Source organism: Garra rufa, chromosome 22 (assembly GCF_049309525.1).
Source record: "Garra rufa chromosome 22, GarRuf1.0, whole genome shotgun sequence".
Classification (NCBI taxonomy): domain Eukaryota; kingdom Metazoa; phylum Chordata; class Actinopteri; order Cypriniformes; family Cyprinidae; genus Garra; species Garra rufa.
In genome coordinates this window covers 41490901-41547405 of record NC_133382.1, presented here as the reverse complement: position 1 = coordinate 41547405, position 56505 = coordinate 41490901, and the positions used below count along the sequence as shown (strand labels likewise).

Below are 56505 nucleotides of genomic sequence, written 5' to 3'. Positions count from 1 at the left end.
GAACTGTTTGCAACAATTGAAATCAAGCAGTAAAGTCATAATTTTGACACAAAATTTAAGGGTTTTTAATTTCATACTTTTTTTTTTTTTTTTTTTTTTTAAATTGGCACATTTTTCATACAAGCATTAAAAAAGGCTGTCAGTTTGATGCATGTGTTCTTTTGGCTTGTTTTTAGGGTGACTCTGGCGGGCCGCTGGTGTGTCGTGTCAGTGACCGTTTGTTTCTGTTCGGCGTGGTGAGTTGGGGAGAGGGATGTGCCAGATCCTTCCGTCCTGGAGTTTATGCTAAAGTCACCAACTACCACCGCTGGATCTTAGAGAAGACCGGCCTGTCGTCACTCCGATGAGAACAGGAGCTCACCTGCCTTCAGTTTAATACAAAGAACATGAACTGACAACTGCAAACGAGTCGTGTTCAAACTGATTTCTGTTCAGTTGCTTGTTAATATGTCCATCATTCATGCATTCCATTCTGCTGCCAAGATATACCAGCAGCTCAACGGAAAATCTGTATGAAAAATATTTATATGTACTTTGACACTTTGTTTTGACTTTGTTTTTATATTTTATACTGTTGTATAGCAATTTAATCTTATGTCAATGATAATTGCCAATTGTTTGGCCAATAAACGTACTGTTTCTAATAGTTGTGTGCATTCTGTTGTGTAAAATAAGTGTTTGTATTAATATATGTGTGTGCCCTAGCTCATACGCCTTGCAGAATCTGCACAATGGTAATTATTTTAACAAAATAAGAGGGATCATACAAAATGCATGATAATTTTTTTGACTTGAAGATACTAAACACAATAAAAGATGTTTACATATAGTCCACAAGAGAAAATGATAGTTGAATTTATAAAAATAACCCTGTTCAAAAGTTTACATACACTAGATTATTAATACTGCGTTGTTACCTGAATGATCCACAGCTGTGTTTTTTTGTTTAGTGATAGTTGTTCATGAGTCCCTTGTTTGTCCTGAACAGTTCAACTGCCTGCTGTTCTTCAGAAAAATCCTTCAGGTCACACAAATTTTTTTGGTTTTCCAGCATTTTTGTGTATTTGAACCCTTTCCAACAATGACTGTATGATTTTAAGATGCATCTTTTACACTGAGGACAACTGAGGGACTCATATGCAACTATTACAGAAGGTTCAAACACTCACTGATGCTCCAGAAGGAAAAAACATGCGGTAAGAGCCGGGGGTGAACACTTTTGGAATTTTAAATCAGGGTAAATTTAACTTTAACTTCAACTTCAACTTCATTTATTTATATAGCACATTTAAATGCAACGTCGTTGCCCAAAGTGCTTCACAAAATTAAAAAATATAAAAAAAATAAAAATACACACAGGTAAAACAACATTTTAAAAGGTTCCCCAAATCAAACTGTCTCCACTTCAAAGGCCAAACTAAAGAGGTGTGTCTTTAAGTGAGACTTAAAAATCACTATAGATGACATCTATAAATTTAACACATTTTGTCTTCTGGGAAACATGTAAGTAGCTTCTGAAGAGCAATATTACTAGAAAAAAAAAAAAAAAAAAATATATATATATATATATATATATATATATATATATATATATATATTTAGGCAAAAAAGAAAAATACACACATCTTCATTCTGTTCAAAAGTTTTCACCCCCTGACTCTTAATGCGTTGTTTTTCCTTCTGGAGCATCAGTGAGTGTTTGAACCTTCTGTAATAGTTGCATATGAGTCCCTCAGTTGTCCTCAGTGTGAAAAGATGGATCTCAAAATCATACAGTCATTGTTGGAAAGGGTTCAAATACTCATAATGCTAGTAAACCAAAGAATTTGTTGAACCTGAAGGACTTTTCTGAAGCAGTTTAACTGTTCAGGACAAGCAAGGGACTCATGAACAACTATGACTACAGGAACAACACAGTATTACAAATGAAATAAATAGGGTTGTTTTTTATAAATTCAGCTACTAATTTCTCTTGTGGACTATGTAAATGGCTTTTATGTGGGATATGTCTTATTCAAGTCAGTACTAATTAATGATCTCTCTTATTTTGCTAAAATAATTAACATTTTGCAGATTCTGGTATGTAAACTTTTGACCTCAGCTGTACGTACAGATAGATTTAAATAGATATACATGTATTTCCAAATAATAGTAACTAAATTGTAGCTTTACTTCAAAGTTAACGGAAGCTAAAGTAGGTAATAAAGTTCCGACCCACATGGTTTGGTATGTGAATATGAATGAATCCTAGAAATGTTTAACAGCCTATGCATTTAATCAGTAGTTTTATTAGCCGCAAATACAACGTGCTTCTGCATGTATAATCCCCTTGACTAGTATATTCGCTCATGAACAGTCAAAACAAACACACACCCTGAATTTACACACTCTTCTTTATTTAAACACACACACATAACATGACTATAATTCCTGCACTTTACACAGATTCACATGCTCACCATCAGTGTTCACTATTGCATGCTCTCATAACCTAACAATGGGGAAAAAATCTGTGTAAAATGTCATCATGACTAAGTCCGGATGACTGCAACAGCTGTGAGTGTAATTCTAGTGCAGCTGGTGAGTGGAAAAGCCGCTTTACCCACCAGACGACACGGTCACTATAGACAGAATCTGAGATGGTGAGCTCATCGGGTCAGCAGAGGTCAGACTGCCTCACAGATGGAGTTTAAAGCGCTGTTGTCACTTATAGGAAACCCCTCATTCACACGAATGAAGCCCTCTATAAAAAAAGTACTGAAATGTGCCTTTAAAGTACCAATATATACCATTTAGGGGTAAAAAACGATTAAAGGTGTGCATTGTTTTTCAATGCATTTTTGAGGACCACCCCAGTGACAGATTTGCAGCTGTTTTTCTTATTCAGCCACTAGATGGCAGACTATGTAAAGACACTGAAATAAGTGTGACCCCAGACCACAAAACCACAAAATTTTATTATCAACCAATAGCATGTCTCAACATAAAGGAACAAGCTACATAAGCATCAGTTTACAGAGTCAGACAAATATATATTAGACATATTTGCATATGACATTACAATGCAATGTTAAAAGAGAAAATAAACTTTAGAAGGTAAGCACCATTACATATTTTTATTTCATGTAAAAAAAAAATGTCAAAGGAGGAGCATATAGTATTGTTTTAACTGCTTTACTATTTTTAGATCTTCAAAACAAATGAGACATTGTTTCAATGAAGCGTTCACAAAAAGAACATTTTAAATCAATGTCAATTTAACATTTTTTGTAGAAATTCTTTTGCAGGATAAACTCTATGAATTAATTTAAATTAGATTCAAGGTAATGACCAAACTTGAGACCAATTTCAATTATTAGAGATATTGTTTTAGTAGAAAAGACATTGAGATTTATACATCATCTGAACACTGAATAAATATGCTTTATTGCTACACACACAAAAAAAATCGAAATACTGAGAAAATCGCCTTTAAAGTTGTCCAAATTAATTTCTTAGCCATGCTTATTACTAATCAAAAATTACGTTTTGATATATTTATGGTAGGACATGAACGAAATATGTTCATGGAACATGATCTATACTTAATATCCTAATGATTTTTGGCATAAAAGAAAAATGTATAAATTTGACCCATATCACTGTTTCAACTTAAAAATGTAAGTTTAGCAGCTGCATTAAATTTTTAAGTTAAATCAACTTAAAAGTGCAAGTAATTTTAACTAATTTTATTGTCGTGATTTAAAATGAATAGTAGTTTTAAGTTGATTTAACTTAAAATGTTAAGGCAGCAGCTGAACTTGTTTTTTAAGTTGAAACTGGTAAAAACTTTTTACAGAGTACAATGTATTTTTGGCTATTGCTACAAATATATCCGTGCTTTCAGACACGTTTTTAAGTACTGAATCTGTCAACACTTCATATTGCACACTCTTCATACTTCATCCTACAGATGACATTAGTACAAAGACTGGTTTGTGTGCTGAAGGTAACTGAGTATATGAACAATACTGGAAAAGATGATACATTAATGACACATGACATCACCGACCAGTGCTAAAAGTGCCAAAGCGTAACTAAAATAAGGAAATAACACGATGTGTGATAGAAAGTCTAAAAATAGGGAACTGTTTCATAAAATAATCCATTATATGACACAGCCCAAGTTTTTACTGGCAAAGTACACTTACAAAGAATTTGACTGCTTGGGTTGCTGCAAACAAATTGCCAGCATGCTTTATCGATTATTTAAGAACTAATATGTGACCCTGGACCACCAAACCAGTCATGAGGGACATCTTTTCAAAACTTGAGATTTATACATCATCTGAAAGCTAAATAAATAAGCTTTCCATTGATGTATGTTGTTAGGATAGGATCATATTTGGTCTGAGATCCAACTATTTGAAAATCTAGAATCTGAGGGTGCAAAAAAAAAAAAATATTGAGAAAATCACCTTCAAAGTTGTCCAAATGAACTACTTAGCAATGCATATTACTAATCAAAAATTAGGTTTTGATATATTTATGGTAGGACATTTACAAACTATTTTCATGGAAAAAAAGTTACCTGGAAACATGGTTTTTTTAATGCTTTAATTTTTGGATTGCATTGATTATTTCATGTAATGAAAGACAATTTTTTAATCAGGATCATTAGGATATTAAGTTAACATCATGTTCCATGAAGACATTTTGTAAATTTCCTATATTAAAACTTTTTTTTAATTAGTAATATGCATTGCTAAGAACTTTACTTGGACAACTTTAAAGGTGACTTTCTCACTACCAGTTTGGGATGTTAACACATTACAAGTAACGCAAGTTATGTACTAATATTGCATTACTTTTTAATAGCTGCATGAACACACACACACACACACACACACACACACACACACATACATGCGAGTGTGTTTACTCTGAGCTCTCTGAACTGACTTCCTTAATTCTTGCTTTTCGGACTCTTCCATATTCGGTCATGCAGCCTGTTGAGGGTCTCTGGGCAAATTCTTGAGCTGTTTGAGGCGTCTGATGGTTGAAACAGCTTGAGATCGGCCTACTGTTATTGTTATTTCAAGATGATCAGATGAAGCCTGCTTTTAGGATTATGAATCTTGAATGTTCAACATGAACAAAATTAACAACAATTATATTATAGCTAACGTTTGCATTTATGTATTAGAGTTTTCAAGAGTTTCAATACGTTTGTTCATCATTAAATAATATTTAAATCATGTTAAAACTTTAAAGCAGTGGCTGTCCCAGTTCAAATGTTATGACGATATAAAGAAAAAATAAATATATAAATCTAAAGATATATATAGTAAAAAAATATAGGTAATTTTATAATTATAATTATATTTTACATATTTTTATTAGATTAATCAGTGGATAAATATGTATTTTTCGTCTTATTGTAAATTAATTAATGATATTGTGTTGTTTAATTGTTGTTTACTGATCTTGTCGCACGTAAAAGTGAAAATATGACATTAAAAAGCTTCAAACACACTCTAAACAATGCTAAGCAATATGCAAACCTAGCAGACCGCCTCGGTGCCCCCTGGCACTCAGAATTCCTCATCCAGAACAGTAGAATCAAGTTTCCTTTTTAGGGCATGAGAATGTATTACGTAATTTGGGAAGAACTCGCGTCTCTAGCAAACGCTACAAAGGCAATGGGCGGAGCTAATCAGGACGAATGACGTTTGCGCGAACCAATCGCATTCACGGGCGCGCCAGCCCTTCCTTTTTATTGGTGGATAAAGAATTTGCGTCATTAGGGAGGTTTAGGTTGAGTCTAATGTGGGAGACCGCGAATCGATTCTTTCGAACGATTCATTTCAACGAGTCAGTTCAAAGAAAGGTTCTTTTATGGCATCACGTGCTCCTAGAAGTTGAAACAGCTTTTAAATGAATATCTTAATTCACCTCTTATGATAAATTAGTTTTGTTATGATTTTGACTTTTATATTTCTTCAGTAAGACTGTTAACAAGTAAAATGTGACATTTATTATCTTCAGTCCCTTGATACTTTGTAATATCTTTAGGCCTAAATGTTCAAATTGAATCTGCAATGCTTTTTTTTCTTTTCTTATTTGTTTGTTTAGAATTATAATTAAATACTAAAAAATGTTGACAAATATGATGCAGGGCAAAAAAAAATATTTTGTTTGGAATTTTTACTTTTGAGAAGCAATTCGAAAATGTGTACTTTCACTGCAATTTAATTATTTTTCTTGCAAAATATTTTTATCCACAAATGCAAGGATATGAACGTTACTCTCCATTTTTCTTTCTTTCAAGATGATATTAAAGTCTATATTAAATCTTCATCTACCTCTTATAACAAAAGGGCAACTATTTATTTTCTAAAAAAAACATCAAAACGATTTTTATTTTATAACAAAAATCATTAATAAATATAATGTTCCATGGATATATTTAGTAAGTTTCCCACCATAAATATATCAAAACTTAATTTTTGATTAATAATATGCATTGCTGAGAATTTCATTTGGACAACTTTCAAGGCGTTTTTCTCAATATATTATTTTTTTGCACCCTCAGATTCTAGGTTTTCAAATAGTTGTATCTCATCCAAAAATTGTCCTATTCTAACAAACCAAATAAATGGAAAGCAAATTATTCCGCTTTTAGATAATGTACCTATAAATCTCAATTTCCAAAAACTGACTCATATGACATATTTTTATTTAATAATTTATGTTTTGAGGGAAGTGTATATTCATTGTTGTGTTCTGCTTATTTCTTTCTTTATTTTTTTATTTCTATATTTATTCCATTTATTATTATTTATTTATTTATTTTTGGATTTTAATTGCTATGTATTTTTGGCCATTCTTAAAGCATTGTTTTAAACAGGCAAAGGCAAAATAAGGTTACGATACTTAGTTACTTTTTCTGGAAAGAAATGCGTTACTTTTAAAATCTGGGCAGCTTGCTTGTTTGTTTTTAATATAAAAAGTTATATTTTTGGCAAATGAAAAGCCTCAGACTTAAAAGCAAAAAAAAAAGGTATTTATAATTGTCTGTTTATTTATATAAACAGACAATTAAATAGGCTTCTAGAATGCTTTGATAAGTAGGCATAGGCTACTAATATGGCATAGTATCTGATTCTAAAATCTAACCAATCGTTCCTAGCGATATTAAAAAAATAATATTAATATTTAGCAGATAGTAGTTACGTTTTAGGAATTAAGTGTCAAACAAGTTGTCAAATTCAATGAGTTGTTGACTCGCGAAGCGCGATGCGCGAACGAATCATTTTGCGAGCCCGAAAGAACCGACTCCTATGAACGATTCATTCAGTAGACGAGTCGCTTCCCACGATAGTTAGTGAGTTGCATGAAGGAGAGTCAGTCAGTGCGTTCTAGAGTGGATAGTCTCGGCGTTCGGATACGGATAGGGCAGTCTGGATACACACTTGGAAAGAGAGTTTGTGTTTTCTTAAGTGCTCATCATGCCGGTGTTTCACACAAAGACGATAGAGAGTATCCTGGAGCCGGTGGCTCAGCAGATCTCTCATCTGGTCATCATGCATGAGGAGGGAGAGGTGGACGGGAAAGCCATCCCGGATCTCACCGCTCCCGTAGCCGCCGTGCAGGCAGCTGTCAGCAACCTGGTCCGGGTAAGAGCTTCGCTGTTTTTACTCTCATTCATAAGCGTGAATGCACATCTAAACTCTCAGAGTGGATATAAAGTATCGTCGTTTGAGGTTAATGTATCCACGAAAGTTTCCTGAAGTTCTCTGGCTTTGATCCAAACCGAGTTCCGCCTTTTCCTCTTGGATTTCGCCCTGCCCACTGAAACACCGCTGTGCCACGACATGCCATTCAGTGCATCTGATATCTGAGCACAAAAAGTGAAACTAGTTATTTAGCTGATGATTTATGTGGCATTACATGTTCAGTCTCCTTCAGGAACACGAGGTGAACTGTCTTGCTCAAGGTTACGCAATCAAATCAATGCTTCACTCTTAAAAACAGTTTTTTTGTTGGCATCAGTTAAAACTTTTTATACCACAGGCGTCTTTAGAATGGAAAATCATCATTGAAAAGTTTGATGCATTGAGAAAAAGTGGTTCTTTGAGGAACCTAAAGTGGTTCTTCTGTAGCATTGTTGTGAAAACGTGTGGTCTGAACCCACATTGTTTCATCTAGACTCTTTAATTTTGCATTCAGAGTGTTCACTTAGACTGACAGACTGTATCTGAGTAACCTCAGATAACCACAGAGTCTACAGCGGCTCATAGAGCTATTGATATGAGGCACATTCATCAAACCACATGATTCTTTAACCTCTATAGTCTTTACCAGAGAATGAAAACTTCTGAAAGGGCAATATTTTCAGCAAATCATATGTTTTTCAAATGACATGATTTGTGTATTTATGTCAAATGTGACCCTGGACCACAAAAACAGTCTTAAGTTGAATGGGTATATTTCTAACAATAGCTAATAATACATTGTGTGGGTCAATTGGCAATTTTTCTTTTATGCCAAAAATCCTTATGATATTAAATATAGATCATGTTCCATGAAGCTATTTTGTAGATGTCCTACCGTAAGATTATCAAATATTTTTTTTTGATTAGTAATGTGCATTGCTAAGAAGATCATTTGGACATCTTTAATGGCAGTTTTCTCAATATTCAGATTTTTTTGGACCCTCAGATTTCATATTTTCAAACAGTTGTATCTCAGCCAAATATTGTCTTATCCTAACAACATTCATCAATGGAAAACGTATACTTGTGTATAAATCTTAATTAAAAAAAAACTGTACCCTTATGACTGGTTTTGTGGTCCAGGGTCACAAACACTTCAGATTAATCAATTAAAGTGAGAATACATTCTACAAATTCTCAATTTACATGCAAAAGTATTTATAAATAATGCAAACTCAAATATATTCAACCAGAGTATATATATTTACTCACCCCCATGCCATCCAAGATGTTTATGTCGCAAGGAAATTACGTTTTCTGAGGAAAACATTGTAGAATTTTTCTCCATTTTGTACACTTGAAGGTTAAAAATGCCGGTTCAGTGCAGCTTCAAATGGCTCTGAGTCTGCATGATCCCAGCTGAGAAAGAAGGGTCTTGTCTAAAGATAAGATATATAAATCTGAAAGTGAACTACTCCTTTAAGTTTTTTGAGGAACATATTCCATAATTGTTCTTCATATAGTGGACTTCAATGGTGCTCAACGATTTGAAGATTAAAAATGCAGTTTCAGTGCAGCTTCAAAAAGCTCTAAACAATTACAGACAAGGAAATGGGTCTTATCTAGTGAAACAATCGGTTATTTTCTAAAAAAAGAAACAACTTTTTAACCTCAAATGCTTGTCTTGTCTAGCTCTGCGATGAGCCGACAGTTAGGGTACGTGGAAAAACTCCCATCACATTTTCACCTCCAACTTCAAAATCGTCCTACATTGCTGTTTTAGCTTCTTTTTTTAGTAAAGGGTGTTTGATCTTCTTTGCACATTCACTTTGTAAACACCTGGGTCGGTTTTCCTGCAGCGATGTAGGACGATTTTTGTTGGAATTGGAGAATGGGAGTTTTTCCACATACCCTAGAGTAACTGTATTGACCCGGAATTCACCAAGACAGTACAAGCATTTGTGGTTAAAAAAATGTATAAATATTTATTTTGAAAGAAAATTAAAGATCATTTCACTAGATAGGACCCTTATTTCTCGACTGGGATCATTTAGAGCCCCTTGAAGCTGCGTTGAAACTGCATTTTTAACCTTCAATCCATTGAGCACCATTGAAGTCCACTTGAAGTTGAAAAATGCTGATTTGTTTTCCTCAAAAAAATTAATTTCTTTACAACTGAAGAATGAAAGACATGAAGATCTGGGATGACAAGGGGCTGAGTAAATTATCATACATTTTTGTTCTGGAAGTGAACTTCTCCTTTAAAGTCCCCCTGAAATCAAAATTAATGTTTTTTGGCTTTTAGTATGAATATATTAGCCTTAAGATTATCTATAAGCTAGTGTGCTTCAAAACAAAGACAAAATTCGTGATTACAAGATATGGGCATTCAAAATTTACAGTCTCGTCACTTCCGCCAATATGAATCAATGATTTTGATGATATCACCGTGCACTTCAGCTTCTCATCAAACGTTCTGTCCAATCAACAGTGTTGGGAAAGTTCATTTTCTACATGAACTAGTTCAAAGTTCAGTTCACACATTTTAAAATGAACTAGTTCAGTTCATAGTTCATAATTCAAATTTTTTGAACTAAGTTCGCAGGTTCCAAAATGAACTAGTTCTTTTATTTTTATGCGGAGTTGCTTCTTGAGACCCGACGGGCACAGTTTACACAAAAAAGGTAAGATTTTTCCCACCTGGATCATCACTGACCTTTTCAAAAAATTATTTTAAGTGGACATATGAAGTTTCATTCATCATTGAGACAGAAGTAGTGCCGCTGCCTTCATCGGATTTTGCCTCTATTCATTTTTCGCAATTTGATGACGCATGCGCGGTGCGACTCTGTGGTGACTGGTGTTGCCAGATCTGGTCTTTTCCCCTATATAATAAGGCCCGTTGTAGATTGTGTTGTAGCGGTTGTAGCCTAGATATTGTGCAGTCAGTGGTTATAGCCGGGATTTTGCCTGGCTCCATAGAAATCTGGCACTCTCTAGAACAAAATTGAACTACGAGAGAACGACGTTCATAAACGCCAGAATGAGCGCGTTCACGTTCACGTTCATCAGGCAGATATACAGCAAGTTCAGTTCACGTTCACCCAGAATATGAACGAGTTCATGAACGATCGTTCAATGAACTCGTTCAGGCACAACACTGCCAATCAAATGCTCTCAAGAGTCCGTGTTCGTGTTGTCCCGCCCCCTACACAGAGACGCAATACACGGAGCAGATCATATGCGCTCATATGTGCCATCGGCATGTGTTAAACTACACAGCCTCAGCATGGTTATGATCACTATTTTGTTTTAGCAAGAGTTTCATATTGAATCTGTGCGCTAATTTATTAGTCTGTGGCTGTCATAAGCTTACAAATGCAGCTTTACCAAGCTCAACGGCTCTGGCTCGAGCAGATATTAATGGAACGCTATTGGCTATTCAAGATAAGTGGGCGGGACTGGGCGATATGTTTTTGTTTCAGTTAAAAGTACGTCACCACATAGAATAATCCTGCGTGTTTCAAGGTACTTCAGTGGACGTTTAAGTTTTTTGAAAAATACATCCCAGAATTATTCTCCTTATAGTGGACTTCAATGGTGTTCAACGGATTGACCATTAAAAATGCAGTTTCAGTGCAGCTTCAAAGGGCTCTAAACGATCCCAGACAAGGAAAAAGGGTCTCATCTAGTGAAACGATCAGTTATTTTGTAAAAAATTTGCAATTTATATACTTTTTAACCTCAAATGCTCGTCTTGTCAAGCTCTGCGATGCGCAGACAGTTAGGATATGTCGAAAAACCGTTCAAAATCACCCTACATGGCTGTTTTAGCTTTTTTTATATATATATATATAAAGGGCGTTTAATCGTCTTTGCACATTCACTTTGTAAACACTGGGTCATTTTTTTCTGCAGCGATGTAGGACGATTTTTGTTGGGGTTGGAGGAAAAAATGAGATGGGAGTTTTTCCACATACCCTAACTGTATTGACCCAGAATACACCGTTAAAAAATGTATAACTGTAAATTTTTTAAGAAAATTACAGTTCATTTAGCTAGATAAGACCCTTCTTCCTCAACTGGCATCATTTGAAGCTGCGTTTAAACTGCATTTTGGAAGTTCAAACTCGGGAGCACCATAAAAGTCCACTGTATGGAGAGAAATCCTGGAAAAAAAAACAACTTCTTTACGACTGAAGAAAGAAAGACACGACTATCTTGGATGACAAGGGGGTGAGTTTTATTCTGAAACTGATTCTCCATATATGTTTATTTATTTTTAATAATGTTTTCAGTTGTGGTGACCTCAAGCCCTAGTTAATTTTTGACCTCGGTCTCATCCCATTGCAAAAAACGGATCTGCTGTCAGTCTGTCCAGTACTGTATGTTTAGACAGAGGAAAGGAAATGGTCTGTGATGGACAGATACTTGCAGAAGTGCTTCTATCAGCTGTCTGCCAGCGTGTGTGGTTACCTAAAACGGAAACAAAACCTTCAGAAGCCTGTAAATTCATCAACAAGCCGCTGCTCCTCAGTTATTCTTAGCAGTTGTCCAGGGTTAACTTTAGACTCTTGAAATAACACTGATGGGGGTTTTCATTCATTTGAATCCGACTTGATTCTGCAGTAACTCGAGCTGAGAAATCGCAGGTTGATAAGATTAGGTTTTTTTAGATTTTTCGATTGATTGAGGTTTGAGTTGTTTAGGTGTCTCGTGTATAAATGTGACCCCACCCAGGCAAACACTTCCTGTCTGTGCAGCTTTAGAGGATGTTGTTTTGTCATATATAGCGCTCTGACTTTGCGGTTTCTTGTTCAGCTAAGGTTAATCTGATTTTTCTGAGCATTCGAGGCTCAATTAAGTACAATATTGAAGCTGTATTCCTCTCACCCTCATGTTTGAATGGTTCCTGTCTTGTTTCTATTTTTCTTTTACTCTTGTGTATTTCTCATCTTCCTTCCTCTTTGCTTTTTTTTCTTCCTCTATTTATTAATGTGTGATTTTGGTTTGCTAGTAGTGTTTAGTGTAGTTTCGGGGGCGTGTTTGTGGTTTGTTGTGTTTGCTGTGCTTTTGGACTTCTTTTATTTTTTCAGGAACAGTCCAAAATGATTTTCTGCTTTAGTTGAGATGGCATATTAAAGCTCAGGGCACTTGATATAAATTATGTTTTGATCCTGAATGAACTTTAGTGAATTATTTATGATTTGTCTCTGGGACAGACAGTTTTTTCAGACGGAGAATCAGATTCGCTGAAGCATGAAATTTTATCCTGCTTTTTCTGTGACATGAGAAAATAACACAGAGCACAAATGAAAATGAATACAAATAAACTGCATTATTGGTTTTTAACAATCGACAATAAAAAAAAAATACATATATAAAAATGTAGTTTTAAAAAAATTATTTAAAATAGAAATTGCATTTCAAATAATAAAAAAAATGTTTCCAAAAGTAAATAAAATGCTTATCATTTTAAATGTAAACATAATAATTACATATAATAAAAATATTTTATTTTAAATATATTATAATATATTAAAATGTACTCAATTATATTTACACACATTGTTAATTCTTTTTAACCATAAAAGTACAAATAATAAATCTACATGTATACATATAATAAAATGTAATTGTTTAAAAGAAGTTAATTTAAAAATATGTTATTTGTAATAATTGTAAAATATTTTTTAAAAATAAATATATAATGCTAATAATTTTAAATGTTAAATATTAATTTATATGCAATTAAAATTTGCTAATATATTGTTTAAAATAATTGTCAAATAATTTTAAAATAAAAATATTTTAAAAAGTAAATGTATAATGCTAATCATTTTAGTACAAATAATAAAATACAAATGTATACATATAATAAAATGTAATTGTTTAAAAATGTTTATTTAAAATATGTATTATATTGTTTCAAATAATTAAAAAATACTAAATATTTCAGAAAGTAAATGTATAATATAGAAATTGTAAATGTTAAAATATGAAACTAATAAGCAATTAAATGTAATTATATTTACACATTGTCAATTTTTTAACCATATAGGTACAAATAATAAAATAAAAATGTACAATAAAATGTAATTTAGTTTAAAATATTAACTTTATAATGTAAAATTATTTAAAAATAAAAAAAATATTTTAAAAAGAAAATGTGTAATGCTTATCATTTCAAATGTTAAAATATTAATTAAATTAATGTATATATACAATTAAAATAGGCAATTATATTTACACATTGTGCTAATTATTTTAAACCATGTAAATACAATAATAAAATAAACATTTATACATATAATAAAACGTAATTGTTTAAAAACATTATTTCAAAAATAATTAATTTATTTAAAAATCAAAACAAATTATTTAAAAAGGAATTAAGTGAGGTGAATGTTTTTATATTTATTTAAATAGAAAAGTATATAAATTATATTTATATAATATTATAATAATTATTATATAATTATATGTATATCAAATATTTATATTTATATAAAATGGTTATATATTTTTTGTAATTATGTTTACAAATATTACATCATGAATTAATTTCTTTATTCATTTGAGTACAATAATAAATAAAAATGTACACAAATGCGATAATTTAAAAACATTGATCTCAAATCAGTATATTTATTTATTTAGCAAATATATTTGCAAATATTACATTAATTATAAATTAATGCAATAACAAAAATCTGAACATTTAATAAAATGTAATTTGTTGAAAAACGTTTAATTTAAAATAAAATATTAGTTATATGAAATGATTTCAAACCAAATAGTTTAAAAATATTCAGAATAAAAAAATTTAAAATATTATTTTTGCATTAACATCTTTTTCTTCTATATTTGTAGATCTTTTCGTCTTGAAGTGATAAGCAAGTAAGTTTAGGACACCTCCCGTGTCACTGATCTAAAAATGATGTTTTCACATTGTTGTTTTGTATGTTGTTTTGTAACAGACACACGTTTTGAGGTCAGTATTGGGAATGTGTGGCTCTGTGTCTAATTTAGGATTTCTTGAGATGTTAGAAGATGAAGGGTCAAACGCTGGCTGAACATGCATTTCTCAAGACCACCACAGACGAAAACATCCTCCCAACAATACAAGAGAAGCGTTTGTTATCAGAACTGAGAGAAATCCAATTGCATTAGGCAACATTATACTGCTGCTGAAAGCCCTGAACTCCTTCAGTTCTTATTTTAGGAGATTTCTTTTAAACGAAAGAATTTTATCCGCATTCTACACAGGAACCAAATAAGAAGGGAGTAGTGTTTGTTTCCTTTTATTTGCACTTGTTCCAGCATTAAAAACATGGACTTTCAGATTATTTTAGATTATTTAAAACAATTAAATTAAGGCCATTTTGTTAAATGTTTAATCAGTTGTTGTTCAATTGTAGAAGTTTCATGATTTCAGTTAATTAGACAGGCTTTTGTTGATTAAAAAAAGGGGGGGGGGGGGAAATTAATCCAGAAAAAAACTGAATTTGGGAAAAACAAACCAAGTTTTAATTCATTAGGCATATTTTTTTTATTATAATATTGAGGAGAAAATCTGAAAAAAAAAAAAAAAACCCAGAACATTTTAAGAAATTTAAGAAAAAATAAAACACAATTTGGGGGGCGGGGGTTAAATTAAATTCATTTCGAACCCAAAAATGTAATTTTTGTTCAATTTTTATTCAGTTGTTTTTAAGTTATGTATGTTTCGATTTTCAATTATTTCAATTAATTACACGTTTTTGATTAATAAAATTTAATATAACTGATAAGATATATTTATAATAGTAGAATCCAGAACAATTTAAACAGAAAAATGTATGAAAATTTGAGAATTTGAGAAAAAAAATATACTAGATTTCATTGGGCCTCAAAATGTAATTTATTTTGAAGTTGTATATTTTTCATGATTGCAATTAATTACACATGCTTTTTGATTAATACAATTTAATATAACTGGAAGGAATTTTAATGAAAAAATAAAAATAAATAAACAAAATCCAGAAAAATTAAAATTGGGTGTACAAATCCGTAAAAAAGAGAGAGAGAACTAATTTCAATTATTTAAATTGTTTTATTAATAAATTGAACTGTTAAAACAGAAAAGTTAATATGGAAAAAATCCTGAAAAAAATTAAACGCAATTTGTGGTAAAAATAAAATGATTTTCATAGGGTTGTAGCTTCTAAGTAATCTACTTTCAAGGTGTCCTAAAGTTAGACACGAATGTTAAAATTTGAGTAACTTGAAGTTGTTTTTTTTTTTTTTTTTTTAATTAAATTTTTTTCTGCACATCCTGCAGCTTGTTGAATGTATTTTGGAAGCCTTTACTTTCTCCAGATTGTCTTTGAAGTGCTCTGAGGAAGTTTTGTGCGTCTCATGTCCTCAAACTAATGGCCGGAGGGGGATGGAGCGGCTCTGGACGAGGAAACTCGGCACGTCCGGAAGCTCTGGCTTTGTCTCAGGATTATAATGTTCCAGCAGATGTTCCAGAAGAAGGTTTTTAGTCGCTAATCTGTTCCTCGGTATTCATTCCGGTCCGGTTCATTGTTGTTTATGTGTCTCAGACCGGACAGATATACAGTCTCTCTCCATTCAGACGCACACAGAAGGAAACGTTTATCATCAGCCGGTTGCCGGGGAAAGCGCTTTAATTACACGCTGAGATAATGTGTCCTAAATAACTCTTTAGGTTCAGAAACGTGGGACAAGAGCAGAGCTTCATTCATGCAGAACTGAGTTTTTATATCAATCACCGAGTGTCGTCGAGCCGTTTAGGTGCCAGATTTTTTTTATTGCATTGGTAGGCGGAAAGAATTGGATTATTTTATGGTTGGCTGTGGTTTATGAGGTTAATTAAAAGGGTTTACAAACACTGTCGAGATTGAAATGCTTGGATTGGCGTCAGGATAACTCAAAGTCCAGTTAAAGTTGGACTTGTTTCTGTAAAGTGTCTTTGATTCTTTAAGTGGCAGCTATAGGTCAACAAGTGCAACGAGAGGTAAAATAGCATTTATTTGCACTATAAATTTAATAAACTTTTAAGATTCTTTAGTAGACTTTAATATCATTGTTCAGAAAAACGTGTTTCCTTGAGAAGTTGATATTATCTTGGAAGTGGAAATTGAGGCAAAAGAACAGAACGTCTTCTCCTGTAAAGCATTGAGAATGAAATAATGCAATGAAAACTTAATTTAAAGGAATAGTTCACCCAGAAATGAAAATGTACTCGCCCTCAGGACATCCAAGATGAAGTTGAGATTGTTTCTTCATCAGATTTGGAGAAATGCATCACTTGCTCACCAATGGACGTGAATGGGTGCCGTCAGATTGAGAGTCCAAACAGCTGATTAAAACATTACAATAATCCACAGCAGAAATGTAGCATTGCAGCACTTGCTCACCAATGGATGTGAATGGGTGCCGTCAGAATGAGAGTCCAAACAGCTGATAAAAACATTACAGCAATCTGCAGGAGAAATGAAGCATTGCATCACTTGCTCACCAATGGATGTGAATGGGTGCCGTCAGAATGAGAGTCCAAACAGCTGATTAAAACATTACAATAATCCACAGGAGAAATGTGTCATTGCATCACTTGCTCACCAATGGATGTGAATGGGTGCCGTCAGAATGAGAGTCCAAACAGCTGATAAAAACATTACAGCAATCTGCAGGAGAAATTAAGCATTGCATCACTTGCTCACCAATGGATGTGAATGGGTGCCGTCAGAATGAGAGTCCAAACAGCTGATTAAAACATTACAATAATCCACAGGAGAAATGTGTCATTGCATCACTTGCTCACCAATAGATGTGAATGGGTGCCGTCAGAATGAGAGTCCAAAAAGCTGATAAAAACATTACAGCAATCTGCAGGAGAAATGAAGCATTGCATCACTTGCTCACCAATGGATGTGAATGGGTTCCGTCAGAATGAGAGTCCAAAACAGCTGATTAAAACATTACAATAATCCACAGGAGAAATGTGTCATTGCATCACTTGCTCACCAATAGATGTGAATGGGTGCCGTCAGAATGAGAGTCCAAAAAGCTGATAAAAACATTACAGCAATCTGCAGGAGAAATGAAGCATTGCATCACTTGCTCACCAATGGATGTGAATGGGTGCCGTCAGAATGAGAGTCCAAAACAGCTGATTAAAACATTACAATAATCCACAGGAGAAATGTAGCATTGCATCACTTGCTCACCAATAGATGTGAATGGGTGCCATCAGAATAAGAGTCCAAACAGCCGATTAAAACATTATAATAATCCACAAGTAATCCATCAAGATTTCAAAGATTTAATATTAAAAAAGTTATTTAATCTATTTCAAGTTTATAATTTTCATGATTTTAATTAATTACTTATGCTTTATGATTTATTAAATGTAATATAACCGGTAAGAATTTTAATAAAAAAGAAAAAAAAAAGAAAAATTAAAATAATAATAAAACAGAAACCTGAAAAAGTTTTTTAACAATTTTATTTGTGTATTTTTAAGTTTAAAAGTTTAATGATGCTTTTTGATTAATAAAATGTCATATAACTAGTAAGAATTTTATTTGAATCATTTTTCAATGTAAAATCGATGTAAATTAAAATAAACAAAGAATTTTAAAGAATTACAATTCATTATTAAAATAAATAATTTAAAAGAATTTAAAATAAAATTAAATTTTATATATTTAAATAAAAATAGAAATAAGCAAATTAATTAAAATAACAAACAAACAAATAAAAACATTTAAATAATTCTTACCTTAATATTTCCTAATGTTCAGATTTGATGTCAATTATATTATAAAAAAATCATTTACAAACATGCAGTTTTTATCTTCTCAAGATGTTAACTGTAGACTGGAGTGGTGTGGATTACTGTGATGTTTTTACCATCTGTTTGGACTCTCATTCTGACGGCACCCATTCACATCCATTGGTGCACAAGTGATGAAATGACACATTTCTCAAAATCTGATACAGAAACAAACTCGTCTACAGTTGGGAAGGACCTAACTAATTTTCAGCAAATTTTCAATTGCTAGTCGATTTGCTTTTGAAAATGTTTTATATAGCACTAATCTAATCGTAGTCGCATTTCTGCAGTATCTCTTATACTCCAAATGCGTATTTTTGTGGTATTCAGTGCTATAATAACTCAACTCAGTATTAAAATAAGATAGTTGTGGATGATTGTCTTATTTAATAGAGTTTAGTGTGTGAGCTCTGAGAGCTCTTTTCAGCCTGTATAGAGCATTGAGGAACGCATACAAAGAGCCGTCTGTTAGCCGGACGCCAGCAGACCGTCCTCGCTTGACAATCGTCTCTCCGTGAAGCTGTTTATCGGCTGCTGTGAGTGTGTTCAGCGCTGAAAGTGTCATAATGAGAGTTACAGGAAGTGACTTCATCATTAACTGATGTTTTCCAGCATGAATTGGCACAACTGTTCTTCAGTATTTCAAGTAACGGTTCACCCAGAAGTTCGAAGTCTGTGTTCATTTACTCCCCCCTCATGTCTTTCTTCAGTGGAAAACAAAAAGGGATGTTTTTATTGTCGTAATGAGGCTGTCGAGTTTCAAAAATGATGAAAACGGCAGCGTGAAAGTAGTTCATATGACTCATGTGCTCTATTCAGAGACTTCTGAAGTCATGCGATTGCTATGTTTGAGAAACAGACTTTAAGTGTTATTCACTGATTTAGTTTATCTCCTTTCTAGAAGCTCATCAAGCTTGTTTAATTGAAAAATGATGTTGGAAATAATAGATATCGAATCATATTTGAACTGAACATGAGTGCGAGTTAGATTTTATGAGCTGCACTGCTATTTAAACTATTTAGATGTTGGTTTGTGGATTTTATAAACCTTGGAATATGCAAGTCATGCAGACTGCGTTAATATATTTATTTCTTATTTTAATTAATTTGCTTATTTGTGTTCATTTTCGTTTAATTCTTTTAAATTATTTTTATTAATAATGCATTTTATTAATTGTGTTAATAATGAATTTATCTAAATTATGATTTTTTTATTTGAAATTCAATTATTCTAAATTAAATTATTTAAAATTGTTTGTTTGAATTATTTTCATTGCATTTTAATTCTTTTAATTTGTTTAATTATTTTAATGTAAATTTTTTAAATGATTTTTGTTAACATCAATTTTTTTAAATGGATTTTAATGTATTTTAAACTACTTTTAATGTTAATTCTTTTAATTTATTTGTTTCAATTAAAAATGCATTTTAATTCTTTTAATTTATTTTTAATTTATTGTAATTAAGCTATTTTATATTATTTTATGTTTATTTTAACTAATTATTTAAATTATTTTTGATCAATTTTAATTCATTTTAATGCCATTAAAATGTTTCTTGATTTTATTTTAAGTTCCATTAGTTTATATTAATACATTTTAAAATTTCATTTCAATGAACTACTTTAAATAATTAAATAATTGAAACAAATCATTAAGTCACATTTTTAAATGTTGTTTGTTTATAATAATTAGTTTAACTAATTGAAATGTTTTTTTTTGTTAAATTATTTTAAATGATTTTGTGTATTTTAATTAATTATTTAAAATGTATTTTAATTAGTTTACATTTTTGAGTTCTTTTACATTTTTAAATTTATTTTCAGTTAAGTTCAGATATTTCAAATCATTTAGTTTATTTGAACTGATTATTTACGTTCATTTAGATTAATTTTAATGCCATTAAAATAATTCTTGATTTATTTTGTTACATTTTTAAATGAGTTTTGTTTATAATAATTAATTTTTACATTTTATTCTAAATAACAAATTTTAATGATTTTTTAAACATATTTAATTAATTATATTTATAAATATTTTTGTTCATATAATTATACATTTTTTAAACTTTATTTTACTAATTGTAATGATTTTACACATTTTAAGTTAAATTATTTTAAATGATTTTGTGTATTTTAATTAATACTTTTTATTTTAATTAGTTTAAATACTTTTTTAAATTCTTTTTATTTATTTTACATTCAGTTTACAAATTATTTGTCTCTATTTTAATTTATTTTAATTTATTTTAAATTCTTTTTATTTATTTTACATTCAGTTTACAAATTATTTGTCTCAATTATTTTAATTTATTTTAATTGATTTTTAAATACTTTTTTAATTCTTTTTATTTATTTTACATTCAGTTTACAAATTATTTGTCTCAATTATTTTAACTTATTTTAATTGATTTTTAAATACTTTTTAAAATTCGTTTTATTTATTTTACATTCAGTTTACAAATTGTCTCAATTATTTTAATTTATATTAATTGATTTTAAATCACTTTTAATTATTCAAATTTTTTCATTTATTGTAATATATCTTAATTATTTAATTTAATTATTTTTATTTATTTTTATTAATTAATTAATTAATTTACAACCTATTATTTTTAATTTACTTAAAAAAAAACATTCGAGAAATTATCCAATAACTCTCCTTTTGTGTTTTACAGAAGTAATAAAACCATACAGTTTTGAAATGACTTGAGAGAGCATAAATGACAGCATTTTCATTTTCGGGTGCACTGTTCCTTTAAATCAGTGTAGGCTCTGACTAAACCTGTTCTTACCTGTCTGATAGGAATGGTGTGTGTGTGTGTGTGTGTGTGTGCGTGCGTGCGTGCGTGCGTGCGTGCGTGCGTGCGTGCGTGCGTGCGCGTGTGTGTGTGCGACTCTCTCCTCCTGTTTTAAACACAAACGGCTGGTATGTGAGTGGTGTGAACTGCCAAACCCCCGTCACCGTTTCTATTTTAGCTGAGCACCTCATACTAGAAGAACATACTGCTCTCTTTTGTGAGGAAACACAGACAGAGAGCAAGTGGAAAATCAGAGGAATGTTCTCTGATCCGACGTCATCCGAAGCCCACAATTGAGCAGAATTATGCTTATTAGTGGTATTACTATTACTTATTGGTTTAAATAAACCTCCAACTCCAGGTATCAAACTTCATTTGTGCTCCAGAAGCCAAGGATTCCTCAAATAGTGTAGTTGATTTACACGGAAAGAGTGGCCTGAGCCATATATAGAGACCAGAAATAAGACAGAGATGTGAAACAAGACATATTGCAGAAGTAAACTGGATTTAGACTTAGTACTGCAGGTATATGCTGAGAATGATAGAATCGGTTTAGTTGCATCATGTTGAAATCAGCTAATTTTGGGAGAAACCGGTTAAACGTGGCCTTGAGTTTAAGCGGGACCATATTGTCAACCCGCAGATGCTGGAGACGAACCAAACATGAAGTCATTCGGTTGACAGGAGCATGATGCCGCATGTGTGTGATTATCTAGAATTAAATACTGACTCAGAAGTGGAAATGGTGAATTGAGTCATTATTGAACCTCCTGAAGTCATCTTTATGGTTACATTAAACACACAAGCAATGAATGGAGAACTGTTATATTTTGTACTTTGCTTAAGGCAAGACACTGCAGGTGAATAGGGTAAAAAAAATAACTAATAGTTATTACCTTAATTACAGAGTTTCTTGATTACATTGATAATTGCAAACCTTTTTGTATTACAGGCTTTCTAAAATGTTTGGTTTAAATATGCAAATGATCCATTATTTAATGAAATATGCGCTAATTTGCATACATTTCCAGTACAGAAATCTAAACACTGAATGAAGTCAGTTTCAAAATTCTTGTTTAATTTTTTTGACATTTCGATATTAGAGTCAAATGCTTTTACAGAGGTATCTCTATCTTTGGGTATCTCATTTTGTCACTCCGTAATTTAGAAAAAACTTCAAACAGACAGAAAGCAGTGTATTTTTTTCCATTTTGGGGGGATTAAAATGTTGTATAAAAATTTTTGGTTCAGTGTAAGAGAAACTCATTTTTGTTTGTTCAATTGTAATTGAAATCCATTGACACAAATAGATAAAGTGCTGTAAAAGAAACACTTAAAAGTGTCTTTTGGGTGTTTTCTTTCCACTAGTCTGAAAAAAGACTTTATGAAAATCCAAAAAGAGACTTAACTCAGTGACATTGTTGACTTGTTTATATGATGACATGTAGTTTAAGACAGTGTTGTTGCAATAAATAAATGTTAAAGGAGTTAAAGTTCACTTCTAGAACAAAAATTTACAGATAATTTACTTACTGTAATTACGATAATCATCCAAGATGTTCATGTCTTTCTTTCTTTCATCAGTCTTAAAAAAAATATGTTTTTGAGGAAAACATTTCAAGATTTCTCTCCATATAGTGGACTTCTATGGTGCCCCCATAAAAAAAATGTATAAAAAACTGATAAGGATATGGCAATATTTGGCTGAGATACACTATTTGGAATCTGATATCTGAAATATTGAGAAAATTGCCTCCTTAGCAATGCATATTACTAATAAAAAATTATACTTTGTTATATTTATGATAGGAAATTTACAAAATATCTTTATTGAGCATGATCTTTATTTAATATCCTAATGATTTAAGACTGGTTTCGTGGTCAAGGGTCAGAAATGAGACTTTAGGCAACATGAGTGACATTTAATCATATATCAGATGCTTGCATTAAATCATTGATCATTTGCATAAAAAATTATGCTCAATTTTAAGGGACCGTTCATCCAAAAATGTTGTGTTGTTTCAAATGACTCAAAGACATTTTAAATAATGCACTCTTAAAATTTAGACTTTTCTTCTTGCTAGTTTTTGTCTCATTGATTGTATGTTGTCTGGAACAAAATGAATTTCTTGATTCTTAATCTTCTGAATCCAAGTCATTTCTTATGTCTTCAGTTTAACAAATGAACCATGATTTTGTGCTTTAGACTCATGAGTTTAAGCTTTCAAACTTTAAAAAGGACAAAAACTGTATTTTAAGTCTTCTAGATTCAGAATCGATTTAGAATCGTTAAACAGAGAATCGCGATGCATCTGAGAATCTGTTTTTTTTTTCTCCCCCTAGTGCATTGTGGACAATATAAAGGACAAAATGATCACGATGTGGTTTATGTGTGTATTTATTGTGTGTTTTGTGTGTGTGTTCGATGCAGGTGGGCAAAGAGACTGTTCAGACCACTGAGGATGCCATCATGAGGAGAGACATGCCGCCTGCTTTTATAAAGTAAGACACACACATACATACACTCCTTCTGTTAAAGGTAAAGGTCATGGACAACATGTTAGTGCTATGAATAATGGAGCTCTGTTTTTGTCTGCATCAGCCTTTTGTTTTAAGTGAAAATCTACAGTTGAAGTCAAAAGTTTACGTACACCTTGCAAAATCTGCAAAAAGTAAATTATTTTAGCAAAATAAGAGGGATCATGCCAGATGCATGTTATTTTTTTATTTAGTACTGAGCTGAATAAGATATTTCACATAAAATATGTTTACATATAGTCCACATAAGAAAATAAACCAAATTCTTTGGTTTTGAAGGAATTTTTCTGTATTTGAACCCTTTCCAACAATGACTGTATGATTTTGAGATCCATCTTTTCACACTGAGGACAACTGAGGGACTCATATGCAACTATTACAGAAGGTTCAAACACTCACCGATGCTCCAGAAGGAAAAAACATGCATTAAGAGCCGGGGGTGAAAACTTTTGGAATTTGAAGATCAGGGTAAATGTGACTTATTTTATTGTCTGGGAAACATTTAAGTATCTTATGTAGCTTCTGAAGGGCAGTACTAAATGAAAAAAATATGATATTTAGGCAAAATAAGAAAAATGTATACAACTTAATTTCATTCAAAAGTTTACACCCCCAGCTCTTAATGCGTAGTTTTTTCCTTCTGGAGCATCAGTGAGCGTTTGAACCTTCTGTAATAGTTACGTATGAGTCCCTCAGTTGTCCTCAGTGTGAAAAGATGGATCTCAAAATCATACAGTCATTGTTGGAAAGGGTTCAAATACACAGAAATGCTAAAAAACCAAAGAATTTGTGGGACCTGAATGCTTTTTACCGGTTCAGGACAAACAAGGGACTCATGAAGAACCATCACTAAACAAAAACACAGCTGTGGATCATTCAGGTAACAACACAATGTTAAAAAGCAAGGTGATGTAAACTATTGTAGAAATTCAACTATTATTTTCTCTTGTGGACTGTTTGAAAACGTCTTCCATGTGAAGTATCTTACTGAAAAATTCTCTCTTATTTTGCACATTCTGTAAGGTGCATGTACACGTTTGACTTCAACTGTATATGCAACAGCATCCTTGCAACTCTAAATACTATTTTTATCTTTTTTTGTATTTTTTATAATTTTGCATACAATGCATGAACTTATAAAATGCCTTCCTTGAATACGATGCATGTCATTTTGGATGAATGCATACAATGCATGTAGATTTAAATGCAGTCAACTCTATTGTCTGTGAATGTGTGTGTGTGTTTGTTGAGGAAGGAAGTGCTCTAATGCAGGTGTGTTGACTAATAAATCAGGTGCGGACATGCTAGAGCAGCTGCGCTCATGAGCAAACACAACTTCACCTCCCGAGAGGAGCACTAGAGCTCTTCTACATGTGTTACTGTCCCAGAGCGCATACAAAGCCTCTGCTTTACTCTTGAATTATAGAAATAGTTGTATAGATCATTCAGAATTATTGGTATTGTTCAATACATGGATTGTTCACACTGAAATCGATTTGCATCAACATATGAACCAGAGTTGTTCATTTTAAATGTGACCCTGAACCACAAAACCTAAATATTGAGAAAATCGCCTTTTTAGCAATGCATGTTACTAATCAAACAAGTTTAGATATATTCATGGTAGGAAATTTACAAAATATCTTTATGGACATTATCTTTATTAATATCCTAATGATTTTTAGCATAATAGAAAAATGTATTATTTTGACCCATGCAATGTATTTTTTGCCAATTGCTACAAATATACCTGTGCTACTTAAGACTGATTTTGTGGTCCAGGCTCACAAATGAGACTTGAGGCAACATGAGTGACATTTAACAAATGTTTGCATTAAATCATTGATCATTTGCATAAAAAGTTATGCTCAGTTTAAAGGGACAGTTCATCCAAAAATGTCATGTGGTTTCAAATCCATATGACTCAAAAAATACATTTTAAATAATGCACCCTTAAAATGAAGACTGGCATTGGATTCAAAAAGGTCAAAAAGAACCATAAAAAATATAACAATGGTCCAAGTCTTTTCTTCTTGCTGGTTAGTCTCATTAGTTGTATGTTGTCTGGAACAAAATGAATTTCTTGATTCTGAATCTTCTAAATCTAAGTCATTTCTTATGGCTTCAGTTTAACAAATTAACCATGATTTTGTGCTTCAGACTAATGAGTTTAAGCTTTCAAGCTTCAAAAAGGACAAAAACAGTATTTCAAGTCTTCTAAATCAGTAATACTGAAAATCTTCATCTTAAAGGAGTAGTTCACTTCCAGAACAAACATTTACAGATAATTTACTCACCCCCTTGTCATCCAAGATGTTCATGTCTTTCTTGCTTCAGTCGTAAAGAAATAGTTTTTTGAGGAAATCATTTCAGGATGTCTCTCCATTTAGTGGACTTCAATAGTGCCCGCGAGTTTGAACTTCCAAAATGGAGTTTAAATGCAGCTTCAAAGGGCTCTAAACCATCCCAGCCGAGGAATAAGGGTCTTGTCTAGCGAAACAACTGTTTGTTTGTTTTTAATTGACAATTTAGATACTTTCTAACCTCAAATGCTCGTCTTGTCTAGCTCTGCCTGAACTCTGTGTATTCCAGTTCAGTACAGTTAGGGTCTGTCGAAAAACTCCCATCTCATTTTCTCCTCCAACTTCAAAATCATCCTACTGTACATCACTGTTTTACCTTTTTTTTTTTTTTTGTAAAGGGCATTTGATCTTCTTTACAGGTTCACTTTGTAAACACTGGGTTGTTTCTTCTTCAGCAATGTAGGGCGATTTTGAAGTTGGAGACAAAAATGACATGGGAGTTTTTGGACATACCCTAACTGTCTTGAACTGGAATACACCGAGTTCAGGCAGAGCTAGACAAGCGTTTGAGGTGAAAAAGTATATAAACTGACAACGTTTTACTAAATAAGACCCTTATTTCTTAGTTTATAGCCCTTTGAAGCTGCATTTAAACTGCATTTTGGAAGTTCAAACTCGGGGGCACCATAGAAGTCCACTATATGAAGCGAAATCCTGAAATGTTCTCCTCAAGAAACATAATTTCTTTACAACTGAACTGAAGAAAGAAAGGCATGAATATCTTGTAAGTGGGATGTTAAGTGCTGCAAACAAAGTCAGTGAGTTATTAAATCAGAGATTCTATACAGCGAATAAATGACTCGACTCAAAAAAAATAAATCGCTGCTTCTTACAGTAAAATCCCTTCATATCATTGAAAATGAATGGCTTTTGGTTGAAATATCACAGCAAATGACTGTCAGTGTGAACGTCCTTTAGGAACAAAGTCAGCAGATGGAAAATCTCCAGCGATTTACACAAACATCTGTGTATCACAGTGCTGTTTAGGGAAGAACCAAATGAAATAAAACAGGAAATAGCTGAACATCTCCTAAACAAAATGTCCTGAAGCATATGTCCTGGTTTACAGCGGTTTATCTGTTTGTTCGTATCGAGTTTGTTGTTGCTCATCTCAGAGCCCACAGACATTGTTTACTCAGACGTTGTGTCATTCTTAAATATGATTTATTTACAGTAATGATACATTGCACAAGTCTGCAAGCCTTTTTAGCTTTTTAGACACTCCTGTGCAGCCACATTGATCCTGAAGCTGCTTTGAGTCATACATGAATTCATTCTGCTGCGCTCAGATCCCTGAGTCAGGAGGAACATATGGATTACTGGAAACACTGACACACATAATGGACAACCTGTGTCTCCCGCTAAATATAGTTTGTGCTTGTGTGTGGCCTGGTGCAATAGTGCTGATTAAAATTCATATGCATTACTGTAAACTACACACACACAGACACACACTGTTGTGACCTTGCTGTTCTGTCACACACACACAGCTGCGGTCTGTCCTGCCACAGAGAAATATGATACCAGTCTCCATTCTGCAACGACAACAAAACCCTCTTGACGGCAGTTGGACGCAGATGAAAAGGACATGAGTGTGTGTGTGGGGGAATTGGGACCTATACGTCACTCCTACGTGATTTAGGGCTGCTGACCGTGAAAAAGCATGCATGTGGGATAGACAGTGTTGGGGAGTGACTAAAACGAAAACTGTGAAAAATGCATACAATATAGAACATGCTGACTTTTTAAAAAATACTTCTATAGGCATTTCTAATAATAGAAAAAAATTAATAAATGCAACAAAAAGAAAAAACATCTCAGAATATCCCCCCATTTCCTTCTTTGTGCAGCTTTGTCATGTGACTCTGAAGACTGAAGTAATGATGCTGAAAATTCAACTTTGAACGCAGAAATAAATTATTTATTTATTTAGTATTTTTTTAAAGCAAATGAATGCAGCTTTGGAGAGCATACGGTACCTTTAAATTGCTTATAAGATATTGAGTGATTATAGGTTCAGTATGCAATCAGATGAATGTATAAGGATACACTTTCTTTCTCTGTTTTGTCTCTGTAGGGTTGAGAACGCGTGCACTAAATTGGTTCAGGCTGCTCAGATGTTAAAGGCCGATCCGTATTCTGTCCAAGCCAGAGATTATCTGATCGACGGGTCCCGCGGGATCCTGTCCGGCACCTCCGATCTGCTTCTGACATTCGATGAGGCCGAGGTATGATGCATTTAAAACCGTTTAATGGGTTTATTTCTTCTGAGCTTGTGCATCGATACTGACAAAAACGCTGGCTCTTTTCCCTGATCTCAGGTTCGTAAAATCATCCGCGTGTGTAAAGGGATTCTGGAGTATCTGACCGTGGCTGAGGTGGTGGAGTCCATGGAGGACCTGATCACTTACACTAAGAACCTGGGACCAGGTATTTTAATATTAAAAGTACATTAAAAACAACATGTCATGTTTTATATGTCATGTGTGGAGCAGGATTTGAACCAATGAGATTTCAGTGTGTCTACTGTGATGCAATACATGTTATGCATGTTCACAGGCATGACAAAGATGGCTAAGATGATTGACGAGCGACAGCAGGAGTTAACGCATCAGGAGCACAGAGTCATGCTGGTCAACTCCATGAACACCGTCAAGGAGCTGCTGCCCGTTCTAATCTCAGGTCTGGTCTGACCGCTAAATAAAGTTGAAATGTTTAGACAATACAGCCGAAATTCTACGAGAATAGTAGTAGAGAATATAGTCGCAATACTTTGAGAACAGTAGGGAATACAGTCGCAATACTACGAGAATACAGTTGCAATACAGTCACAATACTACAAGACTACAATCGTAATACTACAAGAATACAGTCGCAATACTACGAGAATAATAGTAGAGAAAACAGTCGTAATACTATGAGAATAGTAGTAGAGAATACAGTCGCAATACTACGAGAATACAGTCACAATACTACAAGAATACAGTCGCAATACTACGAGAATAATAGTAGAGAATACAGTTGTAATACTATCAGAATAGTAGTAGAAAATACAGTCACAATACTACAAGAATACAGTCGCAATACTACGAGAATAATAGTAGAGAATACAGTTGTAATACTATCAGAATAGTAGTAGAAAATACAGTCGCAATACTTTGAGAACAGTAGAGAATACAGTCGCAATACTACGAGAATACATTTGCAATACTATGAGAATAGTAGTAGAGAATACAGTCACAATACTACAAGAATACAGTCGCAATACTACGAGAATAATAGTAGAGAATACAGTCGTAATACTATCAGAATAGTAGTAGAAAATACAGTCGCAATACTTTGAGAACAGTAGAGAATACAGTCGCAATACTACGAGAATACAGTTGCAATACTACGAAAATAGTAGTAGAGAATACAGTCACAATACCACAAGAATGCAGTCGCAATACTACGAGAATAATAGTAGAGAATACAGTTGTAATACTATCAGAATAGTAGTAGAAAATACAGTCGCAATACTTTGAGAACAGTAGAGAATACAGTCGCAATACTACGAGAATACATTTGCAATACTATGAGAATAGTAGTAGAGAATACAGTCGCAATACTACGAGAATACAGTCGCAATACTACAAGAATACAGTCGAAATACTACGAGAATACATTTGCAATACTATGAGAATAGTAGTAGAGAATACAGTCGCAATACTACAAGAATACAGTCACAATACTACGAGAATAGTAGTAGAGAATACAGTCACAATACTACAAGAATACAGTCGAAATACTACGAGAATACATTTGCAATACTATGAGAATAGTAGTAGAGAATACAGTCGCAATACTACAAGAATACAGTCACAATACTACGAGAATAGTAGTAGAGAATACAGTCACAATACTACAAGAATACAGTCACAATACTACAAGAATACAGTCACAATACTACGAGAATAATAGTAGAGAATACAGTCGTAATACTATCAGAATAGTAGTAGAAAATACAGTCGCAATACTTTGAGAACAGTAGAGAATACAGTCACAATACCACAAGAATACAGTCGCAATACTACGAGAATACAGTCCCAATACTACAAGAATAATAGTAGAGAATACAGTTGCAATACTATGAGAACAGTAGTAGAAAATACAGTCGCAATTCTACAAGAATACAGTCACAATACCATGAGAATGCAGTCGAAATACTGCGAGAATACAGTCTCAGTACTACGTGAATACAATCGGAATACTATGACTACAGTCGGAGTGCTACGAGAATACAGTCGAAATGTTATAAGAATATAGTTGAAATACTACAAGAATACAGCCAAAATATTACGAGAATACAGTCAAAATACTACGAGGATACAGCCGCAACTTTTCGTGGATACAGTTGAAATATTTAGAAAACAGTCTAAATACTATGAGGATACAGTTGAAAAACTTTGAGGATACAGCCAAACGTGTCGAGGATACAGTCAAAATGTTTTGAGAATAAATTTAAAATTACATGAATAAAGTCGAAATTTTGTGATTTAAATTCTAAATCACAAGAATTAATTTGTAATTTTGAACTGTAAAAATATTTCTAAATTTTTACTGTATTTTATATATACATATATTTAATATATGCAGTCTTGGTGAGCAAAATATCTCTGTTGGTGTCTCACGCAGGCATCAAGATCTTCGTAACGACCAGGACGTCTCAAGGTAAAGGTGTGGAGGAGGCCCTTAAGAACAGGAACTTCACTGTGGAGAAGATGAGCGCAGAAATCAATGAAATCATCCGCGTGCTGCAGCTCACGTCATGGGACGAGGACGCCTGGGCCAATAAGGTGCGTGAGAGGACTAAGGTCACCGTGTGTTCAAGTGCATGCAGGTTAAACACGCCTCACAAACACACAAGTGCAATTCACTATTCTGCTCACACACATGCATGGATCTGTGGCGTATATTATTTATTACACATTTTAAGTTATGCATGCATGCACATGCATTCTAATGTTGGTTTAAACCTGAAGAATATATTGCAAAAGTACTGGATTTAAAGGGTGGAGTGTGTATTATGAACTACTCTGTTTGCAAATACAGGTGTGTTGTGCATTTGTACGTGCCTTTGTGTGTGTGTGTGAGCATTCTGTGTTCAGCTGGTTTCAGGTTTTCTGGCTGGATTTTACATTCTAGATTTAAGTAAATCCTGAGGTTTTTGGCTGGAAATGGCATGTGCAACAAATAAGTCATTCCCGATCACTTTTGTACTAAAAATACAGTGGAAATTAAGTTTGGTGCCTCAAACATTTGTTGCTTTTTGCTCACGTGCTCTTGAAAGAGTAGAAGGGATGCTGTTTAACAGGAATTTGTTTTTTTGAGAGCTGCAGACACTGAATCTGGCTGATGCATTATTGCATGCATGGAAATATCAGCGTATTACACTTTTCAAAGCTTCTGGAATCAGTATGAATTAGTTTCACAAAAACAATCCACCCCAAAAAATCAAAAGAATATTTGTCTCAAAGAATCGGAAGTATGTTTTAGGACTGTAAAGATTTTATGCATTGTGACAATTGACAATTAATTCATATTTTTTAAGTGTACATTTTAGTTTTGAGTTTTCTTTTTTTTTTTTTGCAATTATATAATAAAATAATATTATATTATAACGTTTTCTTTAAGCAAAATACAATTTCACATTTTTCCTTATAATTTGGGGATGAAATATTGAAGTTTTGTGAAATTAATTGATATGTTTTGGGGAAGTGAGTATTTGAGGTTGAAGGTTAATGCTTTCAGATGTGGGTTTTGTGAGAACTTGGCTTGTGGTTGTGGATTTCAGTGTTTGTATTTGTTTTATTTATTTCCCTTCTTTCTTCGTTGATCTTGTCACTCGTTCTTGTTAAAATGTGTGCTTTGTTTCTCCTCTCTTGGTTTGTTTTCCTCCTGCTGTAGAAGGTAAGGATCTGTGCGCATGCTCCCTCTCGCCGTGTGTTGGGTTTGCGCTCGGCCTCGCTTTCATGTGATCGGATTGAGAGTGTAATTACGGCTGGACGTTTGTCCCGTCACTCATGTGTGATGCTAACCGAATGGAGCTGCTCGAGGAAAAATGCAGCGCAGTTTGATAAATGAACTCACATGTTTGACTCGCTTTTCTTTTCATAATCGCCATCACAGAAATAAAGAGAAGCTTCCTTTTCCAGCATCAAGTCATCTAAAAAAGTGCAGAGAAAAAAAAACTTATTTAGAAATGCACTGACATTGAAAATATTTTTGTCTTTTTAGCTTAATTATTTTGTTATAGGTGATAAACAATATGGCAGTTGATATGCTCACCAGGCTGCATTTATTTGATTAAAAATACAGTAAAAACTGCAAAATTGTGAAATATTTTTACAGTGCAAAATAGCTGTTTTCTATGGGAATTCCTGTTAAAATGTAGTTTATTCCTGTGATCAAACTTGAATTTTCAGCATGATTACTTCAGTCTTCAGTGTCACATGATCCTTCAGAAATTACTCTAATATGCAGATTTGCTGTTACCAAATTAATGTGATATGTTCGCTGATGCGTTAAACGAAAACCATTTCATATTTTGACACAAAATCCATAGTTGTTTGCCAGCATTGTCTGATGAGTCAAATTTGGTGAAAATCGGACCAATTGTCTAGGAGGAGTTCGAAAAAGTGGGTTTTCAACATTATTCAAAATGCTGGACAGGAAGTTCGGCCAATTTTGGCATAATTGTTAGCGATGTTCTCAGCATGACCCAAAAAATATATTAAGATCATTTTCATTACAATAGGCCAATTTAATCAAATGTTGTTAGCAAATTTTTTCAATTGCTTTAAAACTTTTTGATCACTGTCAGCACATAAAAAAATATAGCCAAACCATTCAGAAGTTATAAGCAAACCCATTTTTTATATCTCATGAGCACTAGGTGGCGCTGTGCCGAAACTGTGCAGGTAGCCTCAGGCCATGGTTGTTATAACACACACCAAGTTTGGTCTCAATACGGCAAACCGTTGCAGAGATATTCTTCTGCAAATTTGTTTGCACTTTATTCTAAAACGGTTTGACTAATCAACTTGAATTCCATAACTTTGAACCAGAATGGTCTGAAGATGACTTGTGCCAATTTTTGTGAAAATTAGACAAACCGTAAATAAATTCAGTTCAGTTCCATTCAAAGATATAGCGGATATATAGCCTCGCATCCTTTTTCGTGTGTTATTCAAGAACGGTTTGACTAATCATCTTGAATTTCATAACTTTCTGCCAGAATAGTCTGAAGATGACTTGTGCCAATTTTTGTGAAAATTAGACAAACCGTAAATAAATTCAGTTCAGTTCCATTCAAAGATATAGCGGATATATAGCCTCGCATCCATTTTCGTGTGTTATTCAAGAACGGTTTGACTAATCATCTTGAATTTCATAACTTTCTGCCAGAATAGTCTGAAGATGACTTGTGCCAATTTTTGTGAAAATTAGACAAACCGTAAATAAATTCAGTTCAGTTCCATTCAAAGATATAGCGGATATATAGCCTCGCATCCTTTTTCGTGTGTTATTCAAGAACGGTTTGACTAATCATCTTGAATTTCATAACTTTCTGCCAGAATAGTCTGAAGATGACTTGTGCCAATTTTGGTGAAAATCAGGCAAACCGTAAGTAAATTCAATTCAGTTCCATTCAAAGATATAATGGAGATATAGCCTCACATCCATTTTTGCGTGTTTTTCGTCAAATTTGTTTGTGCGTTATTTGAAAACGGTTTAAGAAAACAACTTGAATTCTATAACTTTCAAACACAATGGTCTGAAGATGACTTGTGCCAATTTTGGTGAAAATCAGACATACTGTAAGTAAATTCAGTTCAGTTCAGTTCAATTCAAAGATGTAGTGGAGATATAGCCTCGCATCCATTTTCGCGTGTTCTACATCAAATTTGTTTGCACGTTATTCGAGAACGGTTTGACTAATCAACTTGATTTCCATAAATTTTAACCAGAATGGTCTAAAGATGACTTGTGCCAATTTTGGTGAAAATCAGACAAACCGTAAGTAAATTCAGTTCAGTTCCATTCAAACATATAGCGGAGATATAGCCTCACATCCATTTTTGAATATGACCAACTTCAATTCCATAACTTTCAACAAGAATGGTCTGAATATGATCTGTGCCAATTTTGGTGGAAATCAGACAAACCGTCTAGGACAAGTTCGAAAAAGTATAATATGAATGCCAACGGATACATTAGGTGCAGTACAAAGAATAAAGAACTACATGATTTAACTGTTTTGATGCTTAATAAAATATTAATTAAAAATCTAGTATGAAGTGATGATTTAATGCTGGAGAAGGAAGCAGAGGTTTGTCAGGGCCGTGCTGGACTCACTGATGGCTCTGTTTAATGTTTAACATGTCTTTGTCCTGCTGTAATGTGAGCAGCACTAATCAGTTTCGTGTGTGTGTTAGGGCTGCAACTAACGACTATTTTAATAGTCGACTAGTCACCGACTATTGAAACGATTAGTCGACTAATCGGATAATTATTCAATTTTTCTCAAATTTAGCATGAGATTGCTTTAATTATGTGGAAAATGATAGTAAACACAAGAAAGAAGGGGGTACTTCAATGAAAAATGCATATTTTATTGAACTTTGCTGCTGATAGGCCAATTCATACTAAAAGTAAATAAAAATGCCCTGTCTAAAACCATTTAGGCACAGTGCTTGGTCAGTACAGACATAAATGCATAAATTAAGAAACTCTATAATCTTTTCAAGGGCAGGCACATTTGTTTTATAAGAAAAAATAAATTAAAATCAAGTAAACATTTTCTTCCTGTAAACCAGGGGCAGGCACATCAGCAGCAATAATACCGTAAACAAAAATGTATATCCAAAACACAACGTATTGGCTTCCATGTTATTTAAATCTTACCGAGGCCAGCCAAACTCCGTTTCATTCAACTGTCCGACGTGCTTTCTCTTTAAATGTTCGTGCATCACAGAGGTGCTGCCGTGATGCGCAAGGACTGCTTTACAAACCATGCAGGTAATCTTTTTATTCGCCGTAGCAGGCTAAAATGCTCCCAAACTTTATGCCTGTTTCACACATACTCAGTCTGCATTGCGTCTACAGTCCGTGTGCGTTACGTATGCGGTGCAGAATCAGCACGGACTCGTTTTGCGCTCACACAGAACGCGTTTACAGTCCGTACATTGTGAACGTTGTAATCCGTTAACATGGGTGTGGAAAAAAAATACGCACTGCAGACGGAGTATGTGTGAAACGGGCGTGTTTTGGTACGCGCAGCTGCTGCATTCAGTGCATTGGACGCCGCCATTTCTGTATGTTATCGCTCAGCATAGAAGCTAATGCCTATGTGCGACTCTCGGCAGAGAGATGCCTCACTCGGTCGGAAAAAACATGTCTGGCGACAACATCGACAATGAAATTCATTGTCGACTATTTCTATTATCGATTTTTGTCGACAACGTCGACGAATCGTTGCAGCCCTAGTGTGTGTGTTTGTATTTAATCTCGTTTTGCTCTAAGATCCTGTTTTCTGAAGACTGTGTGTGACTATATGTCTGAATGCAGGTTCTCATCACTGCAAATATAAACTCTTAAGTGTGAATAACCTGAGCTGACCATTTCCTGTCTCTTCTCTGTACCTGTTAAAAAAGCTGCGTGAACCAGCCTAAGGTGGTTTTCCGGTCTCAGCCGGTTTAAGTTGTTTCATGTGGTCTCTCAGCCCACAAGCTTTCTAAAAGACCAGTCTGATGGCTATCTGAGACTGGTTTACGATGTTTTTTAAGCAGGGTGCAATCATTAAAGGTGACTAAAATAAAGAATGAACCTATAATACATAGTCCAGGTTTAAGAAGTGCCTCTGTGGAGCATGTGAGCGTTTGCCAGATGTGTTGAGTGTGTTTCGTCATGAGAGGAACTGTGAGGTTTGTGGGTTTGAGTCTGATGCTGCTGAAGTGTAATCGGCTTGTTTCTGAGGACTCGCATCTGATGTGATGTGTTGCTTTTGACGGGAAATATGTTGCACCGTCAGCTTCAGTGTCACTGAATAAATCACACAGAATATTTGTATGTTTAATATTATCGGTGTGTGTGTGTGTGTGTGTGTGTGTGTGTGTGTGTGTGTGTGTGTGTGTGTGTGTGTGTGTGTTTTATATCTTGTGGTGACAAAGTGTGTGAGTCAGCTTTAGGAAACAGCAGCTGATGAATCTCTTAGCCAAAAAAGGACATACTACAAACTCCCTCTCTCTAACACTCTCTTAATCTCTCCCTCTCTCTTGCTCGCTCTCTTTCTCTCTCTCAATCTCTCTCTCTCTCTCTTTCTTGTCACTCACTCACTCACTCTGTTCAGTTCACTCTTAACTTCTTTAGTAAATTCAGTTCAGTTTCATTCAGTTTGCTTATTATTAATGATAAATGTTTTTGCATTGATTTACTCATTCTATTTATTTATTTATTTATTTTGTTTGATTTTTTTATTATTATTATTTTTACTGGAATCAAAATAAACACATAATACATAGTTTGAGTTGAAAAGAGTTTTATTTTATTTTAATTTGTTTTATTTTATTTTATGTTATTATTAGTTTTGTTTTATTTTATTTAACTTTATTTAAAACAAACTATTTTTATTTTATTCAGGCTTTTGTAACTTTTAAAAACGGATTGAAAAGGGATGGAGGTTTTTGTTTTATTTTATTTTATTTTACTTTATTTAAAACAAAATATTTTTATTTAAGTTAAGATTTAATTTAATATAGATTTTAATATAACTTAAAAACGGAGGTTTATAAAAGGATGACGGTTTTTGTTTTATTTTATTTTATTATTTTATTTTAATAATATTTAACAATATTTGTGTTTAATTTAGGATTCAATTTAATATAGATTTTAATATAACTTTTAAAATGAATTGAAAAGGGGGGTTTTTGTTTTGTTTTATTATTATTTTTTTATTTTATTTAAAACAAATTTAATTTTAAGATTTGATTTAGATTTTAATATAAATTAAAAAAATTATAGTTTATTCTTGTAATATATGTATTTATTAATACATAAATATAATTATATACATAATAATATATAAATAAATAAATATATAAAATGTTTTTTTTTTATTAAATGTATTTCTAGTAAGGCTGCCAAATTGATTAATCACATCCAAAATAAAATTTTGTGGTTACTGATATATATTTATAAAATATTATATTATAAATATAAAAATACATTACATATATTTCTTAATTATATGCATTTTTATGTAAAAAAAAAAATTTATATAAATTATTGAATTTATTGTTATAATTTCTTGCATTGTTATTCTAATCGTATGTGAGTGGAATAAATGGGTTTTGTGTATGAATGCAGACTAAGTTTATTGAGGTCGTACCTATTAATAAAGGTGAGATGTAATGTGTGTGCTGGACATCATTTGCAGGACACAGAGGCCATGAAGAGAGCGCTGGCTCTGATCGACTCCAAAATGGCTCAAGCCAAGAACTGGCTCCGAGATCCACACGCCCAGCCAGGTACTTTCAGTCAAATTGCCTGATCAAATAATCAGATGAGAAGAAAGACTCACAGCTGGCTGTTTGCTGATGCTGTTGCAGGTGACCCTGGCGAACAGGCCATCCGTCAGATCCTGGACGAGGCGGGGAAAGTTGGCGAACTCTGCGCTGGGAAAGAGAGACGAGACATCGTGGGAACGGCCAAAACGCTTGGACAGCTTACCGAGCAGGTGTCTGATCTGCGGGCCAGGTACTCTTTCTCATTTACAGCTGTTTAATTTTATTTTACTTTTACTTTATTTAGTTTTACTTTATTTGATTTTAATTGATTTGTTTCATTTTACTTTATCTTTTTTTTTTCTTTCTTCCTTTATTTTAATTTGCTTCATTTTACTTTTACTTATAAAAAAAATTATTTATTTTTTATTTTCTCATTTTTTATATTTTTATTTTCTTCTTTCTTTCTTTTATTTTAATGTGCTTTATTTCATGTTACTTGAACTTATTTTATTTCTTTTATTTTGTTTTACTTGATTTTATTTTAATTTGCTTTATTTCATTTTACATTATCTTGTTTTATTTATTTATTTTATTTTTTATTTTGTTTTATTTTATTTTACTGTTACTTTACTTTTACTTTAGTTTATTTAATTGATTTATTTCATTTTACTTGTCTTATTTATTTATTTTTTCTTATTTTATATTTTCTTTTTCTTTCTTTTATTTTAATTTGCTTTTTAATTTCATTTTACTTGATCTAATTTATTTATTTTAGTTTTTATTTTATTTAGTTGATTTTATTTTAATTAGCTTTATTTCATTTTACATTATCTTGTTTTATTTATTTAGTTAGTTAATTTGTTTTATTTCGTTTTACTTTATCCTGTTTTATGTATTTTATTTTTTATTTTTTTACTTTTTTATTTTAATTTGCTTTTGTCATTTTACTTTATCTTCTATTTTATTTAGTTTTACTTTAGTTTGTTTTATTTTAATTTGCTTTATTTCATTTTACTTTATTTATTTTATTTTGCTTCATTTCATGTTACGTGAACTTATTTTATTTATTTTATTTTGCTTTACTTTTGTTTATTATATTTTAATTTGCTTTATTTCATTTTACATTATCTTGTTTTATTTATTTATTTTATTTTTTGTTTTGTTTTGTTTTATTTTACTGTTACTTTATTTTACTTTTACTTTAGTTTATTTAATTTTAATTGCTTTTATTTCATTTTACTTGTTTTATTTATTTTTTTTTTCTTATTTTATATTTTCTTTTTCTTTCTTTCCTTTATTTTACTTTGCTTTATTTCATTTTACTTGATCTAATTTATTTATTTTAGTTTTTATTTTATTTAGTTGATTTTATTTTAATTAGCTTTATTTCATTTTACATTATCTTGTTTTATTTATTTAGTTAGTTAATTTGTTTTATTTCATTTTACTTTATCCTGTTTTATGTATTTATTTTATTTTACTTTTTTTTATTTTAATTTGCTTTTGTCATTTTACTTTTTCTTCTATTTTATTTATTTTTACTTTAGTTTGTTTTATTTTAATTTGCTTTATTTCATTTTACTTTATTTGTTTTATTTTGCTTCATTTCATGTTACTTGAATTTATTTTATTTATTTTATTTTGCTTTACTTTTGTTTATTATATTAATTTGCTTTATCTTGTTTTATTTATTTATTTTATTTTACTGTTACTTTATTTTACTTTTACTTTAGTTTATTTAATTTTAATTGCTTTTATTTCATTTTACTTGTTTTATTTATTTATTTTTTCTTATTTTATATTTTCTTTTTCTTTCTTTCCTTTATTTTAATTTGCTTTATTTCATTTTACTTGATCTAATTTTATTTTTTTATTTTTTTATTTTATTTAGTTGATTTTATTTTAATTAGCTTTATTTAATTTTACTTTATCCTGTTTTATGTATTTATTTATTTTTTGTTTTTTTATTTTAATTTGATTTTGTCATTTTACTTTATCTTTTATTTTATTTAGTTTTGCTTTAGTTTGTTTTATTTTAATTTGCTTTATTTCATTTTACTTTATTTATTTATTTTATTTTGCTTCATTCCATGTTACTTGTACTTATTTTATTTATTTTATTTTGCTTTAGTTTATTATATTTTAATTTGCTTTATTTTTACTTTATCTTGTTTTATTTATTATTTTTATTTTATTTTATTTTGTTTTACTTTAGTTTATTATATTTTAATTTGCTTTATTTAATTTTACTTTATCTTGTTTTATTTATTTTATTTTTTTATTGATTTATTTGTTTTACTTTAGTTCATTTTAATTTAATTTGCTTTATTTCATTTTTATATTAAAATATTTACGTTTAATATTTTTAACTAATTCTATTTAATTTGGTCCTGTCAGTGATATAGAAGGAATTACACCAGTGACACACAACCAGAAATTCATCCACAAATTTTTATCTGTTTTCATTCCAAGTTGTTAAATGTGTGTGTCTTGTGCGCAGGGGTTCAGGAACGAGTCCGGTGGCCATTCAGAAAGCGCAGCAGGTGTCTCAGGGTCTGGACGTCCTGACGGGGAAAGTGGAAAATGCGGCGCGTAAACTGGAGGCCATGACCGGTTCCAAACAAGCCATCGCCAAGAGAATCGACGCCGCTCAGGTGAGCCTACCTCTTTGTGTTCGGTCTGCATAAATGTGGTCTAACCAGCATTTTGAGCCTTGTTTATCTTTTGTGAACGGCAGAGCTGGCTGGCGGATCCTCACGGCGGTCCGGAGGGAGAAGAGAACATCAGAGCTCTTCTGGGTGAAGCGAGGAAGATCGCGGATCTCTGCGAAGATCCCAAGGAGCGTGATGACATCCTGCGCAGCATGGGAGAGATCGCCGCCCTCACCGCCAAACTCTCTGAGCTCAAGAAAGCGTAAGTATTATAGCTGTAACAATTCACTTGTTTTCTCCATGCATTGATTACAAAACCTGACGATGCATTTGCAAACACTAAGAATCGAATGAATCGTGATTTTTATAGCGTTTCAGTGCTTTAAAATGGATATGCATTAAATTACCACAAGGACGAATGTAAGTATTGTTTATCAAAATTATATTAAAAATGTTTTTATTTTGCAAAAATAAATTAAAAAAATTATATAATTAAATATTTTGTTAGTCAAAGATTTTTTTATTATTTGTTTAAACATTAAATATTTGTTTATTTTTTTATAAATTTTGTTTTTCAAAATTACATTACAAAAATATTTTTATAATCAAATATTTTGTTTGTCAAAGATAATATTTTATTATTATTTGTTTAAATATTACATGTTAAATATTAGTTCATATTTTTATAAAAAATAATTTAAACGGGTTTTTCTGCAAAATGAATAATTAAAATATTTAATAAATAAAACTAAATATGTTAAAGTGTTTTTATGATGATGTTAATTTTTTGTAAAGTATTCTTTATCAAAATAATATTAAATATGTTAAGGTGTTTTTATCATAATAGGTTAAAATGATTTAAGTATTCATTATCAAAATTATATTAAAATACTAAAATGTTTATATAATTAAATATTTTGTTTGTCAAAGATAACATTTTAATAGAAATAAAATAGAAAACAACAATTGTTTTAATATTGTTTATCAAAATTATATTAATAACTGTTTTTATAAATATTTATATAATCAAATGTTTTGTTTGTCAAAGATAAGTATTAAAGATTTGTTTAAATATTAAATGTTAAATATTTGTATATTTTTATCAACAATATGTTAAAATAATCACATTTAAAACGTTTTTTGGCAAAAGTAGTAATTAAAATATTGAATGTAATAATATTCAATATATTAAAATGTTTTTATCATAATATTAAAAAATGGTTTAAGTATTCTTTATCAAAATGATATTAAAATATGTTTTTTATTTACAAAAAATACTACAATCTTTATATAATTAAATATTTTCAAAGATAATATTTTAATTTGATTTGTTTAAATATGAAATATATATTTATATTTTTATAAACAATATAAAAAATTACATTTAAAAAGTTTTTTTGGCAAAAGTAAAAATTTTAATATTGAAAGAAATACTATTAAATATATTCAAATGATTTATCATAATATTTTAAAATCCTATTCTTTATCAAAATTATATTAAAATATTAGTTTTTTATTTACAGAAATACTATAATGTTTATATAACCAAATATTTTGTTTGTCAACGACAATATTTGAATATAATTTGTTTAAATATTAAATATTTGATTATATTTTATATATATATATATATATATATATATATATATATATATATATATATATATATATATATATAAAAAATGTACATTTTAAAAAGTTATTTGGCCATAGTAATAATTAAAATATTTTATCAAATAAATTAAATATATCAAAGTGTTTTTATATTATTAAAAAAAATATTTAAATATTCTTTATAAAATTATATTAAAATATTTGTTAAAAACTTAAGCCTTTTTTACATTTTTAAAAAATCGTTCTTGAATCAAATCGAAGCCGTATGAATCATGAATCGAATCGAATCAATTCGCTGTTTACCCAAAAATTCACAGCCCTAGTACATATCTCTGAACATCTTGACTTCGAGTTTTGTTCTTTTGTGGGAATTCTTGGCCGGAATCTTTGGAATATTAGTGTTCCGTTCCTGCCCACGTGAGGAATCCCGCTTTCCATTGTTTACCTTTGTTTGATGGTAGTTAAGCAACGGCTGTTTGAGGTTTCTGCTCATTGTGTGGCTATATTTCACAGATATAACTGAGCTTTACTTGTTGATAAGTGCCTCAAAGAAACAGTAATCCTGGCAAACTAATCCTGAGATTAGTCCTGTTTCAACTTGGATTTAGTTTCTTCGGATTGATTAAAATCAGCTGTGATGCAAACTTGTGTTGAAATCCACTGTTTCGTAATGAGAATCTCATTAAATAAATCTGTTTTCTACAAACAAGAAGAAAAACGGTCTTTCTTAGGTTTTCTTCCAAAATAAAAGCTCAGTGGTGTAATGTTTTAAAGCAATTAAGACTGCACTAAATATTATGTTTTCTTTAAATAAAAAAGCTTTTCTGTAAATAATAATAACAATAATAATTAAAAATTATAATAATAATGATAAAATATTAAAAAATATTATTTTTTTGCAGTGCAATAATATTACTTACATTTTTTATTTTATTAATGTTATTATTAATTAAGAATTATATAACTATCAATATTAATAAATAATCATTTAATTTACAGTACAATAGTAATATTAATAGTGTAATTTTATTATTAATTTGATCATGTTGTTGTTATTATTATTATTATTATTATTATTATTATTATTATTTATTAAATATGATTTTTTTATTTGACAGTACAATATTAATAACAGACAATATTATTACTATAGTGTTTTTTAAGGTTTCTATATGTAATGATAAACTATTTAAATAATATTAATAAATACTTTTCGTAATAAATTATTTAGATTTTTCAGTTTTATTTTGCTTAACAATAGTAATAATAATAATAACTCTGTTTTTTTTCTTATTTTAGTTTTGCAATGTTTATGTTCAATGTGCAGTACAATAGCATTATTATAATATTTTTTCATTTATTTAATTTTATAATTACAATATTTAAATAAAGTGATAATAATAGTTTATTATTATTTACATATTAATTGACAGTACAAAAATATTATTACTATAGTATTTTGCTATTTGTTAGGGTTTTTAAATTGAGATAAGTTATTTAAATAATAATACTTATTTTTTACAGTGTAGTAGTATTATTTTTATCGTAGTAGTATTATTAATAATTATTATTATTATTTATTAACTATTATCTATTAACTATACAACAATAATATTATTAATAGTGTTTTTAGGGCTTCTACATTTTGTGATAAACTATTTAAATAATAATAACTTATTTTTTTATTTTACAGTAAATTTGAAAATATTTCATATTAAATTATATATTTATTTATTTATTTTTTAACTTTGATTTCACTTAACAATAATAATAATAATAATAACAATAATAATTCTGTTTTTTTTTTTCTTATTTTAGTTTTGCAATTATGTTCAATTTACAGTGCAATAGTAGTATAATATTTTTTAATTTATTTAATTTATAATTAAATAAAATATTTACATAAAATATTTTTACAGTATTGTTATTGTAATGTATTTCCTCATTGATTTAATTTTCTTAATTTAATAAAATAAAGTATGTTAATAGTAATAATAATAATAAAATTATTACCATTATTATTGCTATTATTATTATTATTATTATTATTATTATTATTATTATATACTAATTTTTATTTGCCAGTTCAGTAACATAACTGTAGTAATTGAGTAGTTTTTTTTATTAATAAACCATTTAAGTAATAATAAATAATTTTATTTTACAGTACAGTAGCTTCAATTTCCTAATTGATTTATTTTCATAATTTATTATTATTATTGTGTTGTTGTTTGTAAAAATTCAGGATTTTTTTTTTGTTTGTTTTTTTTTTTTTTTTAAATGGTCTAGGGTGGATTTTATTAGATTAGTAGATTTAGCCTCTTCAGAGTAAATTAGTCCTACTTGAATGTGTCTTTATTGGACATGTGATGGAATTTTGATAATAAATTCTATTTTATTCAGTAATTCTGTCTTCTCTCATGTGTGTGTTCAGAGGTAAAGGCGACACCCCAGAAGCTCGAGCTCTGGCCAAACAGATCGCCACGGCTCTGCAGAACCTCCAGTCCAAAACCAGCAAAGCGGTGGCCAACACTCGACCCGCCAAAGCCGCCGTTCACCTGGAGGGGAAGATCGAACAGGCGCAGAGATGGATCGACAACCCCACGGTGGACGACAGCGGCGTCGGTGCGACTCTCATCCGGCTCTGTCTTCATACGCCGTCACGAGTGATCTTGATATTCGTGATGATTGTGTGTTTGCGATTCCAGGTCAGGCTGCGATCCGTGGGTTGGTGGCTGAAGGCCGTCGTCTGGCCAATGCGCTGCCGGTGTCTCAGCGGTCAGATCTGCTGGGGAAATGTGAAGAGGTGGAGCACCTGATGGGGCAGTTAGCCGAGTTGGCGGCCCGCGGGGAGGGAGACGGTCCTCAGGCCCGCGCCATCGCTCAACAGCTGCAGGACACGCTCAAAGTAAGACGTTATGTGGTGTATATAACTTTCTGGTTCGGCCGGACCTACAAAAACAACATGCTGAAATGTTCTGACATCACAACCATGAGCTCATTAGCATATGACTGCCATCATTTACATAGAAACACATGGTTGGTCAAAGTTAGTCGAACATGGCAGAACTGTTTTATTATTATTTATATATTGCTAAAGTGTTTATTAATAATAAACTTGAATGAGCTTTTATTTTTGTATTTTTAGTTTTAATTATTTTCTTTGTAATAAGTTTGTTTCCATTCTATTTTAATTCATTAATAATTATTTTTTGTCATTGTTTTTTTCTCTACTAATTTTAGTACTGCCAAAGTGAACATTTCAATTTTTTTTAATTTATAATTTAATATTATTTAGCATTAAATATTTCATATGAAAAACAACATATTTAGATTTTTATTTCAGTTTCATTTGACTTAACAATTATTTTTGTCATGTTAGCACTTGCACTTAAATTTATTTTATATCAGTTATTTGCCAAGACATTTCTAATTTCCAGTTTTAATTAGTTTTTTAATGTTTTCATAATAAATATTTAAAAATTAAATTAAATATTTGTGTATTTTATTTCACTTAACAAAATTATTTTAATAATAATAATTCTCTTTTTATTTCATTTTAGTTGTTTACAAATAAATATAAAATCGGTTTTTAATCACTAATATCAACTGTACCTTAGGTTAGTCAATCATGACAGAGCTATTTTATTATTATTTATATACTGTTAAGTATTTATTAATAATAATCTTGAAGGAGCTTTTGTTTTTTATTTTTTATTATTTTCTTTGTAATAACTTCTCATTCTTTCAATTATTATTCTAAATAGTAGTTTTTTCTGTCATTTATTTTTATTTCAGTTTTAGTTTTAGTAGTTTTAGTACTTCCATTTTAACTTATTTTATTTCAGTTGTCTGCCAAATCAACAATTTTTAATTTCCTGTTTTATTTTTAATATTCATATTAAATATTAAATATTAAATTAAGTGTTTCATATTACATTTTTAAATATTAAATTAAATATTTAGATTTTTATTTACATTGTATTTCAGCTAACAAGAGTAATAATAACATTAATAATTTTGTTTTATTCTCATTTCAGTTTTGTAATTATCTTATGTGCTTTTGTCATTTTTTGTAATAACGTTCTTCTAATAATTTTTGTTAATAATTCATAATTTTTAGAAACCATAATTATTCTGTAATTTGTTTTTATTTCAGTTTTAGTTTAATTAATTTCAGTACTTACACTTCAATTTATTTTTTCGCAGTTATTTGCCAAGGCAACATTTATATTTTCCAGTTTTAATTTGTTTTTTAATGTTTTTCGTAAAAAAAAAAATCATATTAATTTAAAAATTACATTTTTATTTCAGTGTTATTTCACTAAACAAAACTTTTAAAACAATAATAATTCAGTTTTCTTTTCATGTCAGTTTTGTCATTTTTATGTGCTTTTGTCATATTTTGTGAACTTTCTTCTAATAATTATTCTGTAACTGTATTGATTTCAGTTTTAATAATTTTCATATTTCCACGCCAACTTATTTTATTTCAGTTATTTGTATAAGTTTGTATATTTCATCTTAACTTATAAACGTAACTTATTTCGTATAAACTTATTATATACCTTTTTTTTGTAATAAAAAATTGTTTCATATTAAATTGAATATTTAGATTTCAGTTAACAAAACTATATGTAATACAAAATGGTCATGAAAAACTAAATTATGGTTAAGAAACACTAACTTTAAAAATGTTAAAAAATAAATGTGAAGTGTAGAAAATATTTCCTTTAATATACATGCAAATACACAACTATCACTATTTATTTAAGCAATTAATGCATTAATGAGACAAGTAAGTGCACAGAAACACAGGGTGTATTTAATATCACAAATGCTCAATGATACAGTAAAGAGCTCCACCTGCTGGTGAATATGAACACAATCATGACATATTTCACTTTTTCCTCAAAATTATATACATATTACCTTAAAAATGTTTGAGGTCAACTGTTTTCAACATTAATAATAATCCGAAATGTTTCTTAAGCAGCAAATCCGCATATTAGAATGATTTCTGAAGGATCATGTGACATTGAAGACTGAAGTAATGCTGCTGAAAATTCAGCTTTGATCGCAAAAATAAATTACATTTTAACAGATGAACACATAGAAAACAGCTATTTTAAATTTTAATAATATTTCACAATTGTGCTATTATTACCGTATTTTTGAACAAATAAATGCAGCCTTGGTGAGAAAAAACAGCTTTTTTTTTTTTTTTTTCACAAACATTGATGTGTTTGTGTGTTTTTCCCAGGAGCTGAAGGGTAAGATGCAGGAAGCCATGACACAGGAAGTGTCTGACATCTTCAGTGACACAACTACACCAATCAAACTCCTGGCGGTGGCAGCGACGGCTCCTCCGGACGCACCCAACAGAGATGATATGTTTGAGGAACGGGCCGCTAACTTTGAGAATCACGCTGGCCGTCTGGGAGCCACGGCGGAGAAAGCAGCCGCTGTGGGAACCGCAAACAAGAGCACGGTTGAGGGAATCCAGGCGGCCGTCAAATCAGCCAGAGATCTGACGCCTCAGGTAACAGTCATTGTGCAGTTCTTATATTTTTGGTTTCTTCACACAAGATTAAAGCTGGTTGAAAATTGACTGTAAATTAAGTGTGATTTTGTTTATATATATATATATATATTTTTTTTTTTAGGTTGTCTCTGCAGCTCGAATCCTTCTGAAAAATCCTGGAAACCAAGCGGCTTATGAACACTTTGAGACCATGAAGAATCAGTGGATCGACAATGTTGAGAAAATGACAGGTGACAAACTTGAGCTAAAATGACATGAGCACTCCATTTGTTTATTAATTCATTTTTACTTACTACGTTTTATTTTGTATTTATTTCCTGTTTATTTTAGTTTTTAGCATATATATAGCATATATATTTTTATTTTCAGCATATATTTTTATGTCAAAAAGGATGAAATCTGCTGATCTGAATATATTTATTTTTATTTATTTAATTTGAAAGTTATTTTACATTTTTATTTTATTTCACTCGCAATTTTTTTTCATGTATATTATTTTAGTTTTATTTTACCTCAGTTTATCAGTTAATATTTTTAATAATATATAATTTTTTTAATAATTTTAAATATTTTATGTTAAACTAAATATTTCGATTTTTAGATGGATTTTAAAATAGGTCTATTTAAAAATAAATATATTTTTATTTTATTTTATATTGATTTGATTTATTATAGATTTTATTGTTATTATATATATATATATATATATATATATATATATATATAATTATTTTAAGATATTTTAATATCGTTTTATGTCAGACAGCACACTGTCTAATGTATTTATTTTTATTTATTTCGTTTTATTTTACTTTTTATTATTATTTTATTTGACGTTTTTTAATTTGATTTTTTAAAATTTCATTCATTTTATTTTTAGCAAAAATCTTTGTCAGATAGGATGTTGTCTATCTATCTTATCTAACATATTTATTTAATTAGATTTTAATTAGTTTTATTTTTTTATTTTATTTAGTAACTTTTTTAATAGTTATTTTACCCAGAAAACTAGCAAAAAAAGTGCAATGAAAAATAATTTAGTTTTCTCAAATAGTGCTGGTTTTTATTGTTTTTATTTATTTAGTTTTTTCCCCGTTTATTTCATATTTTATTTTTATTTTATTTGTTTTTTGTTTTTGTTTTTTATGTCAGAAAGAAAGCAATCTGCTGATCTAATATATTTATTTTGATTTATATTAATTTATTTAAGTTTAAACTTTAAATTTTATATAAAAAAAATATTTTTTTAATCTTTTTATAATTTTATTTTATTTTATTTACAGTTTTTTTTTTTTTTTTTTAGGAAAAAAACTTTTTCTGTCAGATGGGATGCAGTCTGTTGCTGTCTGATGTATTTGTTTTATTTTACATTTTATTTTTATTTATTTTATATTTTTATTTTATTTTTGGTAAATATCTTTTTATGTCAGACAGGACATGCACTACTCAACAAAAATCAAATATGTGGAGAAAAAAAAAAAAAACTTTTTTTTTTTTATTACAATGTTTGCCTGAATAGTGCTGTGTTTTGTTGTTTTTATTTATTTTGGGTTTTTTCTTTTCTTTTTTTTTTGTATTGAAAGCTTTATGAACAAATCCTGACTCTCTTTATCTATGTCAGGTCTGGTGGATGAAGCGATTGACACCAGGTCACTGTTGGACGCATCAGAAGAAGCTATTAAGAAAGATCTGGAAAAGTGTCAGGTAGCTATGGCCAATCACCAGCCTCAGATGCTGGTCGCCGGGGCAACCAGCATCGCCCGACGAGCCAATCGGATCCTGCTGGTGGCGAAGCGAGAGGTGGAGAACTCAGAGGACCCGAAGTTCAGAGAAACTGTGAAAGCAGCGTCTGACGAACTCAGCAGAACCATCTCACCCATGGTCATGGATGCCAAAGCTGTGGCCGCCAACATACAGGACCAAGGTGAGACATGCAGAAACACGTTAAGCAACCAACTACAACCCCCAGCATCATTAGTACAGGCTAGCATCATTCATATTTTATTGAAAAATTCTGGCCACTTTTAAACATATATGTGAAGAATGCTTGGTTGAAACTAGTGCTGCACTTTTTGAGGAAAATATCTAATTATGAGTTTTCTGATTAAAAACTGGCTTTTCAGTTTAAAATGCAATTTTGTTTTGCTTTACACTTCGGCCAAAACTTTAGTGAAATAAGTAAATAAATATATTTAAATATAAATATATTTAAATATAAAATTATAAATAAATATATTTTAGATACATATAGTGACTATAAAATTATTATTTTTAAATAAATTATTATTATTAATTATTGTTATCGCTACTGCTCCTAAGTAAAAATATTAAAACAAATAAGAAATATTACTATTGCTATGCTTGTTTGTTTGTCACTTCACAATTTGCCAAAATGTTGTGGTTTATTATAATAAATAAAGAATATAATATAATATAATATAATATATTATAATATAATATAATATAATATAATAAAGAATAAAATATAATAAATATGATTATAAAATTATTATTACTATTATTATTATTATTATTATTGCTACATAAAAATATAATAATAATAATAATAATATCATTTTACAGTTTGGCCAAAAATGCTGTGATTTTTTTTTTTTTTTTTTGTGTAAATATGATTATAAAATCATAATAATAATTATTAATATTATTATTAAATTATTAAAATAAGAAATATTTACTGATGTGCATGTTATTCATTATTGTTATTGCTAAATTGTAAATTAAATATTATAAATTAAATTAACACAATAAACATATTACTATTATAAATTATTATAAAAGTATAAAAGTATTAAAACATTATTATTATTATTATTATTATTATTATTATTATTATTATTATTATTATTAAATAAAATTATTTAACAAAATTATAAATGTTATTATTGTAATAATTCACTGTTCATGTTTTTAGGGCTTCAAAATTGTCCTAAAATGTGATTTATATATAAATATGACTATAACATTTTTAATAATTTATTATTATTACCAAATAAAATGTTAAATAAAATACAAATATTACTATAATAAAATTATTGTTATGATTATTATTTTTACTACTAATTAAAATATTAAACACTGAAATAGGAAATATAACTTTCTAATATTTCATTGTAAATTAAACATTTATTTATTTATTTATTTTTAAAAATAAATTTGTTTATAAATTATTATTATCAATGACCAAATAAATGTTTTAGGGCTTCAAAATTGGCCAGAAATGTGATATTCTTTTTAATATATAAATATGATTATGACAAAAAAATAAATTTGTTTATAAATTATTATTATTATTATTATTATTATTATTATTATTATTATTATTATAAATGACCAAATGAATGTTTGGGGGTTTCAAATTTGGCCAGAAATAAAAAAAATTTTTTTTAAACTAAATTAAATATTAAACAAAATAAAAAAATATAACTATAATATTTCATTATAAATTAAAAAAATCCAGTGTAGGGAAAGAAAAAAAAAAAGAAAAAAAAAAAAAATATATATATATATATATATATATACACACACATATACACAAGTCGAGAAAAATGGTCGGCATACATCACATGAACCAGTAACCATTGTCTTCCTGTACAGGCCTTCAGAGGGGCTTCCTGGACTCTGGTTTTAAGATCCTGGGTGCCGTGGCTAAAGTCCGGGAGGCGTTCCAGCCGCAGGAACCGGACTTCCCTCCTCCACCTCCAGACCTAGAACACTTGCAGGTAAGATTCCCCTCAGACGCCCACAGCTGCACTCATTCACTGCACCATTATCATTTTAAACACAAATCCCGCTTTTCCTTCAGATAAGCGACCACGCCGCTCCTCCAAAACCGCCTCTGCCAGAGGGTGAGGTGCCTCCTCCCAGACCTCCGCCACCAGAGGAGAAAGACGAGGAGTTCCCCGAGCAGCAGGCCGGAGAGATGGTCAGCGAGCCCATGATGGTGGCCGCTCGCCAGCTGCACGACGAGGCCCGCAAGTGGTCCAGCAAAGTGAGTCTGCCGCTTGGCTTTGGGTTGGTTTGAGCATATGTGGCCCTGGACCACAAAACCAGTCACAAGGTTAAATTTTACAAAACTGAGATATATACATCCAATAAATAAGCTTTCTATTGATGTATGGTTTGTTAGGATAGGACAATATTTGGCCGAGATACATCTATTTGAAAATCTGGAATCTAAGGGTGCAAAAAAATCAAAATACTGAGAAAATCACCTTTAAAGTTGTCCAAATGAAGTTCTTAACAATGCATATTACTAATCAAAAATTACATTTTGATATATTTATAGTAGGAATTTTACAGAAAATCTTCATGGAACATGATCTTTACTTAATTTCCTAATGATTTTTGGCATAAAAGAAAAATCTATAATTTTGACCCATACAATGTATTTTTGGCTATTGCTACAAATATACCCCAGCGACTTAAGACTGGTTTTTTGGTCCAGGGTTACATATGTGCAGGTTATTAAACGCAGTTTTTTTGCAGGGTAATGATATCATTGGTGCCGCTAAACGCATGGCTCTGCTGATGGCGGAGATGTCCCGACTGGTCCGCGGCGGCAGCGGGAATAAGAGAGCGCTCATCCAGTGCGCCAAAGACATCGCCAAAGCCTCAGACGAGGTCACACGACTCGCCAAAGAAGTCGCCAAACAGTGCACAGATAAACGCATACGAACCAACCTACTGCAGGTAAGAACAACGAATCCTTGGTTCAGATACAGTTCATTATGGTTGATGTGTATCAGGGTTTTATTTTATTTTATTTGTTAGTCTTGTATGCCAGCTCTTCATCCGCAATTTTTTTTCTTTTCTTTTTTCTTTTTTACCCAAAAAGCTCAAACGCAAGCCAGATTGAAGGGACTGGATAATGCTATTTTGCCATTGCTTTTAGGACTGCATCATTTGTGGAAAAAAAGAAAAAATATTTTATTTATTTTATTTTATTTTATTTATACTGGGATGCCAGCACTTGATCATACTTTTTTTTTTCTTTTGTACCCAGAAAGCTAGCAAAGAAATCATCTGATTTGTATCAGATTTTCTTTTATTTTACATTTGTATTGTTAAATAAAATTAATATTTAAATTAATATTGTTAATAATATAATTTTGTTGTTACTATTATTGTACTATTTAGATTATTATTAATTACAATTATTACTTTCAGATAAAGTATCCGCACTCTTCTGAATAAATTGTAACTTGTTATTAAAAATTTAAATATTTAAAAAATAAATAAAATATCTAAATTAATCAAACTATTAATCAAAAATAAGTATTACTACTGTGATATTTCACTGCAAAAATTTTAAGCAAAAAAGCTGTAAAATTACCAAAATAATATTTATAGCACTTCAAATTTCCATTTTCAAACGATAAACCATTTATTTTGTTTTATTTATTTATTTTTATTACTATTATTATTATTATTATTATTATTTATTTATTTATTTATTTATTGTCAGATTGGGATGCTAGCACTTGATCTGCATATTTTTTAATGCAAAAATTTTAAGCAAAAAAGCTGAATTACCAAAATAATATTTATAGCACTCCAAATGTCCATTTTCAAATGTTAAACCATTTATTTTATTTTATTTATTATTATTTTTTTATATATATATTTTTTAATTATTATTATTATTATTATTTTTGGTCAGATTGGGATGCTAGCACTTGATCTGAATTTTTCTTAATGCAAAAATTTTTAGGCAAAAAAGCTGTAAAATTACCAAAATAATATTTATAGCACTCAATTTCCATTTTCAAACGTTAAACCATTTATTATTATTTTTTTTTTAATTATTATTATTATTATTATTATTATTATTTATTTATTTATTTATTTTTTTTTTTTTGTCAGATTGGGATGCTAGCACTTGATCTGCATATTTTTTAATACAAAAATTTTAAGCAAAAAAGCTGTAAAATTACCAAAATAATATTTATAGCACTCCAAATTTCCATTTTCAAATGTTAAACCATTTATTTTATTTTATTTATTATTATTATTTTTTTAATATATTTTTTTAATTATTATTTTTATTATTTTTGGTCAGATTGGGATGCTAGCACTTGATCTGAATTTTTCTTAATGCAAAAATTTTTAGGCAAAAAAGCTGTAAAATTACCAAAATAATATTTATAGCACTCCTAATTTCCATTTTCAAACGTTAAACCATTTATTTTATTTTATTTATTATTTTTATTATTATTATTATTATTTTTATTTTATTTTATTTTTTTCAGATTTGGATGCTAGCACTTGATCTGCATATTTTTTTAATCCAAAAATTTTAAGCAAAAAAGCTGTAAAATTACCAAAATAATATTTATGGCTTTTTTTGACAACTTCGTTTCCAAGCATTAAACCATCTAGCTCTTGGGGGATTTTGACTCACCAAAGTGACTCTTGTGAATCTATTCACCAAAAAGATTGTTCAGTGTTTCTTTGTGTCCATATTCACACACTTCAGCAAGATTCACAAGCAGTTTATTCAGAATCAGACCCCTTGTACAGTCTTAAAACATGCCAATCCAATCCAGCCAATGAAAGGCTGTGAAGTAGCATGCATTCAAATCATGCTTTTTAGTGTACAAAAAACAGATGCATGCATGGAAATGAATGAGAATGCTGATTTAACATGATTACAACAGTTAAAATGACCCAGAACAAACTTTTTGGACCAGGGATAGTGTAGTGGAAGCAAAGAGACATGCTTCTTTTTCCACTTTTTGACTGTTTGTTCTTGTAACAATGCCTCAAGTGTGAAACCGCTCATTTTTAATGCTGTTTCCATGTGTTTGTGTGTCTTTCTGCAGGTGTGTGAGAGGATTCCCACCATCAGCACACAGCTGAAGATCCTCTCCACGGTGAAAGCCACCATGTTGGGACGCACCAACATCAGCGAGGAAGAATCAGAGCAGGTCAGATCTCACCCTCCACACCTTTCCAAACCCTTTTTGTTGATCAAACTCATCTAAAGTGTGCTGGTTCTCTCATAGGCCACCGAGATGCTGGTCCATAACGCTCAGAACCTGATGCAGTCGGTGAAGGAGACGGTGAGAGAAGCCGAGGCCGCCTCCATCAAGATCCGCACGGACGCCGGATTCACCCTGCGCTGGGTTCGCAAGACGCCCTGGTACCAGTGAGAAAAGAACTGGTGCTGATATCCCAGCATGCACTGGGGGAAGCAGTGAATCCAGGTCCTAAATATCAGCGTCCACATCTGGACTAAATTATTCCATATCATCGTGCAAAAGAAGGGACGTACTTGTTTGATTGCTTTTCTAATATGATGTATTTTGTTTCGATGGATCTTTTTTTTTTTCCTATCATATTTTGGTCATATTTTCCTTTTTTTTACAGAAACTGAAGCCATTCATTTATATATGTACACTGCCATTCAGTAAGATTTTTAATGCTTTTTAAAAGAGACTTTTCTTCTCATCAGGGCTGTGTACATTCGATTAAAAATACAGAAAAGAACATAATATCGTGAAAATGTTTAAAATAGTGGTTTTCTATTTTAATATACTTTAAAATATAATTTATTTTTGTGATGCAAAGCTGGATTTTCAGCATCATTACTGCAGTCTTCAGCATCACATGATATTACAGAAATTGTGCAAATATACTGATTTATTACTTTTATTATCAAAGTTGTGTTGTTTTTTTAGTCTTTGATGAATAAAAAGTTAAAAAGAACAGCATTTATTTAAAATAGAAATCTTTTCTAACTATCTACTATCACTTTTGATCACTTTAACACATCCTTGCTGAATAAAAGTATTAGTTTCTTTCAAAAGAGAGAGAGAAAGAAAAAATGTACTGACCTCAAACTTTGAACGAGGTGCTTATTGTTACAAAAGTATTTTATTTTAAAATAAATGCTGTTCTTTTTAATGTTTCATTCATCAAAGAATCTTGAAAAAAGCATCACAGGTTCCAAAAAAATATTAAGCAGCACAACCGTTTAATAAACTGATAATAAATCAGAATGATTTCTGAAGGATAATGCATCACTGAAAACTGCAGTAATGATGCTGAAAATTCAGCTTTGCATCACAGGAATAAATTATATTTTAAAGTATATTAAAACAGTAAACCACTATTTTAAATAGCATTAACATTTCACAATATTACAGTTTTTTTCTATATTTTTAATCAAATAAATGCAGCCTTGATGAGCCATAAAGCTTTAAAAAGCATTAAAAATTGTCCTGATTCCAAACTTTTGAGCAGCAGTGTATATATTTCTATATCATATCATACCATCAGCCTTGTTTTCACTCTTGGATTCTTTCATTCAGGGATGACAAACTGCAAACTCAAGTACTGAAATGAATAGGGAATTGAACATGTGACCTGGTGCTTCCTGTAATCTATGCCAAACCAGTCCGTTTGCATTATATAGCCACACACATGCGCACTGCCGTCCCCGTATTTCCACTAAGGCATCACTGTGCTCGATACACTACTACAGAAAGCATACTCAAGTATATTTATGTGAGTGAGAATCGGCTCTTTGCATTTATTTGCCTTTTCTATCGCTGAGACCAGCAGTTTTAATGTAAATAATGTGTTCATCTTTGAAGACAGCCTGTAAGACCTGATGTGCCTTGTCATAATAAAAGAACTAATTATCAACTCAATCCTACGTGTGGGACTGTATTTGTTGGCATTTTTTAAAATGAGAAATGAATATGCATTGTATAATGGTTTAAAAGTCATGAAAATGAGGTGTTCTAGAGAAAAATCCTTCAGGTTCCACTAATTCTTTATATTTCCAGCATTTTTGTGTATTTGAACCCTTTCCAACAATGACTGTTTGATTTTGAGATCCATCTTTTCACACTGAGGACAACTGAGGGACTCATATGCAACTA

The 56505-nt window shown here is 30.7% G+C and overlaps 1 protein-coding gene across 1 annotated transcript; it reads left to right on the top strand.

Annotated features, from left to right (window-relative positions):
• Nucleotides 1-7371: 7371 nt before the first annotated feature.
• vclb (vinculin b) lies at nt 7372-56271 on the top strand. The gene is made up of 20 exons (XM_073828914.1): nt 7372-7658; nt 23771-23841; nt 28318-28468; nt 28562-28670; nt 28800-28922; nt 30915-31075; nt 37717-37807; nt 37889-38036; nt 40287-40440; nt 40524-40699; nt 44486-44676; nt 44760-44959; nt 47315-47593; nt 47718-47826; nt 49218-49520; nt 51212-51336; nt 51420-51605; nt 52103-52306; nt 54439-54543; nt 54622-56271. The coding sequence occupies exons 1-20, from the start codon at nt 7491-7493 to the stop codon at nt 54766-54768; spliced, it is 3201 nt and encodes a 1066-aa protein (XP_073685015.1). The 5' UTR covers nt 7372-7490; the 3' UTR covers nt 54769-56271.
• The last annotated feature ends 234 nt before the right edge of the window (nt 56272-56505 follow it).

Coding starts and splice junctions, on each gene's coding strand:
- vclb (XM_073828914.1), top strand. CDS start 7,491: ATGCCGGTGTTTCACACAAAGACGATAGAGAGTATCCTGGAGCCGGTG. Junction 23,842..28,317: donor ATGCCGCCTGCTTTTATAAA/GTAAGACACACA, acceptor TTGTCTCTGTAG/GGTTGAGAACGCGTGCACTA. Junction 40,700..44,485: donor CTCTCTGAGCTCAAGAAAGC/GTAAGTATTATA, acceptor GTGTGTGTTCAG/AGGTAAAGGCGACACCCCAG.